Source organism: Saccostrea cucullata, unplaced genomic scaffold, assembly GCF_032062105.1.
Source record: "Saccostrea cucullata isolate Sc308-1 unplaced genomic scaffold, CSIRO_AGI_Scuc_v1 ctg1721, whole genome shotgun sequence".
NCBI classification, from domain to species: Eukaryota; Metazoa; Mollusca; class Bivalvia; order Ostreida; family Ostreidae; genus Saccostrea; species Saccostrea cuccullata.
In genome coordinates, this window is record NW_026920078.1 from 91,115 (window position 1) to 163,203 (window position 72,089).

The 72,089-nt window shown below is 33.5% G+C and overlaps 4 protein-coding genes across 4 annotated transcripts; 1 reads left to right on the forward strand and 3 right to left on the reverse strand.

Moving 5' to 3' along the window:
• Positions 1-532: 532 nt before the first annotated feature.
• Positions 533-16,109, reverse strand: LOC134242860 (uncharacterized). Its single transcript, XM_062725016.1, has 12 exons — positions 15,803-16,109; positions 15,103-15,626; positions 13,771-13,826; positions 13,556-13,637; positions 13,351-13,463; positions 10,164-10,242; positions 9,844-10,010; positions 9,217-9,520; positions 8,041-8,220; positions 7,392-7,642; positions 5,614-6,158; positions 533-1,009 (listed from the first exon to the last, which is right to left on the reverse strand). The coding sequence occupies exons 1-12, from the start codon at positions 16,107-16,109 to the stop codon at positions 798-800; spliced, it is 2,820 nt and encodes a 939-aa protein (XP_062581000.1). The 3' UTR covers positions 533-797.
• A 9,203-nt stretch (positions 16,110-25,312) lies between these two features.
• On the forward strand, positions 25,313-27,334 carry LOC134242865 (uncharacterized protein K02A2.6-like). Its single transcript, XM_062725030.1, has one exon. The coding sequence runs from the start codon at positions 25,313-25,315 to the stop codon at positions 27,332-27,334; it is 2,022 nt and encodes a 673-aa protein (XP_062581014.1).
• Positions 27,335-28,847: 1,513 nt separating this feature from the next.
• LOC134242869 (uncharacterized) lies at positions 28,848-32,160 on the reverse strand. The gene is made up of 2 exons (XM_062725045.1): positions 31,731-32,160; positions 28,848-29,609 (listed from the first exon to the last, which is right to left on the reverse strand). The coding sequence occupies exons 1-2, from the start codon at positions 32,158-32,160 to the stop codon at positions 29,404-29,406; spliced, it is 636 nt and encodes a 211-aa protein (XP_062581029.1). The 3' UTR covers positions 28,848-29,403.
• A 3,735-nt stretch (positions 32,161-35,895) lies between these two features.
• Positions 35,896-51,417, reverse strand: LOC134242871 (uncharacterized). The gene is made up of 10 exons (XM_062725061.1): positions 50,796-51,417; positions 50,046-50,551; positions 47,894-48,422; positions 47,690-47,756; positions 47,489-47,567; positions 47,244-47,344; positions 40,993-41,095; positions 37,764-37,924; positions 36,112-36,421; positions 35,896-36,018 (listed from the first exon to the last, which is right to left on the reverse strand). The coding sequence occupies exons 1-10, from the start codon at positions 51,415-51,417 to the stop codon at positions 35,896-35,898; spliced, it is 2,601 nt and encodes an 866-aa protein (XP_062581045.1).
• Between the last annotated feature and the right edge of the window lie 20,672 nt (positions 51,418-72,089).

Below are 72,089 nucleotides of genomic sequence, written 5' to 3' on the forward strand. Positions count from 1 at the left end.
CATATGGGAGGTGGGGGTATCATTTAGTTAGCTCATTGCTCACAGTTTCTCTAGTTTTTGAACACAGCTTTCAAATTTCAACCGTGGAGTTTGATCTACTTTATAAAACCTTCGCTTTAACTGTCGGAGCTAGGGCTTTTATATTTTTCTTGTGAAATAAGTAAAATAAGAGGTGCACAATGTCAATATGAATGAAAGCTGCCATATGGGGGCATCAGTGTTTCCTAAACACACCTTGTTTTTTTGTTTGTTTGTTTTTTATATCGATCACCGTTTCCTTACCTTCACCGTTTTTCAGCATTTAAATTGAAATTACTTTGCATTCAAAAATCTGTTTGTTTATATGTCTTTCAGAAAATACAAATGGTACAAGAGGAATTAATATTGCAAAACTTTTTGAAAAATACGTATATATGGGCCGTCCCAAGTTTCTTGGAGGGGGTAAAGCGGAGATTAATCTTCCCTCAACCAATATTTTACGGGTGCCATTTTTATGATTCAGTTCTTTCAAGTCTTTCCAGGTTCAGTAAAATTCAAAGAGACGAAAAATGATCTGATTAATACATGTTTAAGGGGATTGCTATCGCACACACATACACACACAAAATGAAAAATCTCAAAAGCCACTGTGCCAGAAAAAATGAATCTGACGTGAAATACATTATAAATTGATAATTTTATGTCCTCTTTCGATAAAAGCGGACACAATAGTAAATCAACGTATTACAGTGAAAATCTGACGAAGAACAGCAGAGCTACAGTGAATCAGTTGAGCGTTGAAGCCCAGTGGCTTCTTGTTAGTTCCTTTGTTGAAATTCCTTGTATTTTTTAATGGCTTCAATACACTTTATCCTTTGTCCAATGTTTAAATTTAATTCTTCTTTCATTTCCTTTTCACCCAAGGCCAAGAATACTTGTAAACAGTCGATGTCATTTTCTATGAGTACATCTGTTAATTCACTGAGTCCGCTCTTTTGAAGAAAATGCTTGAACTCATCAAACTTGGAACCTGAGTATGAAAAAAAATCATGTTTAAAATATTATACATTTGGATTCGTTTGTCCATTCTACATTAAGTCATTTGATTGTTTTTGTTCTGTCCATCCGTCTGTTTAACTGTCTGTCTGTCGCAAAGAATCAACATTGCCAAAACTTTTCATTGCTTAAAGTTATGGCGTTTATGTTTTACAAGTGTATGAAAAAATTCCTTGTAACAAGATTTGTCTTTGGATACCAAAATATTTGACCTCTTTATCTTCACTGATGCATAACCAAACTTAGTCTTAGCCATAACTTTTAACAGTTGATGCTAAGACTTGTATATTTCTTTGGACAAGACCTCTCTTTGAGAACCAACAATTTTTGCCTTTTAGCCTACTTTGAAATAAAATCCTTTAAACGGTTAATGCAATGGCTTTCATTTTTAGCTCTACTGGTCAGAGACCAGAAGAGCTTATGCGATAGTAATGCGTCCGGCGTCCGTCCGTCTGTCCGTCTGTCTGTCTGTCTGTAAACAATTTTTCAAAATGCTACTCCTCCTACAGTTTTGATCTGATTTCAATATAACTTGGCACACAAGTAGACTACACTAAGATACATAATTCTGTGTATTGGATTTTGATTTCGACGAACGGTGTTGGCGTTGTTACTAAAAATAGAAATTTCTATGAAATTCTTTCAAAATGCTACTCCTCCTACAGTTTTGATCTGATTTCAATATAACCTGGCACACAAGTAGACTGCACTAAGATACATAATTCTGTGTATCAGTTTTTGATTTTGACGAACGGTGTTGGCGTTGTTACTAAAAATAGAAATTTCTGTGAAATTCTTTCAAAATGCTACTCCTCCTACAGCTTTGGTATGATTTCGATATAACTTGGCACACAAGTAGACTACACTAAGATACATAATTCTGTGTATCAGTTTTTGATTTCGACGAACGGTGTTGGCGTTGTTACTAAAAATAGAAATTTCTGTGAAATTCTTTCAAAATGCTACTCCTCCTACAGTTTTGGTCTGATTTCAATATAACTTGGCACACAAGTAGACTACACTAAGATACATAAATCTCTGTATCGGTTTTTGATTTCGACGAACGGTGTTGGCATTGTTACTAAAAATAGAAATTTCTGTGAAATTCTTTCAAAATGCTACTCCTCCTACAGTTTTGGTCTGATTTCAATATAACTTGGCACACAAGTAGACTACACTAAGATACATAATTCTGTGTATTGGTTTTTGATTTCGACGAACGGTGTTGGCGTTGTTACTAAAAATAGAAATTTCTGTGAAATTCTTTCAAAATGCTACTCCTCCTACAGTTTTGGTCTGATTTCAATATAACTTGGCACACAAGTAGACTACACTAAGATACATAATTCTGTATATCGGTTTTTGATTTTGACGAACGGTGTTGGCGTTGTTACTAAAAATAGAAATTTCTGTGAAATTCTTTCAAAATGCTACTCCTCCTACAGTTTTGGTCTGATTTCAATATAACTTGGCACACAAGTAGACTATACTAAGATACATAATTCTGTATATCGGTTTTTGATTTCGACGAACGATGTTGGCGTTGTTACTAAAAATAGAAATTTCTGTAAAATTCTTTCAAAATGCTACTCCTCGTACAGTTTTGGTCTGATTTCAATATAACTTGGCACACAAGTAGACTAACTAAGATACATAATTCTATGTATCGTTTTTGATTTCGACGAACGATGTTGGCGTTGTTACTAAAAATAGACATTTCTGTAAAATTCTTTCAAAATGCTACTCCTCCTACAGTTTTGGTATGATTTCAATATAACTTGGCACACAGGTATACTACACTGAGATACATAATTCTGTGTATCGGTTTTTGATTTCGACGAACGGTGTTGGCGTTGTTACTAAAAATAGAAATTTCTATGAAATTCTTTCAAAATGCTACTCCTCCTACAGTTTTGATCTGATTTCAATGTAACCTGGCACACAAGTAGACTACACTAAGATACATAATTCTGTATATCGGTTTTTGATTTTGACGAACGGTGTTGGCGTTGTTACTAAAAATAGAAATTTCTGTGAAATTCTTTCAAAATGCTACTCCTCCTACAGTTTTGGTCTGATTTCAATATAACTTGGCACACAAGTAGACTACACTAAGATACATAATTCTGTGTATTGGTTTTTGATTTCGACGAACGGTGTTGGCGTTGTTACTAAAAATAGAAATTTCTGTGAAATTCTTTCAAAATGCTACTCCTCCTACAGTTTTGGTCTGATTTCAATATAACTTGGCACACAAGTAGACTACACTAAGATACATAATTCTGTATATCGGTTTTTGATTTTGACGAACGGTGTTGGCGTTGTTACTAAAAATAGAAATTTCTGTGAAATTCTTTCAAAATGCTACTACTCCTACAGTTTTGGTATGATTTCAATATAACTTGGCACACAAGTAGACTATACTAAGATACATAATTCTGTGTATCGATTTATGATTTCGACGAACGGTGTTGGCATTGTTACTAAAAATAGAAATTTCTGTAAAATTCTTTCAAAATGCTACTCCTCCTACAGTTTTGGTCTGATTTCAATATAACTTGGCACACAAGTAGACTACACTAATGTACATAATTCTTTATATCCGTTTTTGACTTCAATGAACATTATTACCTTGCTTAATAAAGATAGCAATATCTGTTACTCTCAAAATGCTACTTCAAATACAGTTTTAGTCTGATTATAATATAATGTGGCATGCAAGTAGACTACACTAAGAACATAAAGAGACTTATTCAAGGATCATTATTCTCTTTTTCGCTAGTGTAAAATTTCAATTCCCAACTGCTTAAGCACTTTCCTTTGTTATAAGTACAAACCAGCAGAGCTTCAGTCTCGACAGAGACTTCTGGTTCATATGTGTATTCCTTGTGATGTTCAAAATCTTGGGAGTGTGACCTTTTTTGAAAACCTTCATCACAGGCTGTAAATTATGAATTGTTCGTGCTAGGCTTTTATATTCAGAGGTACATTCCTTTGGCATTCATATTCCACATATATATATATATATATATATATATATATATATATATATATATATATATATATATATATATATATATATATATATATATATATATATATCACTTGAGACAAGTTCTTCCCCTGAGTACCAACAATTTTGACGACCCAGACCTTTAGTTTTGACCTACTTTTGAAAAAAAAACTTTAACCATGGTCATTTCTATTGGATGGTTAGTGGCATTGATGTTTATTCCTTGTGACCTTTCTTTGAATACAAATATGTTGATCTCTTAACATCGACCTTAAAGTTTGACCGATATTCAATTTACTTTAATCTTAGAAAGAAGCTGTTATGCAGAGGTAGCAGTCTTTCAAAAACACATCTTGTTTTGGACTTGTATAGTTACTGTGAGTAGATAAATCTTATTTACCTTTGGCTCCAGCGTATATAATTTTTCGAATATTATTTTTGTGTCATTGTGTATTTAATTTTCACAAAGGAAAGGACATTCAAAGTTTCAATAACTTGTGTCCGATTCTTCTTAACATCTGAACAGTAAAATACTTTACAAACCAAAGAAAGACCAAATGTTGACTATGTTGCCTTGGTTTAAATTCACTAAGTATACCAAAAAATTAAGGTATGAAAAAATACTCTAAAAATGAATGTAGCCATTATAGCAGTTTTATGCCTGTCGTACTTAAAAAAACTCTAATATACATTGAAAAATAAATCTTCTATCAAGGCCCATAGGAAGCATGTTAAAACAAACTTTTTTTTCTACCAGTGAATGAATTTTACCAAACAGGATAGATACAGGTCATGAAAAATCAGGTCTTAAACAAACATGTCAAATACGCTGCATTACATGTAGAGCCAAGACAGAACTTTTTTTATTCGAGAGATACGTATTTTATCCTGCCCAAATGACATTGTTACAAGATTATGATACACTAAAAGGTTTTGGTTCAATTGCGAAATTCCGATGTCTTCATCAAAAGATATGACTTAGTTAATTTCACACTTTTTTCCGAGTGTCAACTCCTTGAGCTTGCACATGCATATGCCATTCCCATGACCTCATCGTAAGAATGAAGCGTTTTAATATTTGCTTTAACATCGAAAAAAAAATTCTATATAGTTTGGAGGTGGTCAAATAACTCTAACGAAAAACTCTGATAATTTTTTCTTTAAAGCCATATATGGCGTAACTGATCAAAAAATATATTTTTGAAAAATACAAAATTAAGTAAAGAAATATAGTTAATACATTTAAATTAAAGCTTTTCATACAATTCTGAACACGGAGAACACCTCGTTTCATCTAAAAATACGATTTTATCTTCTCTGTAATGTGCTATTTAAATCTTTTGTATTTTCTTCCGAGTCGGAGAAAATTCCGAGAATCCAAATTAAATTGTGATATCTTTATAACGCAATTGACTTAGATTTTGTAATTTACGGAAAACTTCTATCTTTATATAAAGTAATGATACAAATAATAAATTATTATAATTTTACTCTAATAATTTTCATAGTACATACGCCATATATGGCTTTAATTTAGTGAAGATAATCAACACTAACGAAAATACCTTCTTTTGATTTCTGTCTTTGAAGAGGTCCTTTGGTTGTTAATTTTGCTGAAGCTATATCCACAGAAATTTTCCACAACAGTTTGTCGTTTCCGGCATCTCTGAGGTAAATTATATCAGAGAATGGTTTCCCAGCAGTTGTTCTCATGAGCCTTATAATTATATGATTGTCCGTACCTGTCCGGGAAACATTGAACCTTATTATATTGTGATTGGGATACCGGGTTAATTGTTTGTTGATGCTAAAATTCCCATCTATTTGCACACGTATGCGTTCATCATCTTTCAAGTAAAGATCGCACGACTCTGCCAACTTTATTTCCTCAAATGTTGGATGATTTTTCTTCATCATTTTCCTTCTTTCGTCAATTTTATCTGTTTGGACAATATCACACCAAAGATATGCAAAACTTTCCCTATCTTTCAGCAAAAAGGTTAACGTGTGGCACTTAAATAAAATACCTCTCTCTAGCTGATATTCGCCAGATGCGCTTAATGGCGTGAGAGTTTGCAGGCGATTTCTAGAAATGCCAATGATACCTGTCCTGAAAAATAAAAATAAAATAAATTTAGAAAAAAAAATTCTCTTAAGGTCATACGCAACGTAGTTTGATTTTTTTTGTCCTTTTCCATGGAGATGAAGAGTTCCAAATCTTGAAGGAGCTGTGTTATATTTTATATTCTATATATGGTGTTGTACACTTCTTAACAATTTTGGATAAAAGAAACATCTGGAATATATGTTTATTATTTTTTATATATTTTTCTTTGAATTATCCAAAATTTTTCAGCAATTAATATCTTTCAAAAACTCCCGGTAATGCATGCTGATTTTTCGTCTTTGAACACCTGATGACAATATAATCTTAAATTAAGAATATATTAAAAAATTATCAGTAGGTAAGGTACGTTGCGTTTGACCTTAATATACCTTGTAGTGTCTTTGCGTTGCTCTCATAATCGAAGATTCGGTAATATATAGTTTTTGTACCGCCCATCTGTTTGTCTATTTATTTGTCCGTTTGTCTACAAAAATATTAATCTTGTCCATAACTTTTGAGTGGGTGGGGCTGTGGCTTTCATACTTCACAGGTGTATTCCTCGTGACCTTTCTTTTGGTATCACCAAATTTGACTTCGTGACCTTGACAATGGGGTTGATCCATTAATTTTACCATTTTTTTCAAAATGTAATCATGACCATAACTTTTTATTAGTTGGTGCTAAGGCTTTCATACTTCACATGTGTACTTACTGTGACAATACCATCAATGGATTTAAAATTTTGACCTTTTGACCTTGACTTTCATTGGATTTGAAATATTTTACCTTGACCCACCCTACCCCGGGGGTCATAGTTTAAGAAAACTTGAATATACAATATATATGATCGTATATATATATATATGATGATGCTTCCAAATATATTTCATATTTTCTAGCACAGTGGTTCTTGAGAAGATTTTTAAAATATGCCATACATTTTTCACAGCTTCGCAATAACCTCCCAATGGAAAAAGGATGGTACTTAATTTGCAAAAAAAAAAAACAACACACAACTTGAATTCTCTTTACCTAAAGATACATTTTGGCAAGTTTGGTTGAAATTGGCCCAGTGGTTCTTGAGAAGAAGATGAAAATGTTAAAAGTTTTCAATGTTACAAACGACAATGACGACAACAGATAACGGATAAATTCCGATCAGAAAAACCCACATGAGCCTTCAACTCAGGTGAGCTAAAAGTTGTTTAATCCAAAATTTTTCTCAAATTTCATTACTCGCTAAAGGCCATGACTTCAGTAGAGAAACAGTTATGCTCGACATGAATGGTCCTCTTGCAGTCATAACGGAAAATTTCCGTTGCGTAATTGTAGTCGAAGTACGCTAGAACCATGTCAGAGAGCTCTGATGTGTTCGTAAGCAAGCAAGGATAAAAGACTTCTAGTGCCTTCAAAAAGCTCCCTTCGGCTTGAACAACCTTGGAAATGAGTTGGAACAAAGATGATGGAGAAACTTCAGGTTCCGTGACCTACAATAACAGTATTATAATTGATACCTTTTTAAGGCAATACTGATAACGAATTAAAGTAGTTAAAGCCATACGTGGCTTTTTTTTTGTTAAGTTCAGAAAATCAAAATTAAAAAGATCCTTATTAGGTGGCATATTTCTGCCCCTTACAAGCAAGATAAATTACTACAACATGGAAGAAAAATATGTCAACATGCCCGATTATTATGTGAACATACCAAAACAAATAAAGTTAGCATGCAAGTCACCAATTTTGTTACAGAATTTAGTTTAAATAAGGACGAATTTACATATTTACGGTAGAACCTGGCACCATGGATGCAAGATGCAACATAGTTATTCATACAAAATAATTATGTGAACATGCGACTTATATATGTATATGATATTATATATACCGAGACTTTCGATACTTGACGCTCAGTTACAGCACCCTCAGGTATTTTTATTTGAAGTCTGGGGTCTGACGCATGGGTGTAGACTCCTCCTTTTGGATCCATGGTAACAGGTACCTCTTTTGCTGATTCCAAGATGTAAAAGGACTCTACTTCTTCCGTAACAAAACAAATCGAGTTTTCCTATGAAGATAATATTGCAGGTAACCGATTCCTTGCATTCATAAATCTTAAAAAGAATAAGTTAACTTTTTTCTGTGTTAATATATTTTGCTTATCTAACAAAAAAAAATGGAAATATGGAGACTATTCCAAGAAAAATTCCATCCATTCCATCCAATATATTCGTGCTTGATCCCCCCTCTGTTGAAGAGTGGGATCCCCATCCCCTTCCCAGCTTTTCCCCAGGAAACTGTACTCTAGGGTAGGACTTGATTTCCTCTCGAATTGGAAATCTCACAACAGAGCTAAAATGCCCCCTCTTTCTTTCAACATCAAGACAAGAAGAAGCACATGGCTTCGACAAGCGATGTTTATATTTCTAAAGCACGTTATCCCACCTCCGATGTTTTAAGAGGTTCGTTTTTGCTCTGCTCCAAATTTGTATTGTTTTGATTGATTGACAGTATATTGTTAAACGTCCCTCTCGAGAATTTTTTGCTTATATGGAGACGCCACCACTTGCCGATGGAGAGCTGCAAATTTTGTCCTAAACTCGGCATTCAGGGCCATTGAGCAGGGAGGGATATTTTTCTTGCAAGCACCTACTGCGATACGGGGCCTCAGTATATACCGTCTCATCCGAAAGACCGATCTCCATGTCCCACAATGGGATTTGAATTCACGACGTAAGGATCAACTCCTTACTTCGCGACTGTAGAGCAGACGCTCTAACCACTGCGCCACGCGGGCGCTTTCGAGCTCGGTTATTGTTTGTTATCTTCATACCGGTATTTCTTATAGCGTAAAAAATAACACATTGAATATTTTCTTGAATATACTTTATGAAGACTATTTCCTTTAATCCATAAATGCTAATTCAGTTGGAACCAAAGCCGTGAGTTTGTGGCCTATTGGTCCATGGTTTAGTGTTGTGAATTGAAAAAAATATATATAACATCTTTAAATGTTTTACCAAAATATGCAAAATATACTCTAATTAAAAGAATATTGAAATACCTGAACAAGTGTTTGAACTTTAATCCAGTTTTTGTTGAAAAATACTTGAGATACCCACTCTTTATGATCTGACTTTTGTACATCTATCATTTCGAGGCGGACAAATACCATATTTTTGCTTCGCACGGCAATGGGTGTTTTATTCTTCTTGGTAAACTTATATACCCCAGTGATAAAGGTTTGAGACAAGGATTTGTCAAGAGCAGGAATAGTCTGTTTTTCAGGGTTCTCCCACATGGTTAGTGAGAGACCTTCGATTGGTGTCGATGTGATTGTGTTTCTGCTATCGATTATTATGGTGATTCTAAATAATAAAAAATAAAAATTCATATCAGCTTTAATAAAGATCTTTTGACTCTTGTAGAGAACACATAAACATATTGATGTCAAAGAACAAGAACAAGTACTTTCTTCGTTCATCTGAATATGAAGTACATATAAATAATATAATTTGATATTTTAACATTTACTGTTTTCTCTAAAATACATCTACAATAAATGAATTCAGCAAAAGTAAGCAAAAATCAAGGAAAAAAATCTACACACAACAAATTAAATATGGTGTGAACTTTTTCCCCCTTTGACAGATTATTTCCTGTTTTACCTATCAATATTAATCAAAGTTACCTTTGTTCCTCCTTGTCAGTTGATATACTCTCAATGAAAAGTTGCATTCTAGAGTGAACTGCTTTTAGTGATTCTTTTATGCTTTTCTGCTCAGATGGTAGCATGTCCATTATGGAGACTAATTCATGTAGCAACTCAATCACTTCCAAACGAAGTTCTTCAAAACCCTGAGAGTATCAAATATATTTTGCGTTATAATAATTGCTTTTATTATCAGTTCATAAAAATACGTTCGTCCAGATTTCTTATTCACCTGTTTTTTTTTAATTTGTATACATGTATATTCTTCCCAAGTCTTTTACTTAATTTAATTAACTCACCACTATTTTTTCTTTCGTATCTCCCTCAAGCAGTTTTTCTGTTTCTTCGATCCAAATGTTTTTAAAAAATAAATAATATCTTCAGCATAAGCATAAACTTTATTTCTCTTAATTAATCAGTTAATGACTATATACCGTGTATCACTTTTATGAAACGCATACATGTTTCGATAAATATTCGTGTAGATATTCTGAAACATGTTTTTAGGCAGTGTGCAGTAAATCTCTCTCTCTCTCTCTCTCTCTCTCTCTCTCTCTCTCTCTCGTATTATTATTTGTTTTTTTTTAATCGGCGAGCTTTGCATTGTATTTTCATGGTCTTGCCTTTAAAACATTTCAAAAAACTTCCATGCATTGTATTTTCATGGTCTTGCCTTTAAAACATTTCAAAAAAATTAATAAGATGCTTTTCTTTCGTTTTTAGTACGGGATTTAATATTGCAGCCGTTGCAAAAAAATCATTTTACATAACATGCGTAAGCGGGTTATGATTTTTTTCTGCAATAGCTGCGACGTTAAGTGTCTTGCTTAATGTCATTTATGCACTGATTAATGGCAATGGAAAAACCAGTGGATGTGAATTTACTACAAGTAATTGATTGATTGATTGATTGTATACTGTTTAACGTCCCTCTCCAGAATATTTCACTGATATGGAGACGTCACCATTGCCGGTGAAGGGCTGCAAATATAGGCCTATGCTCGGCACCTACGGCCTTTGAGCAGGGAGGGATCTTTATCGTGCCACACCTGCTGTGACACGGGGCCTCGGTTTATACGGTCTCATCCGAAGGACCGCCCCATTTCGTCGCCTTTTACGACAAGCAAGGGGGAACTGAGGACCTATTCTAACCCGGATCCCCACGGGTGACAAGTAATTGATATGTCAGACAAGTAGTTGATATGTCAGACGTAACATATCATAATTTTAACAACGGCAATTGAAAGAACAAATGCCTTCGAACATTAAGGAAATACGAGGGACGTTCAATTAATAATGTCATAAGCTCGATGATATACAACATAGAAATCATATGACATTAAGCTTGACTTTCTCTAATTAAATAATCTTTAATGAATTGATAAAAGTTTATGTGACCTCTTTTCTTCACATATTCCATTGTGGGAAGCTGGAAAACAAGAGCTATTCGAGACACTGCATTAAAAATGAATGGTCAAGAATAAGAAACCTAGAGTAAAATTAAACGCTTCATTAAAGCAAATGAAAACTTTTTAATAACCCAAAAATATATTAATTTAACTATGTGAAATTTACAGCAACCAATGTATGTTTTAAATACACATGAACAGGTGGATTTCAATGAACAAAAATTATATAATGGGGCATTAAAAATTGGTACTGTCCTTGGCAACAAGGACTTACAACAACCAATGTTTATATGGAAATTTCACAAATTATCACTGATTATGTTTTATTGACTTTAAGACAGATAGCAAGATTGATAGAAATCAATTTGGGGGTAGTTCACACTGATTTTAAGAAACATTTAATAGTGTAAAAGTTTAATACTCAAAGGTCACCCTATATTTTGCAAAAAAAACGAATGAAAAAGACAGCGTATAGATATATCTAAACAATTATTTTAAAAAATCAAAAATTGTTCTTATCCACGTTTGTTTGAAATTCAAACAGATGATGAAACTTGAATACATTTTGCTTTAAACCCTCAACACAAATTTAGAATAAGATGCACTTGGCAAAAATGCAAAGGACTAAGTAGAGCAAAGCATTGCAAGAGCATAAAAACAGTTTTACATGCTATTTTCTTAAAAATTAGCGGTCTTGTTGTTCAAATTCATATTCGGTTAGGAGGATGAATTTCTGGAGGAGTCTAGAAAACAATTTTTTGCCAAAAATTGAAAGATTTACGGAAGGATTGAGGAATTCACTACATTAAATTTCTTCATGACAGCGTTTTGGGGATAAACAAAAAGTTTATGTTTTGTCATACCAACAAAATTTGTCAGATCTTTCAACCTTTGACTTGTTTCATTTCCCAAACTTAGAAAAACACCTTTCAGAAAGCAAAAAACAAGTTCATTTACACCAAATCATAGGATCTGCCAAATTCCAGTATACTAAGGGTAATCTAAAAAATGAGTTCTAAAAACAATTGAAAATTGAATAAAAATGTTACGGATATGTGTTTTAATTAAAAGATAATATTTAAGTAAAATCATCACGAATAAATCATGGAAAGGCGTTTTTTGTTTCTTACCGAGCAGCGATGACATTATTTATTGAACGTCCCTCGTATATTCAATTTTGTATCGACTGCTTAAAGTTAAAAATATCCCAACAAAATAATTGTTCAGCAATTATGAATTTGAGGGCGCACATTTGGATGTTAAGTTATTGTGTAAAAACTACAATTTGATTTATTTTGTATGCTATGTGTTATCATAGGGTGTGATCACAACAGATGATCAAAGTTAATTATAGGAATAAACAGGAAAAATCTTTTAAATCTTCTCAAGAACAGCAAAGAAATTTTTGTAAAAGTATCTGCAGATGGTGCCAATTTATGTTTTTTTTTTCAAAAATCATCAAGCCTGGGGGATAGGATGGGGCCACAATGAACAATCAAAGTTAAACAGGAATATATAAGAACAATCTTCAAAACCCTGCTCAAGAAAAACAAAATCATGACTGGTCAAATTTATATGGAAACATCACAGGTGAAGTAGATTCAAGTCTGTTCAATTCATATCCCCCTTTAAGGGTAGTTTGGAACCACATATGCATTTAAGCTGTTCAGATGAGTTGTTTTTTTTACTTGCCATAGTGCTCAGATGAGCGACGTGACCCCTGGGCCTTTTGTTTTCTTTTAGATAATTTTTGTGACCTCTCCTATATAAAATTCTATATTTATCTTATCGTCAAAACACACAATAACAGTTTTAAACGACCTATCTATTGAAAATTGAATAACAAATCCTTTTGTTCACAATATCTATATTTCATTTCATTTTTATGCATTATTTCTCCTAACCTCGGAAATAATGTCAAAATTTATTGTTTTAACAATTGATGTGTTTCACTACACTGCACAAATTCTTACACACTGAAAATCCCAGTCAGTTATTTTAAATTCATATAAAAGACAATATTCTTAATTGATGTTTTACGGTTGATTCACAAAGAATTAAGTTTAACAATCAATACCTTTGTGCATGCTTTCGGATAAAACCAAAAACCTGTTTCATTGGCATTAAATACTTTTGTAGTAGACTGTCATTGCCTTTCTTGAATACTTTTTGGCAAAGGTCCCGAACAGTCTACAATCAGATGTACAGGTGTATTAATCTTTTAACTTTTTAATTATTTTCAATAGTTTATAAAATAAAGAAAGTTACTGAACCGTCTTTACCTCTTTAAATGACAACAGATCGTTGGTATCCTCCAGGTTTTGTTTTTCAAATAACAAACCATATTCTTCACAATCGTCAATACTGAATTCAAAAAAAAAATTATAATATAATAATTAAATTTGGATGAATATCATCTCCATTTCAAATTTCTAAATTGAAATTTGATTTAAAATAAATTTCATTGTGTTCTTTTAAAAGCAATAAATGCATGTACCCGTCATCAGTTTCTTTGACTGTGGATTCATCTGATGAGTTTTCAAACAGTTCTTCCTGTTAAAAAAAATTTGTTTAAAAGGTTTTATTTTCCTACCAACCATATAAACTAAATTTTATGGAAAACTGTGATTTATGACACTGTAAATAAAATAATCTGAGAAAAAAATGTAGCTGTCATGTATACATATATATAAATCCTTGTATGCTATGCAATATTAGTAATCCAATAGGCTAATTGTGATCAAGCTGTATACAAATAGATCTAGATAGTTTTTTTTCCTGTTGACTGTTTTTTTTTCCAGAGCAATGTTTTAAAAAAAGTTCCTTGTTATACTTCAAAATTACTTTTGAAATTTTAACTTCTTATAACATCTAATATGTACTCATTTTCTCTTTAATAAGAATACTATTTTCTCGTTTTATTATGTACCACACGTTAATAGCATGTACAAGTTCTTATATTATAATGATTTCAAAAAATCTGTCTTTTTTCACAAGGATTTTTTTTGTCTGAAGTTTTGGGGAAATTAACTTGGTAAGATATCTGCTTGCTTTTTCTACTGTTATGCTAAAATTGACAAAGAAAAAACAATTCCGATTACAGCATCTTAAAGTTTGTTAGCCAATGGTTTCTGATCCGCTTCTCTCCTCAGAAAACCCTGGCCTACAGTTCCTTCATAAGAAGGAATTTTTAGGCCCCCGTATCAAAGATTATGGGTATATAGTTTTTTGCCCTCTCCATTCCTTTGTCTATTTAGATAGCATCTGTTTGTACACCAAAAACGTTAACATATCCCATAACTTTTGATTGTTTGACGTTATGGCTCCCATATTTTCCAAGTGTATACCTTATGACAAGGCCTTTCTTTGGGTACCAACATATTTGATCACTTAACCTTGGAGTTTGGTCAATATTAAAAGAATTTATCCAACTTATCTCATTAAACATAACTTTTGAACATTTGGTGCTAGGACCTACATATTTCACAGGTGTACTCTATGTGACAAGACCTTCTTTTTGATACCTTTTATTCAGTCTTGGAATTTCACCTACTTTTGTTTGTTATTTAACACCATGAAACAAGAAATTTTATAGAACATATTTTAATATTTAAAAGTTAAAGTGTGAGTCAAAATAAATCAAGTAATTTATTCTAATTTTGTATTAAAATTATTGTTGTTGAGAAAATCATTGATTTGAAAAAAAAACGGTATAAAGTAAAAGAACTATAGGTTTTAAATCCTATGAATTTTTAAAACTTTATTGAAATATCAATTTTACAAAAATGAAAATCAAACATCTATTTTTATGTAGCTTTCTGAATCTTACCTCTGTATAAGACTTGCTGACATCCAAACTTATATCACTGTCTTGAAGTTTAAAAAAAGACAAGAGGGGTGGAAAAAGAAGCAGTTCTCTGACGTTTCTGTCAATCTCTCTTTCTTCCAGATCGTACAAAAATAGATCAAACTCAGCACAGGAAGGGAATTTAAAGTAAAAGATTATGGATCCAAATGAATGTTTTATTTTGCAATAATATTTTTTGCACCACTTAATGACAAAATTCACAAACTTCGAAAAAATCGGATACCCGTTCCTCTTCTCTTTTGCACAGTTAAATGTGCTATCTTTCAAATTATTTAAAATTCCAGATTCTCGCACCTCTGGAGTTTCCTCGGTGTCATCCAGATCTAAGTGTTCTAACTCCTGACGAAGTGCATGGAGTATATTCCCAATTTTTGATTCCTTGGATTTATTAGTTATTTCACTAGTTATCTTGTTAAGTGTTTTAACGGCATGTTCTTGCAACATGTTTAGGTTTGCGCTCTTTGTTTCATTCTGATTGGTTTCACCTGAATGTTACGGCATTGAAACAAACAATATTAACATACAGTGTGCAATTATCGACTATCATTTACATGCAGAAGACAAATCAAATGATATAAAATAGATAAATAGTTTAAAAACTAATGACTCATCATTTATTTCCCTCTCTGTTTAATAGAGGCCATAAAGACAAAAAACTAACCTGACTGCAATTTCAACTGAACTGTCACTGTTAAGGAGAATTTTCCTTTCTTCATTTCCCTTCGTACTTGTATTAATTTCTTCTCAGGTTCGGAAATGAATGTTTTCATCTGACATTTTCTGATGTCTTCTTCATAGCTGCAATTTAAGCGCTTTCCTATGCGTTCACCTATTCCAAAGGCAGTCTCCCAGTTTTCTGCGGCTGTTGTTTCTGACATTGACACGTGTTTGGCGTGTGCTATGTCGTTTCGAAAATATCGAATTCGTTCGATATCATCTCCAATCGTTTTGTCTTCTTTATCCGGCATATTCCCCCAACCTTTTGTCGGTTCTGTTATATTTTTACAAAGATTTCGTAGACACGTATATAAAACAGGTATGTCAAAATCTGTATATCCATTTGTAGCCGCATTTCTTATCTTATTTAAAGTCTGCTGAAAAGAATCTACAAGCAGACGTTTTTGATGGAACGGAGTACCATTTGAAACTACCAAGATATCTTTTGGTTTGATTTCTTTTTTTTTTTTTTTTTTTTTTATTGAAACTTGAAACTTTTACACATATTACAAACATTCAAACTTCTGTATGGAAATATGTACAATCAAAATCAAACAGGACTAATTATGGTTGGAACATACAAAATTAGTGTAAAAGTTTATGAAGAGAGAGAGAGAGAAAGAGAGAGAGAGGGGGGAGAGGCAGCTAAGCATTACATATTATGCCCTAAAACATAATCAGTTTTCTTTAAGCTTACCATATGAAATAAAAAAAAAAAAAAAAGAAAAAAAGAAGAGAGAAAAAGGAGGAAGCTAAAGAAAGACTAGTGCAGTGCAGTTTTGAGGGATTTTTCTAATAATTAATATTTAAAAAATTGAAAAAAGAACTGATGATAATAATTACAGAGAAGGTAAATTAATTAAAGTATAACAACCCATTTCTGCCAGAAAGTATTAAAATCTGTCAGTTTTTTATCCTCTATTATGGTGTGTTTTAAAGTTTTAAAATATGAATTAAATAAATTTAAAAGACCTTGGATAGATGGACAGGTATTCTGACAACGAACTTTATAAATATAATGCTTCATTAATATCAACATAGTGTTGAAGTATTCTGAATTTTCATTTTTGTCATTTTCACCAAAAATAAATGATTTTGCATTGAGATTCAATTCAATGTCTTTGGCTTGACATAAACGTATGAATTTTTTTAAGAATTGCTGAACAACATTACATTCCCAGATTAAATGATAAATTGTTTCCTCTTCATCTTCACAAAAAGTACAATACTTAGTATCAGATTTACCTATTTTATACATGAGACTATTTGTAGTTAGAATATGATGATTAAGTCTGTATTGAAACCATTGTAATTTACAATCCCGTGTTACGAGGAATGGAAGATTATAAATTGTTTTCCATTGTATATCAGTTATTTCAAAATATCTAGCCCACTTATTTTTACCAGAAGGTTTGATAACTGGCTTATTTAAAATATCATACATAGGTTTTGATCCTTTCCTGGTATTGATAAATATTTTGATATTAAAAGGAATCATTGGTCTTTGCATTAATCCATTTCTATAAAAATTGTATTTCTTTAAGTCTGCTAGTATTGTCTGTCTAATACCATTATATGTCACATAATTTATTTTAATTTTAAATTTATTTTGTAGATCCTCTAATGATAGAAAATTGTTATGTTCATCTAGGAGATCTAACACATGAGTAATACCATTTTCATACCACAATTTATAAAAGACAGATTGTTTTCCAATTTTGAAATTTTTATTCAACCATAAAGGTTGGTTAACATATTCATTCCAGTCTGTAATTTCAGAATTATCTTGGATTTCCCGAAAAGCATTGAATGTATCCTTCCAAAACTGATTGTGTAAACACTTATTAAAGTTTGATAGACATACTGATCCTGTATTTATTAGTTTGTTAGTATCAATTATATTTTCAAGCAAAATTTTCCATTTGGAGTTTTTGTCATTAATAATTCTCCTTATCCATGTTGATTTCAAAGCTTTTATATAAGAGCCAATATCAATCATTTTTAAACCACCATGTTTATATTGCTGTGTAACAACATTTCTTTTAATTTTATCAACATTTGATTTCCATAGAAAATTGAAAAGTATATTGCTCAAGTTTTTCAGAAAATTAATTTGTGGGGTTGGTAAGGATATAAATAAATGGTTAAGTTTAGATACAAGAAGTGATTTGATTAGAGTTATCCTCCCAATCGGTGTTAAGTTTCTTTTATTCCACTGATCTATAATTGATTTGATTTTAACAAGTTTTTTGTCATAATTTAATCTAGTAATCTTTGCAAGATCTACATCATAATAAATTCCAAGAAGTTTGAAATTGGTTGTCCAGATAAATTCCATCTCTGGACAAACTCTGTCATTAGAATATTTCTTACTACCTATCCATACCACTTGGGTTTTTGACCGATTTATCCTTAGTCCTGACATATTATAAAATTCTATTATTTCCTTTATTAAAGCCTGAAGTGATTTTTCTGACCCATCTAAAATTATCATTGTGTCATCAGCATACTGTGACATTAAAAATTCAGTATTTCCTATTTCAATTCCCTTAATATCTTTATTGTTTTTAATCTTTATTGATAATATCTCTGCACAAAGGAGAAATATATATGGTGAAATTGGGTCCCCTTGTCGACAGCCACGTCCTAATTTGAAAAAATTGGATAAAAAACCAGCCTGGGTCACACATGAATTTGAATTACATTGAAAAGTTTTTATCCATTTACAAAAAGATTGTCCAAAATTGAAAAAATTTAGGGTTTTTTCTATAAATTTCCATGACACTGTGTCAAAAGCTTTTTCAAAGTCTATCATAACTAACATTCCAGGGATTTGCTTTAATTCAGTATAATCCATCAGATCGTATATAAGCCGCGTATTTTCTCCAATATATCTCCCAGGTATGAATCCTGTCTGATCTGAACTTATTATTTTAGGTAAAACTTGTTTTATTCTTTGTGCTATACAACCTGATCCAATTTTATAAATCACATTCAACAATGATATTGGTCTCCAGTTACTAAGCTGAAATTTACTTTTGCCCTCTTTGGGTATACATGTAATTATTCCCTGTTTTTGTGTGGAGGAGAGTTCCCCATTTTCATAACCAAAGTTTAATGATCGAACAATAAAATGACCCAGATTTTTCCAAAATACTTTAAAAAATTCTGCAGTAAATCCATCACTACCCGGGCTTTTATTATTAGACATTTGTTTTAACACATTTGATGCCTCTCTATAAGAAATCTTTCCTTCTAATAGAAAACTTTCATGTTCATTTAACTTTGGGACATTATACTCTTCTAAAGACTCTCTAAGATTTAAATTATGATCCTCTTCTTGAGGCATGTATAATCTTTTATAAAAATTTTCCACTTCTAAGAGAATTTTACATTGTTCTGTTATCTCCACTTGTTCATTATTTTCTGTTTTAATAAGTTTAGGAATTACTTTGTTTGTAAAATTTCTATTCTCAAGATTTAGAAAATAATTTGTTGGTTTTTCACCATCACTGATCCATCTGGCTCTAGACCTTATCACATTTCCCATTAATTTATGTTGTCTTATTTGTTCTAATTCTCTTTTTTTCTCAGTTAATTTTTCTGTAGAAGACGCATATTCCTCTTCTAGTTTCGATATATCCTGGATTAAAACTTTCTCTCTCTGTACATTCTTTTTTTTAACATAACTTCCATAAGATATTGTTTTAGCTCTTAATTCCATTAATAGCGTCTCAAGAAATAATTGATCGTTAATAATTAAATGAATTTCAGATTTTGGTTTGATTTCTTCGTGTAAAACACCTCGGAGCATATGTGTCATAACGTCTACTACCACGCACATCCATCCAAAAAATCGAGCTCTGTTCTGAGAATCAATTTCTGTTTCCATCAGAATGGTGGAGCTTGATAGAACAAACGAACTGCGATATTATTTACTGTATATACTCCCTATTCAAACAAAATAATAAGCTTTGAAATTTAATAGGAAATTCAGATAAATTTGAAGATTCATTTATATTTGTTTTCAAATATTATTTGTAATAGTATTTAAAGTTTCTAAACTGCATATCAACTTAATGATCCTAAATATGATAAAAATCTTCTGTAACAAAAACAGTAGCGAGCTGCCCTTAAAATAGCTACATGTTCAATACAATGTACTGCAGTGTATGAAGTCTTCATGTAGGGGGGGGGTTTATACTTTATAATTATGGTGTACTGTAATGATTGGAAAGATTTAACAATGCCTTGAATAAGTATATTAAAACATATTAAACTGGTTTTTCATAAGTCGATACAAAATATACTATATAAACGCGACGCCAACGGGCCTTAGGTCACCTGAGCATCATGTAACAACTTTCCAACAATTGAATTCGGTTTGTGTTTTAAACCAATAAGCAGTAGAGCCCCTACCCCAATAGAAAAAAAACCCTGATCCTGGGGCCACACATATCACAATTTAGGAAAAACACTTGTTCATCATCATCATTGATTAATACAAAGTAGCAGATTTCAAAGCATAAATTCATTTCAGTATAAATCCATTTCAGCCCTCCCCCGGTCTATAGTACACCTGACTAAGGAGCTTTGAAAATCACAATTCTGGAAGAAGGATCCTTGCTTATCAATATTATATAGGAAGTTTCTAGTATTTGCTCAATTTCCTGTAGCAGAGAAAATTTTCAAAGAATTAATGCATTTTTACTATACAATCAATAGAGCTAAGCCTAAAACCTGAATACCTGACCCTGGGGCCAGGAATTGTTCAATTTTGGAAGATTGATTGATTGATTGTATACTGTTTTACGTCCCTCTTCAGAATATTTCACTGATATGGAGACGTCACCATTGCCGGTGAAGGGCTGCAAATTTAGGCCTATGCTCGGCACTTACGGCCTTTGAGCAGGGAGGGATTTTTATCGTGCCACACCTGCTGTGACACGGGGCCTCGGTTTATACGGTCTCATCCAAAGGACCGCCCCATTTAGTTGCCTTTTACGACAAGCAAGGGGGTACTGAGGACCTATTCTAACCCGGATCCCCACGGGTCAATTTTGGAAGAGGAAGCCTTGCTCATCATAACTAGGTAGGTAGGTAGTTTGTTTAATACATAAGAGCAGAGAAGAAGATTTTCAAAGAAATCATGCAATTCACTATACAATCTATATACCCCCACCCTAGCACTAGAAACCCTCCCCTTGGAACCATGACTTTTTGCAACTTAGTAGAGGACTCAATGTTTATTACAATCATGCTTACGGTTTCACTGCTTGATGTCCAGGAGAAAAGAAGATACTGTGTATACAGATTCTACTAATTTTGATGGTTTGGTCCAACCCCCAGGCCCCAGCGACCATGAATTTTTTTTGTTCCTCTTCACTCATAGATATTCTACACCCAGATTGGTTGAAATTGGACCAGCAGTTGCAGAGATGAAAATAATCAAATATTAAAGCACAACAACAGATAGCTATAGGTTATCTGAATTTACCCAGGTGACCTAAAAATGCAGTTACTAAATTCCCTAACTCACTCTTTCAAATACAAAGGAAACAAAACTGCATTAAACAGCTTAATTGTTTTCCTATCTCTAGTTTGTTATAAATGAGGTAATTATGGCTAATGGCTTGTTCCCAATATTTTTTTTATTTTGTTCTGTCAATCTCTGTAAAAAATAATATACCAAATATAGACCTTTAATCCTGTCAACCCATAGATAAATCGACTTTTTAAAAGCATATCATATCAAGTTGAAAGCATAATTGCTTACCCAAATTGCATTCACCGAGAAGCAAAAACAATCTGACAACGGACGTTATGTATATACGTTATGTATATGCAACATACCTTCAATTTGTTATGTGAAAATATGTTATGCGCATGTTTGTAACAGAATATGAGATAAGAATTGAAAGATCTTTTGAATGTACATTGGGCTTGTCATTAGATATGTATAACACCAAATATCTTGGTCAATATTCATAGTGTGGTATACCTTTCAATCTTATAAAATCGATACAACGTGTCTGTCATGTACACGTGTACCTAAAAATTATCTGTATATCTGTTTTTATTTTTAGTATTAATGATTTTGGGAATATCTCTTTCCATTCTACTGATTACATAAGTTGGTTTAAAAGGCAGACGAACGAGCGTACCTGGTATAGGCTTTTCTAAAAAGCTGACGAGTGACATACCTTAATGGCTTTGTCACCATGAAACATGCTTAAAAAGATTAACAAGACAACGACGACGACAGACAACGGACAGATTTTGATCAGGAAAGCTCACTTTAGCCTTCAGCTCAGGCGAGCTAAAAAAAAGCTATTGTTGTTTTGTAAAGAAAATGCGATACAACAAAGGAAGTACTCTCCTTTATTCCATCCTACTGTGCTGCCACTAGAGGCCATCAAAAAAAGACTGCATATTCCTTTTGCCAGAACAGACACTAACAAAGGTATCTTCTTTCCATCTGGGGGTTCGTCTGTGGAACGCTTTACATCTATTGTCACAGAAGCCCAATCCCTTGACCTATTCAATGGGAATGGGCAACGTAGGTGAAAATTAGGTAACAGTAGTTTTTTTCTATCAAAATTTTAAATTGTAAATAGAGAACCTGCGAAGAAGAAGAAAGACGGTCTCCACTTCATTCAGTGAACTCGCAACTGCGGCGTTTTAAAGGATTCCAGATCCTTACACCGCAACTCTAGATCAGACGCTCTAACCACTGCGCTACATGGCTGACATCAGTGAATGTAACGGAATAACATTACAAAAGAATAAGAAAACATATTTTACATTACTATTCTTTTAATGGTTAGTGGTTTTTATCCAAACCTTTGGATTTTTTGGCTTTCACACTTCACATATTTAATCCATAAGACAAGAACTTTCATTAGATACCAAGAACCTTGACCCTTTGACTTTGGAGTTTGACCTACTTTTAAAAAACTTAATCCTTGGTCATAACTTTTGAACAGTAATGGATAGGGCTTTCATGCTTCATATGTGTAATCCTTGTGACAAGATTTTCATTGGATAAATACATATACCAGCAACTTTATCCTTTGACTTTGGAGTTTGACCTACCTTTCAAAAACGTTAACCTTGGTCATTTCGTTTGAACATGTGATGCTAGTTCTTTCATATTTCTAATTTTTTTTGTGATAAGACCTTACTTTGGGCACCAACATTTTTAATTTCCATTTTAAAAAAGTGTAATCTTCGCTATGATTCCATATGGGAGAATCATAGTTTCACAAACACATCTTGTTTGTCTGTAAGATGTACATGTATGTTGTTTAACATCCCTCTCGAGATTTTTTCACTCATATGGAGACGCCATCACTTGCCGGTGGAATGCTACAAATTTTGTCTTATGCTCGGCACTCAAGGCCTTTGAGCAGTGAGAGATCCTTTTCGTGTCAGTACCTACTGCGACACGGGGCCTCGGTTTATACGGTCTCATCCGAAGGACCGGTCTCAACGTCCCACAGTGGGATTCGAACCCGCGACGTAAGGTGTTGATGTAATATGATTGGGCTCGGGATGCTTGTAATTTGTAGTTATGTTTAGACGCCATGCTTGAATAAACGTTGTGTTCATGTAAGAAATGTTTCATCTATGATTAGCCCTGATAGGCATATCAGCACGGTGGCAGCGGTGCAGACTTGTTGTTAGTGTTACCGGTCGTCTCCGAAAGTGATGCTCCGCGAACTATTGTAAGTTTATAGTGAGAAACTTTGAATTTATTTTTCAACACGTGCTCTGTGTACAACCGCCATATTGGATCCAGACTCCATTCTCAGTAGCCTGAAATTTTTATTTGGAATGGGTGAGCAAGAACAAGCTGCAGGACCTGTACAGGTGTACAATTATTCGTTCAGATTACCTCCTCAACTTGATTTATCCTCTGGAAATGTATCCGAGAACTACAAAAAGTGGAAAAGACAAGTTGAAGTTTACATGTCTGCGTCAGGAGGAATCGACAAAAGTAAAGAGGTACAAGTAGCAATTATTTTGAGTTGTGGTGGACCTCACGTAGTCGAGATATATGACCAGTTTCAGTGGGAAGACGAATCTCAAAAGAATGACCCTGCTAAGTTATATGAGAAGCTACAGGCCTATTGTAATCCTCGTTCCAACGAAGTGTTAGAGTCTCACAGATTCTGGAAGTTACCTTATCAGGAACCCTTTGATAAATTTCTTACAGAATTAAAAACACGTGCAGCGTCATGTAATTTCCTTGAACAGGAGAGGATGATGCGTGACAAGATTGTATTTACAGCTACTGGTAAGCTACAAGAACTACTGTTACGAGAAGACAAATTGACTTTGAACAGAGCAATTCAGATATGTAGGGCTTTTGAACAGTCAATCATACATGTGAAAGAGCTGCGAGAAAACATCACTTCATCTAACAAAGTGAATAAACTATCTACAAACAAACGACAGAAAAACTTCACAAAGCAGAAAGTGACACACAAACAGAAAAGTGATTCACAGCCTTCGAGCAAGGAGAAGAAAGAGTGTGATTTCTGTGGTTATAAACATGAACATGGCAAATCAAATTGTCCGGCATTGGGCAAAAGATGTGACAAGTGCAACAGGAGAAATCAATTTAAGTCCAAATGTAAGAAAATACATGCAGTGGGTGAAGATAGTGAAGACAGTCCAGAGTTAGAAGACAGTTGGCTTCTCGCGTTGAAAAGCAAAGACAAACAGAGCAAAGACATCACTGCGATAATGAACGTAAATGATTGTGACGTACGTTTTCAGTTGGACAGTGCAGCTGACGTAAATACCATTTGTCAGAAATATGTGAAGAAGGAACAGTGTCGTCCGTCAAACATTCGTCTTAGCATGTGGAACAACACTCATATGAAACCCCTCGGTGAAGCTGATCTTGATGTAATCAATATGCGTTCCATTGTCGTCCAGAAACTTAGATTTGTAGTAGTGCAAAACAATCTTACCTGTCTACTTGGCAAGATGCATTTCAAGACATGGGACTTGTGACTGTGAACAGTGAAAAGTTCATATCTAAAGTTGGATTAGAACAGCCTTTTGGTGACTTGGGAATAGCAACTCTGAAAGTTGACCCCAGTATTCAACCCAAAGTACTTCCGTGCAGGAAAATACCGATTGCTATCCAGGACTCAGTTAAGCAAGAAATTGACAGACTTGTTGATCGAGGTGTTTTGATACCAATGACAGAACCAACATTGTGGGTTAGTCAGGTGGCCGTGGCTCACAAGTCAGACGGAAAGTTGCGAGTTTGTAAGATCCACAACCTCTGAACACAGCTCTGATACGAGAGTACTACAGATTACCTGTATTAGATGACGTACTTCCAAAACTAACGAATGCTAAGGTATTTAGCAAACTTGACGTTAAAGAAGCGTTTTGGCACGTTCGCCTTGATGAGAAATCGAGCAAACTTACTACTATGATAACGCCATTCGGGGGATACAGGTGGGCTCGTTTACCTTTTGGATTGAAAGTATCCAGTGAAATCTTCCAGCGACGGCTAGACGAAGCATTATCAGGACTGGAAGGTGTGTTTAGCATTGTTGATGACATTATTATTGCTGGATGTTGTGACAGTAAAGAAGCAGCAAAGGATGTCACATTGCAAGTCGACAGTAGCAAAGAAGGAATTGGTGCCGCACTACTCAAAGATGGAAAGCCGGTCGAGTACGCATCAAGAGCTCTTACACAAGCAGAGAGAAAATGGGCTCAGATAGAAAAGGAAACTTTATCCGTTCTCTATGGACTTGAACGCTTTTATCAGTACACTTATGGAAGGAAAGTCTTCATCCATAATGATCACAAACCATTATCTGCTATATTGCGCAAACCATTAGGACTAGCACCTAAAAGACTGCAAGACATTATGATGCGTTACTTCAGATATGATGTAGAATTTGTATTTGAGAAAGGAGTAAACCTTGTGATAGCAGATACGTTAAGCCGAGCTTTTCTCATGACAACGGAAGGAAGTGTAGATGAGCGTCATAGGATTCTATCTGTCCCGAGGCTACGAGAAAATGATGTACCAGATATCAGAATTCAAGAAATTAAGGACATGACTGCTAAAGATTCAGAGATGCAAATATTGGCCGACACCATAGCCAATGGATGGCCTGACAGTAAACAAGATCTTCCAACGAGTGTGCGTCATTACTTTGATTTTCGTGACACACTAAGCTTTGAAGATGGACTCATCTTGAAAGGTGAAGCAATCGTGATTCCAAAGGCACTCAGATCAGAAATGAAGATGCGATTACACAAAGTACATCTAGGATATAACAGTATGATTAGGAGAGCTCGTGGTGTGATTTTTTGGCCTGGGATGAAATCCGACATTAAACAGATTGCAGATTATTGTGGAATTTGTCAGGAAAGAAAACCGAGAAACTGTAAGGAACCTTTAATTCAGCATTCAACATGTGAATTTCCTTGGCAGAAAATTGGACTAGATTTATTCGAGATACAAGGAAAACACTACATGGTCTCGGTAGACTACTTTTCCAGTTTTATTGAGGTAGATTACCTACCAACAACGACAAGCACAAGAGTGATTTCATTGCTTAAGAAACAGTTCTCTAGATTTGGCATACCAAACGTTATAATACCGGATGGTGGACCACAATTTCGATGTCAAGAATTTCAGGATTTTGTGAAGACCTGGAAGATCGATCACAAATTCTCATCTCTGATGCATCAGCAAGCAAACGGAAAGGCTGAATCTGCGGTGAAGATCATCAAAACACTGATGATAAAAGCACAGGAGGATGGAACAGACCCGTATGAAGCGTTACTTAAACAACATCGTACTCCAAGGCAGGATACCGGTCTAAGTCCAGCACAGATGATGTTCAACAGAGAGATACGTGCTACACTCCCTATGAGATCTGGAGTGAGCAATGATTTTGGAATAGTGAAGTCCAAACACAGATCCAGACAGATTGCCGTGAAGAAATCTTACGACAAAAAAGCACGTAACTTACCTGAAGTCGATATTGGACAGTCCGTTTATTTCCAACAACGGGAAGGACAAAATTGGAAGCTTGGGAAAGTGATTCAAATACTTGGACAGAGAACATACGTTATTGCGGACCAACAAGGAGTCGAATATCGAAGGAACCGAATTCATATTAGACCAACTAAAATACAGACCCATATTCATGATCAATCTCCAGTTCGTGATGAACCAATCAGCAAACGTGAACTCTGTGAATTTCCAAAACCGTTTAGTGGACCAAACGAGTGTATGTCTAGCAAACAGATACCGGTGATTACAGACTCGAACGAACAACATTGCGTACCAAACTCGATTTCAGAAACTGCCGTCAGCAAGCCTCAGAAGGATATTACACCAGATACTCGTGCAATGCCAATATCGCGTGAACCGTCATCAAGGATCCGTAGGAAACCAGCATGCTTGAAAGACTATGTCCAAAATTGATTGAGATACTGTTTGATTCTATTTGATTATTTTGTTAGAAAGTTAATTAACAGTTAATGATCATTTATTTGGGAAATGTTCAGTTTAATTGTTTATACAATGTACATCTTTCGTAGAAGGGGGATGTTGATGTATTATGATTGGGCTCGGGATGCTTGTAATTTGTTGTTATGTTTAGACGCCATGCTTGAATAAACGTTGTGTTCATGTAAGAAATGTTTCATCTATGATTAGCCCTGATAGGCATATCAACAGAAGGACTGACTCCTTACTTCGCGACTCTATAGCAAACGCTCTAACCACTGCGCCACGCGGGTCTGTTAGATTGATTGATTGTATATTGTTTAAGGTCCCTCTCGAGAATTTTTCACTCATATGGAGACGCCACCACTTGCCGGTGGAGAGCTGCAGATTTAGTCCTATACTCGGCACTTAGGGCCATTGAGCATGGAGGGATCTTTTTCGTGCCAGCACCTACTGCGACACGGGACCTCGGTTTATACGGTCTCATCCGAAGGACCGGTCTCAACGTCCCACAGTGGGATTAGAACCCGCGACGTAAGGATGTTAGATTGATTGATTGATTGTATATTGTTTAACGTCCCTCTCGAGATTTTTTCACTCATATGGAGACGCAAGGATGTTAGAAGGCATGCCGCTAATTTTGTTTAGTTGACTTGTAGAAGAAAAACCTTCAAGAATCAATAACTGAAACAAATTCTGATCCAAGTGTTTTACAAAATTTATACAAAATACAACGATTTGCCGACGGTTTCATCCATGAAATCAGTATAATATATATACCCTGTATATGAAAATTCATGTTAACTTTGAGATGGTTCTTTTAAACAATAGAGTAAATCCATATAATTGCTTTCTCACAGTTCTTTTTTTGAGATACTAGTAGTTAATAAAAAAGACTATTTTCAAATCAAAAATTCAAAGAGGACAGATGTGATTAAAAATCGGTCTATGAAAGAAATCTCTTTGCTTTGTTCTACATGAAGAATTTAATATTCAAGTGTTTCACAATTTTTTTTTTTACAAAATACAACAATCTACCTACGGGTTTATACATGAAATCAGTATAATATATTTGTGTAAATACTGTACATTCAAGAACTCTTTTTCATAAACTTGAGGATTTTTTAAAAAGTCAATAAACAAGAGACGTATTCTTTCGAATGGTAAATGGTATAGGCAGAAAATATATCCAAAACTACAACAAAGACAAATCTAAAACACAAAAATTCACAATTTTTCTATTTACTGGGTCTTTAAATCTATCATTGATATCTTCTGTAGCAGATTACAATATATTGAAGCACTTACCTGATAATTTGATAAAAAAAGTTTTTGCCGGTATGATTTATTTAGCCATTTTTTAAATATACAGTACACTACTTAAAGAACATAATATTTTCAGAACTTCTACATATATATTCTTATACATAGATATATGGCACATGGTTGGACTAACTTATGCTCTGACGCCTTTTTAGGGACAGGCGATAAAATCCTTTATCTAAAAAAATGAATCACACAGAAGACAGCTAGTAGGACAGAAAGACAGATGTACGGAAAGATGTAAAGGAAACCTATAGCCCTCTCGGTTTCATCGGTGTTATAAAACAGTAAAAGAACACTTCATGTTATTAATGATACTCACTCCCAACCCTACACTTTGTTAAACTCTCGACCTACGTAAACAGTCTAGCAGAGCAGGAACAGTGCGCTAAGCTGCATTTTTATCTGTACAATAATTGAATAGCAAAGAACCGAGAATTTTGAACGTCAAAAAATTACAATCCCTAAAATATCGAATAGATATGATCCTTAGAAATAATATAACTCACAACCTTTTTAAATGATGGTTCAAGCAGATGATATAGAAAGAAAATGAAAAACAAAACATGCCACAAAGATCAGTTAATGTATTTGAGCATCTGACGAAATAGCTTCTTGGATCCAGTTTGCCTGGTATAATTAGTCTTACAGAAAAAAATATTCTTATCATTCATGTGCAACATAATGCTTAAAATCCCTTCCTTTATTCATTTTTAAAAAAATTATTTTCCATGTCTTTCTCTATAATCTTTAATGGCGGCCAAACACGATCTGCGATGTCCCAAAGATAGAGATAGCTCTTTTAGATCTTCTTCGCTTAATCCTAGAAACACTTTCAAGCCGGTGATATCATTTTTTATAAACGTCTCAATTAAGTTTCCGAGCTCATAGTGATGAAGAAAACTCTTGAATTCCTCTAGGGCAAAACCTGGAAAAAAATGTATCTCATAGTTTAAAAAAACAAATTATAAATGCTTTCTACTGTAGACGACATAACAACTTCATAAACTGTAATGAAAAAATTAATAGATAAAATGCTACCATTTTCTGTTTCACAATACACGAGTGTTGTTAAAAAAGTTTTCGGACAAGCTCTATTGTGAGCGCGTTATTTCCATGAAACCGGTTAAGCTCTCTATATAAAATTATTACCTATTTTCCAACAAATATACAAAAATTTGGTGTTTTCCGGTGATCCTTAAAAATATACAGCTATGTTATCTTGATAAAACATGCTTAACGTGTATGCTACTTTATCGCACGTTTACATTACATAGACTTCCTAATGAAATTAAATTACATTTAATGAGATTAAATGTAATTTAATGAAAAGAAATTACATTTAATGAAATTAAATTACATTTAATGAAATTAAATTACGTTTAATGAAATTAAATTACGTTTAATGAAATTATATTACATTTAATGAAATTATATTACATTTAATAAAATTAAATTACATTTAATGAAATTATATTACATTTAATGAAATTAAATTACATTTGATCTAAATTTGATTTATATATAATCATATTGTATTATAGACGTATACTGTATGTCATTTTATGCACATGCAACTGATGAAACTATGGTGATATCACCTATTCGAAATGGTGATATCACCTATTCAAATTGAAAAGGTGATATCACCTATTCGAATAGCTAATATCACTTATTCGAATAGGTGATATCACCTATTCATCACGAATAGGTGATATCACTTATTAGAATAGGTGATATCGCCTATTCATTTCTAATATGTGATATCACCTATTCGAATAGGTGATATCACCTATTTGAATAACTGATATCACCTTTTGAAAATGAATAGGTGATATCACCTATTCGAATAAGTGATATCACCTATTGAAACAGGTGATATCACTTTTTGCAAGTAAATACCAAAACGGCACATCATATGAAACAGTCATTGTTTGTTTAATGCCGTTTATGTAAGGGATAAATAACGAGATGGTGTTGAATGGTTTAGAAAAAGCACTCTCTCCGAGGGTCGAAGGCCCGAGGAAGGGAAGGGATATTTTCTCTAAACTATTCAACACTATCGAGTTACTTATCTTACTTTAAAAAATTCCTACATTTGGCTCCACAAAAACATTCACACATTCAAATATCAAACTTGACTGTAATACAATAGTGATGTAGCACATTCAAATATCCAACCGTGACAGAAAACAATAGCCTAATCGAACACTCCGTTTATTCGTGGATTAGTGAGCATGAAACTACAGGGAGCTGATTTCATTTCAACCCTTTTCATTGTACTGAACAGACATGAAATCAGACGAGGAATATTTTAAAATCCAAAGTAAATTAGAGTGGTTTACAAACGGTGTCGAAAAATAGATTGACCGTCAATTAATTAAGTAATTTGGGGAAGTACGCCGGAAAAGTATGAAACAGAGATGAATCTCGGATAATCTGAAGCATGTGAAGGGATTTACTGATAACGGGCCCTGAAATAATATTCAGCAGTAAGTGATGTAGTTTAAGATTCAAGGTTAAAATGTATTTAAGTGTCAAAAAGTGATGTGAGGTCGAAAACATTTCTAAAAGGGAGTAAAATTTGGAGGAATTTTTTCTGTGAGCAGTGGAAGTGCATTTGAAACATGATTAATGCGACGTAATTACGATAAATCCGTGTGCACTGGAAATTAATTCTAATAGTGTGGCAAATTTGGAGTAATAATTATTTTTCATATGCATTGGAAATACATTTTAAAATTGATTTATCTCTTTTGTTCATTGTTTTTTTTTTGTTTGCTTTATGCACCTCAGTTGGATATTTAAATATCCAAACAAAAGGCAGTTGGATATTTTAAATATTCAACTGATGGCCATTTGGATCTTTTAAATATCCAACTAGTGCTGATTGAATTGGTAATATATACGCAGACTTATAACAATGATGTCATAGAGTTTTTTAAGGACAGATAAAAGGCAATGTTTTTTAAAGAGATAAATGAAAATAATATTCATTTAATGAAAATATATTTATGTATTGAACAAAATATTAAATTTATACATGTACCTTCCCTTGTGCGTTGTCTTTGAAGAGATTTCACGGCTGCTGTTTTTATTATCTCGATATTTACGGACATCTGCCACAAGTATTTATCTTTTCCAATGCATTTTTCATACGAAATTTTGGAGTTTATCTCCCTGCCCGTTTTTTCCAAGGGTAAAATGATATGATTGTCTGTTGAAACATTGAATCTAATGATATTATACAGTTTTTGTTTACTATTGTTAAATAATCCAGTAACGTTAACACGTATACGGTCGTCCTCTTTCAGAAAAAAGTCATTGGACTCTTTCAATTCCATGAACTCTGAATTTTTTATTTTCATCATCGTTCTTCTTTCATCTATGTTATCTACTAAAACAACTTCACACCATAATTGGGCAAAGTCTTCTCTTTCTTTGGAAACATATGTCAGTGATTTGCATTTGAATTCCATTTTTCTGTTCTGCTTATATTCATGAGATGGAAGGATAAAACTTCCACTTTGCTGGGAATAGCTTTTAGGAACAGCAACGATGCCAGTCCTGAAAGAACAACAGAGCAGCTTGTATCTTTATCATTGCATTCATTTAAAGGTTTTTCGTACAGAATATCAAAGGAAAGATCATCATAGAATAATTATTTATCATCATTGAATGAAAATATCATTTTTCAAAAATTCGATTTCATTACTCGCTAAATTCCGAGACAAGGGCAATGAAACATCCCCCTTCTTGTTTGATGGTGTGAGTGAAATCAATCGTCAACTTCTCATGGATAATGTCGAAGTGGAAAGAGGCTAAATTACTATCAGTGGATTGAATTGTTTCAGGAAAGTGGACGGTAACTGGTTTCAAAAAGTGTGCAGAGGTTCGAACTATCTTTGAAATCATTGTAAATCCCAAGAAAGACGGTGTTTCCATCAAGACAACCTGTAACAACATGTACACATTTTACAAAATTTATCATTTGTGTAATTAGAAACTAATTTTTTTTTAAAAATACATAGACATAAAAAAAATAGGAATTTCGTTGAACTCCCAAAAAGAACTACCAGTATTTTGGATTTGTCACAGGTGATGACTGTCTCTACCCTTTTAATTACTCATTGGTTGTAAAAAGAACCCAAACAGAGGACTGTCGTAGGGTAAATTAAAATTATTTTATTTATATTTTTTAATCTTATTATATCATCCATTTAAAAAGAGGTGTGATTGGGGGTTTCTGTTGTCCTTTCCTGCGTCTGTACGTCCGTCCGTTAAGCTTTGGGGTCCCATCATTTATCTATAGTTCCTCTTAAACCACTGAATAAAATTTAATGAGGCTTACAATGAATCTTTGTTGCAAATTGCCATTGTGCACCTTTTTACTACATTTACCATTATACTATTTGATTGGATATACTGGGTATATTTCGGGTTCTCCAAAACAAAAAATAGACACTTCTAATCTTTCCATATGATTGGGGGTACCCATCTCTTATTCGCAGTTCCTCTGTTAAACCGAATTTTTTATGAAACTTTCAAGGAGTCATTATAAAATCATTTTGTAAGCTTCATATTGTGTATAAAATCTGATGATCCTTTGGCCAAACATTGTAGAAATGGTAACTCAGAAATTAAAGGGAGATATTTCACATCCACCAACGGAGCAAGGGTCTAGTTAGCGTAACCAGCTTGGATGTAAGTCAACCACCTCCAACTAACAATGCTGTAGCAACAGTCTATCAAGAAGAGCCTAGTCAACAGAGTACAAGCAGTGCAGCAACTTTGGTAATGTTATAAATGCAACCATTCCATTATCTTCAGGTCGTCCCTTAGGATTGTGCACAAGAAATTGAAGGCAAAAATTTGGGCAGAAGAATATATCCAACTTGGTGCTCTGCTGTTCAAAAATCCATACTCAAAATTGCAGGAAGGGCAAGGTCCAAACAATGAAATAACTCTTCAGCACAAGAGCATAGAATCTTTCAATCAACTGATAAACACATTTCTGTGTCAATGTATTGAGAGAATTTTCGAATCATGATTAAGTACATGGCAATTGTACAGAAATTTAATGCAAATGGTAGAGAAAAGGCAGCTTCTTTGCATGATGACAAAATTTTGTCTGTGCAAAGCTGATAACACAAGCCATATACCCTGGCAGCAGATCAACCAGGAACTCCATTCTGAGGCACTGCAACTTGGCCTAAAAACAATTTCAGCCTCGGAGAAATTTTTAAACGCTAACAGCTCCTATACTCAACAGATAGGTGACACACATCTGCATTCCGAAAGGGTCGTCAATCAATAATGGAATTGATAGAGAACATTCAGCAGTATCTTTTTGCAGCCCGGGAAACCCGGCTTCTCTATACATATAAGTTTAAGTGTTGGTGTATGGGGATTGGGGTGGGAGTAGTTATTTAGAATTAAAGGTTTTTTAAACATTGAAAAAATTGTAAAGCAGAATGTTCTTTTCGTTTATAAATTACGAGATACATAATACATTTACTTCCATAAAGTGAATCTGTAAAAATATATATGTTTTTCATATTTAATATATCAAGTTGCTTTCATATACATGTACTATCAAAAAATGACAGGTTCCTTTTTTTTTCTTTAGAACATCGACTTTTACTTCTCGCATAAAACGTACTCTGCACAGTTCGTATTTTATATTCTAAAATTGAAAATTGATACATTTTTGAATATAGGTCAGGGACGTAGCAACAGGGGGGGGGGCTGCCCCCCCCCGTTTTTTGTCCAACAATAATTTTACTTTAGGAAATATGGAGGGAAAGGATGGTTGGCCCCCCCACTTTCTACTATAGTATAGTGATATCAAGGAATTGTACGAAAAAATTGGAAGTGAAAGTTACTTGGCCTTAAAAAAAACTTGGCCACTAACCCCCCCCCCCCCCCCCCCCCGACGAAATAGGATTTTCGAGTTTCGGCAAATGATATTTTGCGGTTTTTTTTTTGCTTGTCAACTTTTTCAGGTAAGTAAACAAAAAAAAATTTTTCTCTGGTGGATGGCACCCCCACTTTCAAAAACGATGCTACGTGCCTGTAGGTGATGCATGTGTCTAACTTCAATTTATATTTTATGAAGCCAACATTTACTTGAGGAATTGATCTAGTTTAAAATAGTATAGTTTTTGTTTGATTTTTATCCGACATATAAGTTTTCAAAATATTCGCGACACTATCGTCACCATCAATAACACACATATCGAAGCAGTATCAAACTAGATCAAGACTCATTTTCATTGTTTACTTTATAAATTTCCCGGGCGTCAATTGATGGTTATATCAATGTTTTCTTGTCAGAATATTGATGATTATAAATAAAATAATTCGCCTGCGTGGCGCAGTGGTTAGAGCGTCTGCTCTAGAGTCACGAAGTAAGGAGTCGATCCTTACGTCGCGGGTTCGAATCCCACGTGAGACCGGTCCTTCGGATGAGACTGTATAAACCGAGGTCCCGTATCGCAAAAGGTGCTTGCTCGAAAAAGAAGAACCCTTACAGCTCAATGGTCGCTTGTGCCGAGTAAAGGTCAAATTAGTTATTTGTTAGAAAAATTAGTAAATTTCTTCGAACGATTTAGATATTTGTTCAAACGAATTAGAAATTCCTTCGGACGAACTAGATCTCTTGTCTAGAGAGATTTACAATTTTTTTTTATTCAGGAGGATTCACCCTTTGATATAGGCCTTTTAATATAAACTAATTTAATTTTAGTTGTTATATGTAATTTTATTAGGTAAAAGATTTTATCCATTTTGTATAAAATAATTTGCGTACGTCACAGCGAGTTACGTCAAAAACATATTACTCAGCTTCGCGGTTTCTAAAGCGTAAACTGCACCAAATTATGTTATATGGTATAACAAAAGTTGAAATAAGCTTCATTCCTAAAATATATATATATATATATATATATATATATATATATATATATATATATATATATATATATATATATATATATCAGAAGTCCATGAATTCACAGTGGTCGGTATAGTAGTATAGTAAAAAATAATTAAAAAGAAAACACGAAGACAACAAAGTAAAGCATTAGCGCTTTCATTTAAAAATCTTCAGATGCTTTACAATCAAGTATATATATATATATATACAAAAACACACCGAAACGTTTGCTATTTGACGTTCAACTGTCGCATCCTTCGGTATCTCAATCTGAAGTTTAGGGGTCTGAAACATGCATATACACTCCTCCTTTAGGGTCAATCGTCATTGGCATTTCTTCAGCAGATTCTATGATAAAGAATGATTCCAAGGCCTCTATCCCAAAAAATATCCAATCATCCTGCAAAATTAAAATTCTTTCACTCGAATATATTGTGAGGTAAAATGTCAAATTAGAATTTCTCAAATGTAAATTACAGAAAAAATGTCAAACCTGGGTCTGTGTTTCAATGGTGGTCCAGATGTCTCTATGACATACTTTAGAAAGCCACTGTCTACCATTTGGTTTCTTTAAGTTTATCATCTGAATGCGAACCAATATGACATCCTCATTTTTGCTATGAACTGTGTAAGGTTTCCCTTGCAATGTAAATCTAAAGACTTCAGTGACACTGGTTTGAAAAAGAGACCTGTCTAGATTAGGCATGTGTTCATTTCTATCATTGTTGTCCCACATTTGCAAAGACAGCCCTTGGATCGGTGATGATAAAATTGTTCCTCTAGAATCAATATCTATGGTGATTCTGTAAATATGAAAATATAATTGATTGAACCTAACTCTCCAGAGTGGTTGTCATATTACCAATCTTGAACTTAAAATTGTGCATCAAGGTTTTAAGCTCAAAGCATCACGCTAGCTGAGTTTTTATGTGACTCGTTCTTCGGTATATCTCTGTATATTTTCATTCTAAAATAAACAAGATGTGTTTGTGAAGTATGACAAGACTTCTCACAAGGATTACACCTGTGAAATATAAATGCATTAGTAGACACTGTTCAAAAGCTATGGTCTCGTTTTTTTTTAAAGTGGGATAATCTCCAAGGTCAAGGTCTAAAGCCAAATTATTAGTATACAAAGGAAGGTCTTGCCACAAGACATACGCCTTTGAAATTTATAGCCCTAGTACTTATGGTTCAAAAGTTATGGCCAAAGGTTATAGTTTTTTTGAAAAGTGGGTCAAACTCCAAGGTCAATGTAACGAGGTCAAATATTTTCATACCCAGTAAAGGATCTTGTCAAAAGGATCCAGGGCTCTCCTATTCCACGCGTGTTTTCTTGTGATAAGACCTTTATTAGGTATACCATTCCGACAACTTTACCCTTTGACGTTGACCTTCAAATTTGACCTACTTTTGCAAAATTTGACCTTGGTCATTATACCTTTCATAAGTGTTTTTATGCACCCGTAATAGAAGAATCGGGGTATATATATTTTCGTAGTCCATCCGTCAGCCTAGCTGTCTGTGTGTCCACAAAAACTATAACATTGTCTATAACATTTGATAGGTTAGAGCTATGGTTTTCAAATTTTTTGAAATCCCTCGGGACAAGGCCTTTCTTTAGGTCCAAAATATGTTACCTCTTGACCTCGGTGTTTGACATACCTTTTCGAGAAATTATCAAACTTTACCTTGGTCATCACTTTTGAACAGTTGTTCCCAGGGCTTTCATACTTTAAAAGTTCATGAACTATGACGTTCCCATTGATACCAATATTTTTACTTTTTGACCTTGACCTGTGGGTTTACCTCTTTAAAAAAAACAAAAACTTGAGTTTAATCATAAATTTTGAACAGTTAATACGAAAGCTTTCATAGTTCATTGTGACAAAGATGCTTGTGAGAGAGTTAGATACAGCAACCCTGATGAACACATCGAGAACAGCTATTAAATTAATTAAATGTTATGTTTTTGAATTGATTTTGGAAAAAAGATTTTAAATCTAAGAAAATATATTAATTTAATCCAAAGATAATACAAACAGCATAAATAAATAGTTGTGGGGGATAAAAAAAACAAACATGATTATGTTGACACATATTTTCATTGATGCATACATGTATATTTAACAGTTTATGTCTTACCTTTCCTCTTTGTTTGATATGCACTCATTGAATAACTTTACTTTAGAGTACACGGCCCGGAGTTTCTTCTTTATGCTTTCCATTTCTGATGGCACTTGGTCCATAACAGAGGAAACATAACGTAGCAGCCCATCCATTTCAGACCGAAGTGCATCAAATCCCTGAAAAAGTTATCATTTCGAAGTTTCATTTTTATCCCCGGCTGAAGAGGATATAAAGACCTTTTCCAAAATTGTGAAATGTGTCGATCCAGGGTCAGGTGTTCATGTGGAGTGGGGGCTCAACTGATTATTGTCAAATATTACTAATTAATTGAAATGCATGTTCTTATCTTAAAGTATATATAAACCAAACAAAGTATTTACGAGGGTCGTTCAAAAATTACGCGGACTCTGCCCTGATTTACTCTTACAGACGTCATATAGTTATGAAAATTCACAGAAATATGTATCTCAAAGATTCCAATACAATTTGAGCATAATTTTTGTATTTTAAAAAAATTCTCCTAAAATTATCTCTGCGTTGATATCGCTGATGGAGAGGTACGGCGCACGACAAAACATTTGAAACAAAAACTTGCGGAATCCAAAATTTAACTCATTAATTTTCCATAATTCGCAATATTTTTCGACAATTTTCTCAATTGTATCTTTATATTGTTTTATTATTATGTATTTAAATTTCTGACATGATATTTGAGGTATTTACAGAAATAAAGTGATTTTTCTCCGATGCAATTCCTGTGAAAATGACTGTGAAAATGACGTCTCCTGAATTTATGGAGCACCACCTTTCTGATCAATTATGTGTTATGCTCAAGGTGTCGTCAACATAAATCCAAAACATGCATAATAAAACATGTAGTAAACTAGGGTATTCGTGTCATTTGCCTACAAATAGCAAATTTGAATTTTAGACCGTTAAACCTCTGTAAAAGGGCTATTCGGGAGGATGGGATGAAGATTATCGACGGAAACTTTATCCGGACTGTAAACAAGAGGCCCATGGGCCACATCGCTCACCTGAGCACTGTGGCTAGGAAAAAGTAGAAATTGGTTTATTATTAAAAAGTTTAAATCTTATAGTAGTCCCATGACCAATCATGGCTTTGCTATTCTTGAGAAGAAGATTATTAAAGAATTTTCTTATATATTTCTATGTAAAACTTTGGTCGGCCACTTTGGCCTCGCCCTACCCCCGAGGGTCATGATTTGAAGAAACTTGAATCTACACTACCTGGGAATGCTTCCATATAAATATGATCAATCATAACTTTGCTATTCTTGAGATGAAGATTTTTAAAGAATTTTCCTATATATTTCTATGTAAAACTTTGGTTGGCCATTTTGCCCCCCACCCCACCCCGGGGCATGATTTCAACAAACTTCAATCTACATTATCTGAGGATGCTTCCATATAAATATGATCAATTATCGCTTTTCTATTTTGGAGGAGAAGATTTTTTTGAAGAATTTTCCTATATATTTCTATGTAAAACTTTAGTCGTCCACTGTGGCCCCGCCCTACCCCCGGGGGTCATGATTTGAGCAAACATAAATCTACACAACCTGAGGATGCTTCCATATAAATATGATCAATTTTGGCTTGGCTATTCTTGAGAAGAAGATTTTTAAAGAATTTTCCTTTATTTCTATGTAAAACTTTGATTGGCCATTGTGGACCCGCCCTACCCCGAGGGGTCATGCTTTGAACAAACTTGAATGTACACTACCTGAGGATGTTTCCATATAGGTTTCATCTTTCCTGGCACAGTGGTTCTTGAGAAAAAGATTTTTAAAGAATTTTCCTATATATTTCTATGTAAAACTTTGGTCGGCCATTGTGGCCCCGCCCTACCCCCGGGGGTCATGATTTGAACAAACTTGAATGTACACTACCTGAGGATGCTTCCATATAAGTTTCATCTTTCCTGGCACAGTGATTCTTGAGAAGATTTTTAAAGAATTTTCCTATATATTCATTTGTAAAACTTTGGTCATCTGACGTGGCCCCACCTTACCCCCGGGGGTCATGATTTGAACAAACTTGAATCTACACTACCTGAGGATGCTTCCATATAACTTTCATCTTTCCTGGCACAGTGGTTCTTGAGATGAAGATTTTTAAAGAATTTTCATATATATTTCTATGTAAAACTTTGGTCGGCCATTGTGGCCCCGCCCTACCCCGGGGGTCATAATTTGAACAAATTTGAATGTACACTACCTGAGGATGCTTCCACATGAGTTTCATCTTTCCTGGCCCAGTGGTTCTTGAGAAGATGATTTTTAAAACATGCCACCAAATTTTTATTAATTCCTAATTATCTCCCCATTGAGTGAAGGCGTGGCCCTTCATTTGAACAATCTTGAATCCCCTTTACCCAAGAATGCTTTGTAGCAAGTTTGGTTGAAATTGGCCCAGCGGTTCTTGAGAAGAAGTTGAAAATGTGAAAAGTTTACAGACAGACAGAAGGACGCCGGACAAAATGTGATCAGAAAAGCTCACTTGAGCCTTCGGCCCAGGTGAGCTAAAAAAGTGATTGAGAGTGACCAATGTCACACTATATCTCATATATACCTGCGATTTTCGGCTTTAAAACAGAAAAGAATATGTTTTACTTGTTTTATAGATTATAAGCTTGACAAGAAATGGTGTATGGATGTTGAATAGATAAGGTAACTCAAACTGTACTGGAACTCTTGGAAAATGTTGATAAAATGAAAGCTCAGATTTGTTTTATAATGCCCGTGACGTCGAAGATTTTGCTGCTCCGTGACTTACTGATATGTCCAGATAAATCACCCAAAACTGATACCAATTTACAACATTTTGATATGAAATTTTGAAGACCATATAAGTAAAGATTCTTTTATATTATGTGTGACATTTGTCAAATATTTTTCCTGTGCAACAAGTCCGCGTAATTTTTTAACAGCCCTCGTTTAAACCAAACTAAGCATGCTAAATGTATAGTTATGATGTGCAATAGTACTTCTTTCAAAATAGTGAATGCCATGGCCTCTGGTTTAAAACATAGACCAAATTCAATGGTTAAAAAGATGACCTATAAAGCCCATGGACCTCTTGTTAAATATGCTTTTCAAATTTCCCAAAGTATTATAAGAATTGTATCTGAATCTGAGCAATTAACGTACCGGGTATTACTAAAATTGTGGGTCTTTTTTTCAACTTTATCTTTATCGTTGAAGACAAATTTCCAGTTTACCTTCAGTTTTTCTATAGCTTCTACTTCAAGCAGTTTTTCTGTTTCCTGGATCCAAATCAGAGCTCTTTCTGCACTTCCATATAATTTAATCTCCAAATCTTGCCTTCGATACAGAAATTAATATGACCTATATTATTTAATACATTTAAACATCAATGAAAAACTTAATTATAATGTGGTACATGTATCTTCATCTTCATGTTTTTTTTATTTATTTAATTCTTCATTTGAATCTATTGTTCTAGTTGCAAAAAGAGTTCTCTATTTCATATGGATCAATTTCATTGAAAACAGTAAAATTGAAATTAAAATTTAGAGGGGAAGGAATACAATATCGATGATGTCAAGAGATGGAAATAAAAACAAATATTTGTTTTTCAATTAATATTTTACATTCCTTGGTAAATAAATTAAGAATCAAATTTATATTTTATTTAAAAAAACACCATTCAATAAGCCAGTAGCAACGATTTTAAAGAATGATGGTGGCAACCTTAAAAAAAAAGGTTGACAAAAGAAAGAAAACCTAAACTGTGCAAACTCGAAAATCCTATGTCGTCGGGGGGGGGGGGGGGGGGGTGAGTGTGCCTTTATAACCATTATGTACTTATTTTGATAAAGCAAGAATGTGCCAATATTAATGAAATAACTTCTATTCTGGAATTAAAGAATTTAATGAAACATGGAATTTGTTAAAAGAGGTGTAAAAAGTTTATTTGGTACCCATGCCTCCTATAGATGAAAAATAAAAATTCAGAAACGTTACTGCACATCTACAGAAAACTTTTAGTTCCAAAGTGATTGGACTACTACGGAAGATGTAATTAAGAGGGAATTCCTTAAAAAATAATGGTTTTTGATTTTTAGCTGGGCGTATTGCTCAAAGAGCAATTGCCGGTGTAAAGACGAATAATAACCCCCATCGAATAATGACCGGGGGTCATTTTTGGACAGCGAAAAATGACCCCCGGTCATTATTCGACGTAGAAAAATGACCCTTCTGCCCGTAGAAAAAGTGTCACTTCCCTAAAAATTTGCAGAACCCACGTGAAGAAAAATGACCCCGGTAGAAAAATGACCCCCTGTAGATTAAAGCTAAAATTTTTAGGGGGCAAAAAAAAAAAAATTGGATAAAGAAGCATATTGGCCAAAATGCTCACATGAGCTTATTGGGAATAAACTGATGATATGTTGATCTCATAACATTATACAATTATAGCTATATTTTAAGGTAAATGCAATGATTCAGAATCAAAAGGAGTAAAAGATTTATCAAGCCTTAAGGGTTAGGTAAACATTGTTTTTGATGGTGGAATTCATCGAACTGACAGAAAAAATCAGCAGTATTATATATTATTATATCCTCCGCTTGAAAAGCGAGAGGGTACTGCAGTATATAGTAATTGGGATGTCCGTCCGTCCGTCTGTTACGCTTTGAGGTATCCATCTCTTATCCGCAAATCCTCATATATAAAAAGATGTGTTTGTGAAACAGCTATGCCCCTGTATGGCAACATAGCGAAGATTAAACTTTTCTTAAATGCAATTTAAATATATTGTTACCCAAAGTAGGGTCTTCTCACAAGAAATACAACTGCAAAATAGGAAAGCCCTAGCACCACTTGTTCAAAAGTAATGGCTAAGGATAAGTTTTTGAAAGGTATGTCAAACTCAAAGGTCAAAGTTGACGATTTCTTAAGAAAATGTTTAATGTAACAAGGATTACATATGTGAAGTATGAATACCCTAGCCCTTACCGTTCAAAAGTTATGGCCAAGGTAAAAAAAAATTCATAACTACGGAAAACTCCATGGTCAAAAGGTCAAGGTTTTTAGTATCCAATGAAAGGTAATGCCAAAAAACTACATATTTGAAGTATGAGAGTACTAGTATCTACCGTTTAAAAGTTATGGCCAAAGTAAAAATTTGGCATTTTTGTGTAAAATGGGACAAACTCCAAGGTAATGGTCAAAAGGTCAAATTTGGTGGTACCCAAAGTAAGGTCTTGTCACAAGGAATATACATATTAAATATGAAAGTCATAGCTCCAATAAATGAAAAGTTATGGTGAAGGTTAAGGTTTTTGCGGACAAACAAACCGCCAGATAGACAGACGGACATACAGACGAACACGATAAAACTATATACCCCCGAATCTTCGATTACGGGGACATAAAGAAATGGTCTTCAATTAACTTTTCATATTAATATACATTATAAAGAAGACGTTACAACTGTTACAATGAACATGTTTGTTCTGATTTTCATATTAAATTCTCTGAAAAATATACTCAGAACTGAGTAAAAGGGTGGAGTATAACAAGAATTAAGGTAGAACCTATGTCGGAAAAGTCTTTGTCTCAAGATTTTCAAACTTTTCAAGATGAGAAATTAGTACTTGCTCATCAATCAGTTAAGATATCATGATATGTTTTCTTGTTTTTTAATCTAGAACAGGCTGTGAAACTTGGTATGGTATTTACATACTGCGACGTCACATTTTCAAATATTTTTAGGGGTACTTGTCATAAAGGGAATATGAAAAATCACAAAAATACTTCTTCAAACATCGTCATTTATAAACTTTTTTAACTGAATAATATTAAACAATATTTTATCAAGAATAATTTCTTTTTTATTCAATTAATATAAAAGATAAGTCCACCATTAAAAAAAATAGTCAAATGAACTCTATTATTTTTAGTCAATTATTCACCCTATATTTGTAAATATTTTTTAGACGTCTTTGTCACAATGTTTTCAATCTTCAATATGATGAAGAACATAGCCAAATGATTACAAAAAATGATTAAAATATATACCTTTCCCCTCTAACTAATGAAAGATAGGCTATTTACCGATACTCATATTCTTGACCTTTTTGCATTTACACGGGATTTAATAATTAAATGACTGTTTGGGGTTACTTTCAGATTAAATATTTATCAGAAATTGTACTTTTTCTTTAAAAAGATCATATTTGATAGAAAAATTGTAATCAAACACCAAGAATATGAATAGGTAACAAATAATTGTTAAAAGGAATGCACATCATTTCATTATAGATATCACAAAAATGTACACACGATCAAACGATCTACAACACGTACATCTTTGACTTAGACACATTTCATCAAGATATTACACTATATAGCTGGCAACTAAAGATTTCTTACGATTTATGTATTCCTTCAAAATGGTTACATACCATTCAAATTATTACGAAAGTTGTATGTACATTGTAATTTCATTACACTAGATAGTCTTGGGTTTGTCAACTTCAGGTCTAGATCTAGTAAATAAAAGGTGCCTACATGTTTTCTCTTATTCCAGAAATATATTGCCATTAAGCATTATAAACCAAAAAATATATGAATTGAATCAAGATTATGTTGGCATGATTGAATTCTGTGAATTTCAAAATGCAGTATTTTCTACCATTTTTATTGAAGCTGTCAAGTACGGGAAAAAGTGGCATTGAATTAATTATGACGTCTTAATGGGTTAGCACAGGTTTAACACATTTACAAGTTATGATGTCATACGAAGTAGGTTCTACGTTAAAAGAAATGTAATGAATACTGTGTGCTAAATCAAAAGTTTATGTCTACATGTATAGTTTTTGCATTAGAATGACTGTGTATTTTACACTAGCCCATAGCTTTACAGAGCATATTTTTAGGTCTTATACTTACCCCACCCCCTTTCTTATTTAGGAGGAAGTCGATATTGAAGAAAAGCAAAAAAAAAAAAACCACCCTATCTTTATTTTCTATAAGAAGGAATTAAAAAAAAGCTAAAAATAATCTTCTATTCTACTAATTTTTAACTGTTACTTTGGCAAAATACTTTCAAGTATACCTCCACCAACATTTAAAGTATGCTTTAATCATGGCGAAGTAAATTATGATATGATAGTACTTGTGTGAAGGCTTAACTTCATTTCAATATTTTATCTAGAGCCTCTTTCAGAATTATTGAAAGGTATAGAGTTTTATTTATATTTTTGCTTTTCATTTATTATTATTTTCTTGTTTTGATTTAACGTTATGTTCTTTTTTGGGGGGGGGGATAAAAATTTCTTCCTCTTTCAATGTCAAATAGGATTTGCCAAACTTAAACAAACTAAAAGTTGAAATGACGGAAAATTTAATTTTTCCTATTAAAGAGTATTTAAACCTGATTTTTGCATGGTTTGATTTCAAAAACAAGTGGAATATCATTCTTTAAGCAAACATTATAAGGAGGAATATTAAAAAGAAATTTTATTTACTTGACAATTAAAGAATCTCTTTTCAAACACAATTTTAGCATTGAAAGACTACGTGAATCTCTTAATTATTTCATACGACTTTTTGTATTTTTCTGGTTACAGAAAATGTAAAAATTAGTTTCGCTGTAAAAAAGATATCAAAGAGTGTATATTTTGTATCACTTTGAAGGGGGTAATTTTTCAATGGGGTCATTATTTTATAGGACTAACATATAAAATAATGACCCCCTAGGACCCTTTTTCTACAAAAAATGATTTTTTTTTACGGGTGGGGGTCATTTTTTGTTGAAAAATGACCCCTTGGTCATTATTCGATGGGGGTCATTATTCGTCTTTACACCGGCTTATGTGATCCTGTTCAAGGCAGGATGTTAACCCCATAGTCGCCATTTCAAAGTTACGTGCAAAAACAGTTCTTACTCTCAACCGCTTTTGAGATAATACAAACGCTTAATAAAGCAACAAAAATAAAACGAAGTTTTATCTATATAAAATAAACATTAGTAGTATTGACTTTGAAAACTTCATAAGTCGAAGAACATAGTTCATTAGCGTAAGGATTTTTGATAATCAGTGTTACCGTAGTTCTCTACACATACGAGTTAAAGCAGGAGAGGGAACCAGACTGGCCTGTTTGTTTACATTCAGCTGCGGTACCAGATTAATTCTGATTCTGACAAAATCGGACCGTGGTATTAGGATTGAAAAACTTACTGTCAGTGCTTGTCATTTATATTGATAGTTTTAAAATAATTTTTTCATCAGAATATAAACGTAATTCATGTAAGAAATCAATTCTACTCTGTAAATGAGCCCGGCTCTCTGTACTTCTGAGTACTTTGATTTTTAAGGTTTCGTCCATAGTAATATAATTTCCAGGATGAAAATTTCAATCAAAACATTGCTGCACATCCATGGGGCACAAGTAATCAATTCAAAAAGATGATTTGGCTACTCTGTGAAATGAAAGAAGAGATTTCGGAAGATGGTTTTATTAGAAAAAAACGTTCTTCAGCGGCTTATCTTGATGACACTAAATTCAGAACACAAATCGTCTCGTTCAAAATTATGATTTGATTAATGTATGAAATGTAAAATGTCTATTACTTGTCTAGTACTTGCTGAATTAATTTTAAATCAATTGTCCATTTACTTTGAACATCTAAAATGCTCCTGAAAGCAAGACCCAAGTGTTGGGCGTGCCATAAAGTAACTCAGATTTCAGATACAATAATAAATATGAACTTCGGTATCTCGAACTCCGATATCCCAAATACCATGGATATGTCGAAGACGAAGTGATTGGGAAGTCCCAACTCCTTATTCTTTAAGTATTTTACCTTCGATATCTCGAATTCTCGGCTTATCTTGATGACACTAAATTCAGAACACAAATCGTCTCGTTCAAAATTATGATTTGATTAATGTATGAAATGTAAAATGTCTATTACGTGTCTAGTACTTGCTGAATTAATTTTAAATCAATTGTCCATTTACTTTGAACATCTAAAATGCTCCCGAAAGCAAGACCCAAGTGTTGGGCGTGCCATAAAGTAACTCAGATTTCAGATACAATAATAAATATGAACTTCAGTATCTCGAACTCCGATATCCCAAATACCATGGATATGTCGAAGACGAAGTGATTGGGAAGTCCCAACTCCTTATTCTTTAAGTATTTTACCTTCGATATCTCGAATTCTCGGATATCTCGAGGTTTTTCCTCAGTCCCATCAGGTTTGAGATAAGGAAGTTTGGCTTCTATATGATATTTGAAAGAAATTCAAAAAGTATCACACGACTAAATCAGTAAGATGGTAGAAAACCCTAAGTTACGTCCGAGGTTATATGCAATGTACTAGCCATCCAAGGAACTCCGAGTAATCAATTATCGATACAACATACGTTAAGAAATTTTACAGGCCATGGGCCTATCTATGCACGCGCGCGTTAAACTGCCTAAAGTAGCTAAATTTACCGTTTCACGTGCTCAAGAGCTTGTTTCATAGGCATCATATAGTTTTGAAGAAGTTCTGCATTGCATGCTCGAAACGTTTTGTGGCGAAGGTCTTGAAGAGTCTGCAAAAAAAAAAATGATGCAAGAAGAAAATAATACACAACTCTCTTCTCGCTATCATCACTTATCACTTGATAGACTATTTAAGAAACTGAACAGAGAAATTTCTTTGACAATGAAAGAAAACGCACGCCAACATACTGTACCTCTTTGAAAGAAATTAGATCGTTAGTATCTTCTAGGTCCTGATTCTCGAAAAACTCTTTGTATTTCCTCATATCTTCTCTGAAAAGATAAGGGAAAATAAATCAGAATTTTATACTGTTAATAAAAATACATAAATCCAAACTTGTAATAGGTTTATTTTTAAACGTAGGAAATGTCATTTAAGAGTGCCATAATATTACTTTTCACCGAAGTCCTTTACGCTGGTTTCGTCAGTTTTCTTCAATTCTTCAGAGATGGAGGCGTCGTCTTCAAATTTCAACAAACAAATTTTTGAATTTAATTGATTTTACTAAGTTTTCTCTAGAGATATAGAAGAAGTCCACATTTAAAACATTACATTCTAGACGCCAATATTCCTAAAACACTGAGGAGGCGAAGTTTACCTGTAAGAGCAGCCACTTTATTTTGGAGATCAACACCCAAATCTCCATAAATTCTTGCCATTCTTTCAGCTATTTCTTGTAGTACAAAGACAACATCTGCCATCTTTGCTTTTGATATTTTCATGTCCTTCTTAGAACGTACTTCTTCCCAGTAAAAGAACAGCCGTAAAATATCGTCTGCTACGTTCGTTTGATTACCGCGGGGGAATTCTCTAGACTCCCATCCGAGTTTTGGTTCTGATATAAAATCTTTGTAGACTCCGCTTCGAAATATGCTAAAACATTCCTCTAACGCCAAATTTTCAACCTCCTTTTTTTCTCTTGCTGTATCTTTGCGTGATTTTGTTCTTTGTGATTCCTTTGAGGTCGCAATTCCTAGATCCTCTTCCTGGATGTGTTTCAACAATGCTCGAAGAAATGCTTTGCAATCAATGTGTAAAAATTTATCCAAAGAATTCCAGTTCTTATTTTCCTGGAAATTCCTTCTTTCATTGAATAAATTTTCCTCCGACTTTTCATCTTGATCCTCCTGAAATTAAATTAAAATTTATTCAAAAGACTTCAGTATTTTCTTGAATGAAACAGTATTTCTTGAGGTTTTTGTTTTATAAAAAAAATATGAAGATAACGAACACTGATCAAGCTCAAAAATACACATATTGGGAACACAACAATCAGGGTCCTCTAAAAACATCAAAGGTAGGAACAAGTGCAACGGAGGAGCAAACATAACCTGTCAACATTCGGCTTAATTTTTTTAATTGAAACTTTCACACATATTACAAGCATGTGTACAAACTTCTGCATGAATGTATGAACAAAATAAATCAGAATAAACTAATTATATATAGTTGAAACATATTCAAAATCAGTGTAAAAGTTTATTATGAAAGAGAGAGAGGGAAAGAGTAAGCTCTATATTTACATATTGTGTCCTAAAACATATTCAGTGTTGTTTAAGCTCGCCATAAGACAGAAAGAAGGGAGAGGAAGAAAGAATATAGAACAGTGCAGTTTTTAGGGATTTACTAATAACACTTTAAAGTGATTGCCAAAAAAATTTTTATGAAAATAATAATAATGAAGTAAAATAATTAAAATATAACAACCCATTTCTGTCAGAAAGTACTAAAATCTGTCAGTTTTTTAAATTATCTTTTACAGTATATTTCAAAGCTTTAGAATAGGAATTAAATAAATTCAAAAACCTTGGATATATGAACAGATATTCTTACAACGAACTTTATAAATATAATGCTTTATTAATATCAGCATAGTGTTGAAATATTCTGAAATTTCATTTTCGTCTTTTTCACCAAAAATAAATGATTTTGCATTCAAATTCAATTCAAACATAATGATAAATTGTATTTGCAGAAAAGGAAATTTTATCGACCAAAGAATTTGCGAAATGTTAACATAAATAAGATGTTGATATCCTTGTTTCAGCAACTTATTTGTCAATAGATTGTCTCGTTTTAGAAATTGATCTTAGGTAGAGCATACTGAAAAACACTTTTTATTCGCGAGAACTTTATTTGCATAATTACGCGAGACTGTCCGTTTGTAAAATATTTATTCTCGCGTTTATTTATATTGTTAAAGATTATATACCATAGAAACCACATCGAAAAAATAGAAAATTTAGTCTCGCTTATAAATACTGAATATCTATCTCGCGAAAATATGGTGTCGCGACAATATAGTGATCTACAGTATAGAAAGTCTTAAGTTCGTCAGTAATTTTTTTCTTAACTGAAAACAGAAAGCAAGGCTAACAGGTCTGCCATAGGATTTCACTTTTCATGTAATTACATTTTTCGATGAAAATCGAAGTGTGTGCTATATTTTCAAAGGGAGAAAGAATTTCGTCAGACATGAAGAATTTCATATCAGCATCCTTGTGAGACATTTGTGAATTATTCAACAAACTTAATTACTGGTTTTGGTGCAGTGTCATTTCAGGATAAGCGTTCTTTTCGGCTTAATGTTTTCATCATTAAAACCAATATTTTTAAAGAATCTCAAAATATCAATTGTGTAATTTAAAAGTTAAAATTTACATTGTCTTATTCTTGAAAAATTATTGCTATATACAATTTTTATACATAATTAACTTTTCATGAATAAAGTTTCTGGTGATATTTCCTACCTCTAGAATTGTAATGCGGAAGTCCAAATCTCCTTCCTGGAGATCAAATAAGGACAATAACGGTGGATAAAGAAGTACTTCTTGGAGATCTAATGAAATATTTCCATTCTCAAAATCCGACAAAAATAAATCCATTTCCGCGATTGAAAGGAAATTCACAGCAAGTGAGATGCATCCGGGGCTACAAATAATTGAACAGGAATATTTTCGTTCCCATTCACAGAGAAACTTCAAATAAATTGCAAAAATCTTATGTTCGTTTTTCTTTTCCTTCGCACACATCAATATTTTTCCAGTCAGGTTATTGAGAATATCTTGAAATTCGGGTGTCTCTGTCAATTGATTCAAAACGTCGTCGTGCTTTTTAAATCTACGAAGAACTTTCTTTATCTTTGATTTTTTCGATTTCTCTCTGATAGAATTCGATGTCTCATTTAAAATTAGAACAATATGATGTTGTAGTATGCTAAGATTTTGTCTTTTCCTTTCGGCCTGACTTGATGCTTCTTAATAAAAAGATAAACAAATGAATAAATTATAGTTAATGAATCAATTAATAGCAACTTGACCATTATTAAATTTACAATGAATTAAGTCTTCTTCACGTGTGAATGCTCGTGTAATGGTCCATTGAACATGGATTCCAGAAATCTAATCTATCGATTAACAAATATATGGCATATAATTAAAATTTTTACATCAATATTTAGAAAACAAAACTGTCTATCAAGAGGTGAAATTACAACTTACCTGATCGTAATTTCCAACTTTCTGTCACTTTAAGTTTCAAAAGGCATACTTCATTTTCCAGTCTTTCTAGTTTTTCTGTGACCTCTGTTTTCATTGCAGGAGTAATTGAATTATTTTGGCATCGTTTGATTTCCTCCTCATAGTTAACGTTCCTACCTACATATTCTCCTAAACGTCTGCCAATATCGACAGCAGTTGCCCAGTTTTCTTCCGACTCCATTGCTGACATAAATACTTTTGAAGCATGCACCAAATCATTTCTAAAATGTCGAATTCGTTCGACGTCGTCTCCTATGGTTGTATCACTGTCTTTTGGTTTTTGTTCCCAACCCTTTTTTGGTTTGATTTTGGGACATGTGTTTCTTAGGCAAACGTACAGCAAAGAAATGTCAAAGTCTTCATAAGGCTTTTGTGAATCTTTAGCTTTTATTATCTTATCCAAAGCATTCAATTTCTTAAAACGTTTCTTTAAAGGCTTAGAATTCATCACAGCATCAGCTAATCTGTCTGGACGGATTTCTTTCCATAAAACATCTTGGAGCATACATGTCATAACCTCAAATACTACCCAAAACCATTTTAATTGGCGATTTGTCCCGTCCGCATCATTCCCTGTGTCCATCTTAAACTTGTGATTTGAAATATAAACAATACGTGCGATTCATTATTTCTTTAATTGCCCTATATTGCAATTTTACAATTCCTGAAGAAAAGAGAGAACCTGCTGCTTAGAAACACAAAAGTTATTTAATTAAAAAAATCAAATTGTTTGTTTGTTTGTATCTATGTTATTACGTCCCTCTCGTGAATTTTTCACTCATATGGAGACGCCACTACTTGTTAACAGTGAGCTTTCAGCTCAGGTGAGCTAACAATTATTAATTAAAGGGTGTTTCTTTTCGGAAGGTAAATTACACGAACACGTGTGATAGTGACATTTAATAATCAATATTTACATTTCCAATGTCTTTGTCCGAGATAAAATTACAAATTGTAAATGTAATTAATTTCCTCATGAATATTTTGGCGCGGTTCCAAAAAAACCACGTGCAGGGCGGGACAACACCTAGAGAGAAGCAGGCTTGGAGCCCGTGGATTGGCGGAATCAAAGCATGTAAATATAAGGAATAACTGTCTTATTTTTCGAATTCATGAAGATGATCAATGGATTGGCTTGTGTGATAATTTTATGCATAAACGCCTTCGGCGTTTATGCAAATTATCACACAAGCCAATCCATTGATCACTTCATGAATTCGAAAAATAAGACAGTTATTCCTTAAATCATGACTGACCTTTGCTCTTAAATATACCCTTCTTATCAATTAATTTTAACTTTACACGTAGGTGAGGCCATAAAAATATTCTATGGTTTACATTCTAGTAAATAACACTGTACATCTAAATATATGATACAAATAAGCAAATATACCTTGAAAATTTCATCTAGTCAGAAACCGAACTAGAATCCCTTAGCTTACACGAAGAATAATAAAAGAATCACATTTGCATTAAGGCAGACAGTTAAAAAATCTATATATGAGCAATGAATCATTGTTTTTAAATACAAATTTTCATACCACGCTAACGCGTATTGGACATACGCAATTCATATAATTGCAAATGACGAATGATAAATATACATAGGTATACCCCTCTTTACTATAAAATCAACCTTGTATATAGGGATATTTTTATATATAATAGTACTTGTCATTCGTCATTTACAGAATTACATGGGAAGCGCCTACGGTTATAAGAAAATAACTTTATTAAAAAAATATTCATTGCTATATATATATTTTTGCTTTTTGTAGTGCGCGTTTTGCGTTCATTCGCAAAAGAAACGCGTTATGATGTGAATTTCTTTTAACCCTACAAAAACGAGCTCAATGGGTTTTTAACTTTATAACAATTGAAAGCAGTAATAAATGAATCTAATGAACATATACACATGTATACTTACCGAAAATACTCTTACCAAAATACAAAGTGAATGTAATCTGAAAGCGTATATATTTTTAAGAAGAGGTTGACTGTATAATTTATGAATATGCAGTAAGTAACTGGAAATCCTAATATTAAATTGGAGGAAAAATCGCGTGCAAAGGTTTTAGTTTATGTATGTTAAAACAAAAAGATACCATCACTAAAATTGATTGGTCAGAAACGAACAAACCATTAACAATTGCATTGGACTCGTTTTAAGAAATCTGATATACTCAACATCAGATATGATATTGAGCATAATATGGTTTAGTTTATCGATACTAGATCGGAAAACTATTACGTTTTGTTCAATGTTATCAAAATAAATGTTCCCGTCATAGATCAAGTTGCATGGTGATTGATATGCATTGGTTTACATTGATTTATGATAATGAAAAAATATATAGTGCACTTAAGAGAGGTAAAACAAAAACCTCGAATTAATTTTACAGTTCTTCACTTCCTTCTCCCCTAAAAATTATGGAATTTTAATTAGATGGAAATTAGAGAAAAGAGAAAGATAAAAAAAAGCTATATTGATGTTTTCAAGTAGGATTTCCCCAAAATCCCCTTTCGGAACCTGTGCCCTACATAAGAATAATATTACCCCTAGGGGAAATCTCACATCAGAGAATACTGTGAAATCACAAATTTTCGTTGGGTTTAATTTTCGTTTTTTTTTTTTTTACGTATGAAGAAACCCAACATGAAATGGAAAATGTTTCACACACAACTACTCAAAAATTTTTCATCCGCGAATTCAAATCCCCACGAACCAAGAGTTGTGTGATTTTACAGTATTGCTCAGTCTTTTTATTTTTCAGAGTAGAATTCCTTACTTTTATCAATGCTTAAAACATGTGGGCAATATTTGGCTTAAAGCTTATATGAAAATCAAATCATTTCTCAAATGAAAAATGTAAGTTTTTTTAACTCCAAAATGGTCTAATTTTTAATAATATGAGTTTTAATCCTACGAAAGCCTATTAGGATCAATCTAGAGAGAAAAAAAAATTTAAAAGGCGTTATAACTCCTTTCGAAAAGGCGTAATAACGCGAAAAAAGGCATTATAACGCCTTTTGAAAAGGCGTTATTACGCCTTTCCATTCCAAAAGGCGTTATTACGCCTTTTCAAAAGGCGTTATAACGCCTTTCTAAAAGGCGTTATTACGCCTTTCCATTCTAGAAGGCGTTATTACGCCTTTCTAAAAGGCGTTACTATACCGTTCTAAAAGCGTTATTACGCCTTTCCAAAAGGTGTTATTACGCCTTTCTAAAAGGCGTTATTATGCCTTTCCAAAAGGCGTTACTACGCCATTCTAAAAGGGTTATTACGCCTTTCCAAAAGGTGTTATTACGCCTTTCTAAAAGGCGTTATTACGCCTTTTACTTTCAATACATAACTAAACATATTTAGGCCAACTGAAGGGGGGGGGGGGGAGAGTGTGCAGAAATCGTACCTTTGGGACATGAATTTCACAATTAGATATAGGGCTAATTTCTCAAAAAATAATTTAAACAGATAGCAATTAAATTTCCATGAAAAAAGATTTTTAAATGCGTCATATATTTTCAATGTTGAACCAACTAAGTCCTTCTTTCATATCAGACACACCTCTGCCAAGGGTCATTGATTTCAATTGCTCATTATACCCATGCAAATAGTTGCCTGCTTTTTTTTCCAAGAAGAGAGAAAAATATCTTCAAATGACATAAATTTTAATACACTGTACATGGCAAACAAAGCTCCAAGATATGTCTGCCTATATTCTAGATCTTCACGAGTAGAGTGTTGCCTTCTCTTAATACGAATGCAAACAGGTGTCAGTGAGATGTGCAGGAATATAGAGAATTGCATAAATAAAGATGGTTTTAATTAAATCTTTCTATATTTATTAACATAAGATAACGCATTTTCCTTTTCATGTAGGCCAGTAATACGAGTGCGAATGGGGTAAACCCCCTCCAAACATACACACTTTTGAGGAAAAGTCTTGCTACAGTTTAAATATTATAATTAACTATTGGTTTCTTGGTTCTTGAACATTTTGTTGCAGTATGTAAAGCTGTGACAAATTATTGCATTTTAAAAAAATTTTACCGAGTATTTCCCCCACGAATTTGGCCAGTGGAGTGTGTGTGTGGGCGGGGGGGGGGGGGGCTATAAAAAGCACGGGCCGGTTAAATGCAAAATATTGGTTATTCAAAATAGCATATCTTTTTTGGAAAGGCATAATAACGCCATTTAGAAAGGCGTAATAACGCTTTTTAGAAAGGCGTAATAACACCTTTTAGAAAGGCGTAATAACGCCTTTTAGGAAGGCGTAATAACGCCTTTTAGAAAGGCGTAATAACGCCGTTTGGAAAGGCGTAATAACGCCTTTTGGAAAGGCGTAATAACGCCTTCTAGAATAGAAAGGCGTAATAACGCCTTCTAGAATAGAAAGGCGTAATAACGCCTTTTGGAAAGGCGTAATAACGCCTTCTAGAATGGAAAGGCGTAATAACGCCTTTTAGAAAGGCGTAATAACGCCTTTTGGAAAGGCGTAATAACGCCTTCTAGAATGGAAAGGCGTAATAACGCCTTTCTAAAAGACACTATACCTTAAAAATATAATTTTATGACATAACTTTCGTATCTTTTCAAGAAATACTTGAAGTCCCTTAAGTCAATGGTCATATCACAAATATGATTTAAATGCCACACTTGACCAGGACTTTTGTAGCGTAGTGTTTAGCGTGCTAGTCTCAATAGAGAATGCAATTCAGGATTTTTATTGCCAGGGTTCGAACCCAATGGATACCACATTATTTTTTATAAAAGAATAAATTTTAATTAAAAAAATTTCATGATTTCATAAAAAACAATGATAAGAACTTTACTCTAAATATTAAATTCACAATTTGAATATGATTTTTATATATCTGAAGCTTGTGGGTTTTCTGCACGCTAAGTTCACCCATCTCCTTTATTTTAAAGCTACTCCAACAGTTGTAGTATTATTGCAATCTTGCCATTTATTGTTGTTGTAAAGTTTCAAGTCCCAACTGCTACTTTTCTATTGCTCTGTGTACAAGTCAGTAGAGCTACAGTCTCGACAGAGACTTTTGATTTGTTTTTTCAAGGAATGAAAAGTAGCTATAGAGGAAATCGAAGTAGAGTTAAATCCCTCCATGGAAAACTGAATAGGTTATGTAAGATTTCAAATCTTACATTAACGTATTCAGTTTTCCGTTTTTCTGTAGGGGAAATCCTACTCAAGAGTCATTTTCCGTAGGGAAAATCCCATTTTAAAGCCAATTTCCAAGGGAGAAGATTTTAGAGAGGAAAGCCTACTCTATAAGACTGGTAGCATAGATCGATTGATTAAATATTGGCAATATTTCAGCTACATTTTGGCGTTTGCATAGACTATTAATGATAAATAAACTAACATTCATAATGTAACAAAAATATTCTTTGAGATTTAATGACAACACTAATCATGTATGTTGTAACTTTAAAAAAATTCTGGTTGCTTATATCTGACTGATATCTTGACCTTGTACAATTCAATGACAATATCAAATGTTTCCAGACGACAGACATGCAAATGATCGCAGAATGATATGATTCTGTTAATATATGCTGTTTCTGGACAAGGGCCATATTAGGGTTTCAAAATTCACCAATCATTGCAAAGAGATAAGCATGTTTCAAACTTCCCTGTTACATGACCCATTGCATGTGTTCCGAGGCTAAATCTATCAAATTTAAATTAAAAAGAACTTAATTTAAAAAAAATACATAACCACACTACATCTATTTCACGATCTTTACTCTTTGTTGAGCTTTAAAAATAGGTTAACCAGAATGTTTTAAAAATTATATCTATGATTGAAGCAAAGAGTCTTTGTATGGATCTTTACTGTGTTTCCTCATTATATTATATTTACCTTCATTATGTTTATCCTAACATGGATTAATCATACCCTTTATAAGAAGACAACAAACATATATATATAGATGGGAAACCGTTAGAATGTCTATCAATAAACTATATAAGCGCAAAACATGATCTTATGACGTGTTATACGACTACTAGTATACACTTATCCACTGGTTGTGAGTGGGATAGCTCTTTTATCAAACCCGCAACAGGAACTATTCCCCGAGGGCTTGCCCGAGGGGAATACATGTAGTTCCTGTCAAGGGTTTGATGAAAGAGCTATCCCAATTATAACCAGTGGATAAGCGTTTTATTATACTGATGTACATTATAATTTCTGAGTCTATTGATTTATCGCTGGAAATCAAAATTGGCGTCAAAAATTGCATGAAAATCTCAGGGGGTGGATAGCAAAAACTATACCCAGGGGTATAGCTTTCTATGCGTGGACATTTTCAGACTATGAAAAATAGTCATTTTACCTTCTTAACTTTATATAGGAAACATTTTAACAGAAGTATAATAATCTCAATTATTGATTTCCACTCCTGACCATTCGATTCTATGTTCTGATTGTGGAAAAGGGACACTGGTATATTCTCCTATTGCACTGAGTTGGAAGGGATATACTTACACAGTTGTTTGCGTTTGTGGGTTTGTTATCTCCTGTGTGAAACGAAACTGATGTACTTTGCATCGGGAAGAAAGCTCACGCTGCCTTGATTTATAGATATTCTCTTTCCGGAGGATGCTCCGCAATGCCCTTGTTTATATGGCCATAAAAAATTGCCATACTGTCAATGCAGCAGAAAAACAAGGGCCCAAGGACCTTGAATCTTATGTATTGTACTATCTTTCTGAAGCCTCTTAGTATCCTGAATATTTGAATAAGTAGTTAATCGTGACTTTTTTTTTGATAAAAACACACTGCGAGCCTATGATCATCAATTGACAAAGTGTGATGATTCTAATCCCCTTATTATTTTAAATAATAAGATATAGCCATGAGACTTCAAATGTAGGTCACAGAGACATACGTTTTGGTATACATACTAGTACTCTGAGACCCCAAGATGCCTCAAACGACAAAGTCTGATTATTTGAAGACACTTATTATTTAAATATTTAATTAAATTAAATGCCTCGAAATTCCAAAAGTAGGTCACCATGACCTACTTTTTATTTATCTCAATCTGAGGACCCAAGATGCATCAACTGACAGACTTTTGTGATTCTTAGCTTATAAGTACCCGAAATATTTTAGTTCCAGACAAAAATCAAAAGTAGGTCACTGTGACATTGTCCGAGGACCCAAGATGCATCAACTGACAAAGTTTAATGATTCTAAGCCAATAACTACCTGAGATATCTAATATAGCTATAGAATTTCAAAAGAAGGTCACCATGACCTACTTTATGGTTGACGTTCTCATAAGATCCGTGATGCATCAACTGACAAGTTTTGATGATTTTAAGCCAAAAATTACCTCAGATATTTAAATATAGCCATAAACTTCAAAAGTAGGTCACTATAACCTACTTTTTAATTAGTTGACATTGTCTGATGACACAAGATGTATCAAATGACAAAGTTTGATGATCATAGGTCTGAAAGTGTCCATGATTTGCCCTTTAATCAAATTGAGAACAAATGCCTACAAAATTTTAAAAGTAGGTCATTGTGACCTACTTTTCAATAAATATGTTTTAAGGTCCCAAGATCAATTAACTTATAAGGTTTGATGATTATAAACATCTAAGTATCTGAAATTATGGCCTTAAATGTTTTAGAAAAAATAAGACATAAAATTCAAGAAGTGGGTCAAGATGACCTACATTTAAGTTGACATTGTTCAAGGATTAAGGTGCATCAGCTGACAAAGTGTGATGATCATAGGCCTTAAAGTGTCAAAAATATGCCTCCTAATCAATTTGAAAATAAATACCCGCAAAATTCTAACAGTAGGTCACAGTGACCTACTTTTAATTAAACATGATGTGAAGTCCTAAGATGCATCAACTTACAAGAATTGATGGTCCTAGTCAGTAAACAAAATATCTTTTTTATGAAGTGTAATTTTTAGTGAACTTTGAAGTGACTTTGAGACGACAACCTTTGCTCTGGGGTAATGCTTTGAACAATTTTTAATCCTCAACATATCCTCATCCTGGTACATTATCTGCCCAGGGGTTCTAGAGAAGAAGATTTTTAAGGAACCAGTACTTTTGGCTTTATTTACCTTATTATCTCCTCTTGAATAAGGGTCTCAACCCTAGTTTGAGTATAAATGGTAGCAACTTGGCCAAAGATACCCTGTGACAAATTTGACAATGATTGGCCAAGGGATTCTTGAGTTATGGCCCATATTCTAAAATGTTTACGCACATTGCACAAATGGCCATATCAAAAAGAGTTCATCCATTTCATAGACTTTTCTTAGATACATTTATTTAAATGAGACACAACAATATTCATCATCTCATAATTTATTACAACAACAGTCTAACAGAAGCAGGATTAAGTACATGTACAACTATAAAACAGCCGGGGTCATTTGGCAGGAATAGTTCCCTTCAGCATCCAGTCATGTAAAGTATATGTACAGGTGAGGATCCAAAGGGGCGTATAACTATATCACTAAATACCCAAGTTAGTAAAGAATGAAAAGAATAAAGCTTTCCGTGTCACACTGTCACGATTTATGCTACGATTACCCACGAATTAATAAAAGTTGAAAATCGCCAAATCGCCGTTCATCGCTAGGTTTGTCTTGCGATTTTTCTACAGCGTGTGGAATATTTTGCTGATAGAATGGTGTGTCTGCGATGTCTGTGCAACAAAGTACGAGGTTTGTACGATTTAAGTACGAAATGAGGCGACAGCGTTACGAACTGGTTACGACATTTCTACGATTATGAAGGATTAAACGCGGTTACATACCATACTCGTACGAAGGACTTCAATATGCCACGTTACATACACGATATTTCCACGACTAATGGCGATTTATTACGAATATACATGTAATGGAATGCATATATAGAGTAAAGGGAGATTTGTCTGAAATCATTAAACATCATATTTATGTTATTTGATCATGGTAAAAACTACAGTGTGGAACTTTTGATTATGTTCCATTTCTTCAAGTGTTTATTATGCATGGTGTTTATAGTTTCTGTTACACATGTATTTTCAGTTTATTTCACTTTTCTAGGCTTCTTTCTTTTTATTTTAGGGTGTATTTTGATTTCGACAGTGTAAACATCAGACACCGTACAAGTCTGCCTACATCGTATTACCTCGTAGTTCAATCGCACATTTTTCGTACAGCACTTGCCATCAATCGTCCTTATTCGTCTCATATTCGCGGGAAAGTCGTAGTATGTTCTTATCAATTCAAAGAACACTCACAGTATCTCGTTCGTAGGACACTCGCAGTAACTCGAGAGACACTCGCACAAACTCGAAGGACACTCGAAGTAACTCGTAGGACTCTCGTAGTGTCGCGAGTACTATGAAGTTCCGCGAATGTCGCACAAACTTGGAAGATTTGCTACGAATATGAGTACGAGTGCAGTGCGGATGCTGTGCGATTGTCTAGAATAATTACAAATCGTGCTGTGTCCACGATTGTTTGGAACATGCTCAAAACAATCGCCAAGTTTAGCGATTTGCTGCCATCCAACACGATTAAGGGAAATATCCTACGAGTACGTCTGCGATAAATCCCGATTTGCTGCGATTTTTGAATTCGTAATGAATCGTAGCTATAAATCGTGACAGTGTGACACGGGCTAACAGAAAACTTATCATTTATAACATATTTAGTGCCATAATTATGGTTTTTTAAAACATATTCTTGAATGATTCAAAAGGATCAGAAACAAGTTCTTACAACTTACTGGACCATCACCTTACGTATCACAATATTTCATGCAAAAGATACACAAAGATATCTTTTATTTCAAGTGATTTAAGTGAATAACACGTTAACTTATAATCTACTACATATGTTTCAATGGTAAAGAAGATGGGGGGATAAGGCGTGCAGAATGCCTTTAGCGCGACAGATAAGAAGTGAAAAATTTAATCTCAATTATATCCAAATTTTATGTCAAGTTTCATCTAATATCAAAGTATACTTAATGTAAAATATCTATAATTTACAAAAATCTCACAAAGACTGAAAATATTTGCCTATGAAAAAGCAAACACAGACTTAAAAGAACAAAGACGATCATTTTTTCATACTTTAACAAACTTTTTCAATATGAGTGGGTCTTCGCTCCATTTTTTTTTTTTTGAAAGATAATTCTAAAAGTTTGCGATAAAATAATATTTTTTGGTAATCAAAAAAATGGACCGAAGACCCACTTTACTTAAAGGTATTTGGACACATATTTGAAGTTAATATTTTCTTTATAATATCACGAAGTATACATTTTAATAGCATTTCACACAAAAATTAATTAAAAATCTTATTTCATTTAAAAGTTTTTAAAAATTTTAAAAATCTTTTGGCGGGTCTGATTGACACATCCTTGCACATTCACAAATTTTAACTTTATTCTTAATCTTGAAAGTAAAAAGAAAATGTAAAAAAAAATGTAAGTAAAATCGGACAGAAATATTTAATTTAGCAGTAAGTTACGAATTACTGTATTAGATATAATCGTTTGAGGTACATGTAGTCAGGTCTTATTGTATGTTTTACATTTTCTATTTTCTTGGTAGCTAAATCCGGTGTTGATCTTTTTGGTTGATTTCAATATTTACATTTACTTTGTTTGACCATAATAAAAAGCATTATAAAATTACAAGTGATAAATACACATAACACACAAGACTTAATCACCAACGTCTGTCTGGCGTATGAATACAGGGACTACGTCATTACTGTTTAAACAAAGTGAAAAAAAAATATGTCTGTTATACGATTTATTTGTATTTCTGTTAAAAAAATATAATTTATCATTTTAGATTGAAAAAATAAATCAAACTTCTCTTATTGCTAACTCTTATCATTGTGCACTATTTTTGTTTACGGACTAAGCTGTTCCAAAGGCTGTTCTTTCAATTACAACTTACATAAAGAGGCAGGAATTTTAAATAGAAAAATCAAAATTGCAGGAAAATAAAGGGATAAAAAATGTAGATATAAGCATTGAATTATCATTTTTGTAAACAACAAATTTTCATAACGCGCTAACGCGCGTTACTCAATTTGTTTGCACACACCATTGCAGTTATGTACGAAAGCCTATTAGGATCAATCTAGAGAGAAAAAAAATTTAAAAGGCGTTATAACGCCTTTCGAAAAGGCGTAATAACGCGAAAAAAGCATTATAACGCCTTTTGAAAAGGCGTTATTACGCCTTTCCATTCCAAAAGGCGTTATTACGCCTTTTTAAAAGGCGTTATTACGCCTTTTTAAAAGGCGTTATTACGCCTTTTTAAAAGGCGTTATAACGCCTTTCTAAAAGGCGTTATTACGCCTTTCCAAAAGGAGTTACTATGCCGTTCCAAAAGGCGTTATTATGCCTTTCCAAAAGGCATTATTACGCCTTTCTAAAAGGCGTTATTACGCCTTTCCGAAAGGCATTATTACGCCTTTCCAAAAGGCGTTATAACGCCTTTTACTTTCAATACATAACTAAACATATTTAGCCCGACCGAGGGGGGGGGGGGGGGGGGGGGGGGAGGGGTGTGCAAAAAACGTACCTTTGGGACATGAATTTCACAATTAGATATAGGACTAATTTCTCAAAAAATAATTTAAACAGATAGCAATTAGATTTCCAGGAAAAAAGATTTTTAAATGCGTCATATATTTTCAATGTTGAACCAGCTAAGTCCTTCTTTCATACCAGGCACACCTCTACCAAGGGTCATTAATTTCAATTGTTCATTATACCCATGCAAATAGTTGCCTGCTTTTTTTCAAGAAGAGAGAAAAATATCTTCAAATGACATAAATTTTAATACACTGTACATGGCAAGCAAAGCTCCAAGATAAATCTGCCTATATTCTAGATCTTCACAAGTAGAGTGTTGCCTTCTCTTAATACGAATGCAAACAGGTGTCAGTGAGATGTGCAGGAATATAGAGAATTGCATAAATAAAGATGGTTTTAATTAAATCTTTCTATATTTATTAACATAAGATAACGCCTTTTCTTTTTCCTTTTCACGTAGGCCAGTAATACGAGTGCGAATGGGGTAAACCCCACTCCAAACATACACACTTTTGAGGAAAAGTCTTGCAACAGTTTAAATATTATAATTAACTATTGGTTTCTTGGTTCCTGAACATGTTGTTGCAGTATGTAAAACTGTGACAAATTATTGCATTTCAGTAAAGTTTTACCGAGTATTTCCACCACGAATTTGGCCAGTGGAGTGTGTGTGTGTGTGGTGGTGGTGGGGGGGGGGGGGGGGGGCTATTAAAAGCACGGGCCTGTTAAATGCAAAATAATGGTTATTCAAAAAGCATAATAACTTTTTTGGAAAGGCATAATAACGCCTTTTAGAAAGGCGTAATAACGCCTTTTAGGAAGGCGTAATAACGCCTTTTAGAAAGGCGTAATAACGCCTTTTAGAAAGGCGTAATAACGCTTTTTAGAAAGGCGTAATAACGCTTTTTAGAAAGGCGTAATAACGCCTTTTAGAATGGTAATAACGCCTTTCAGAAAGGCGTTATAACGCCTTTTAAAAAGGCATTATAACGTTTTTTGGAATGGAAAGGTGTAATAACGCCTTTTTTCGCGTTATTACGCCTTTTCAAAAGGCGTTATAAGGCCTTTTTAATTTTTTTTTTCTCTCTAGATTGATCCTAATAGGCTTTCGTAGTTATGAGACTGCATCTTTCAAATCTTTCAAAAAATGATGATTCAGTGCTTAGATATTAACCTCAAAAGTCTGTGATAATACCTGTACATCGTTTTAAGTTATGTGATATGTTCATTGCTCCTAAATAACTACATGTATTTAAAAGCAAATAATTTATATTTACATTTGCAAATGTTTTAATTTACAAAGTCACAAATGTAAATATAAGTAATAAGGTATCATTTTAATTCATCTATCGGGCGATATATACTGGTTGGTACGAGATTAAATTCATCATTTATGGAATTCAATCTAGTGACTAACCCGTATTTATATCCCGATAGATGTTTAAAAATGATACCTTATTTCTTAAATAAATGTCATTGACTTAATGTATAAAGTTACAACAGATAAAATTATAATAATAATCATTTATGTGTTCCCGTATGGTTGATGATATGCTTCCGGTGATGAACTATCTTGAGTAAAACGTTGGAGTTGCATGTAAATTGAGTTTATTTTTAAGGTTGCCTTTACATGACTGTGACATGAACATCCGGTTTGTACTCACTGTACATGTTCTCACTTTTTTTATGGCTAAATTTATATAAAAAGTGCTATTTATTTACCTTTCGAAATGCTTATTTAAGATTAGATATTCACATATTGTATTTATTTATTTTTTGAACAGGTACTGTTTGATTTTCATGTGATGCGGCATATTTTTTTTAAATATTCAATTGAAAATTGGGAATCTGTTTATCCTCTGTTTACTCTTAATGAGATTAGATTTTTTAAAAAATGAATAAAGATTCAAAAATGAATAAAACGTATTTTAAAAAATGAATAAAGATTTTAAAATGAATAAAACATGTAAAATACGATAAAGTTTCATGTAAATTTGGTGCTGATTGTAAACAAATATACTACTTTTTGAAGCTTTTACATTACAATCTTTATAATAAAAAAATGAAACAAAACATAATAATGCAAAATTATACAATACAGATAACAAAATACAAGTTATCAACGCAACATTATCATAGGTAGTTTTTAGACTTTTTAATAAAAAAAAACATATTTTACAACGAAATTTGGAGTAATAACTAATAAACATCAAATACATCCTCAAAGACATATGTTGAATTTCTTTAAGATGTCCACGATTCCTTGCCTGATTTTCTGGTTGACCACACTGTATACAATGGGATTTGTTGCGTGTCCAAGAAAAAAGAAGTATCGAAACACCAAACTGTCATATATATTAAAAATTGCAAAGAAAAAAGGAATCCAGCAAATAAGATAAATAAATGTACACACGAACATCATGGTCCAGGTTTTGGTTTGAACATAAGATGTACTTTTAGAGAAATGAAGTACATGTATTTTCTTTCGCTTTTGAACTTTATTTTTCCTTGTTTGTCTGACTTGTAGGCCGTCCTCTTGAGATGACGTCACTCCTTCAACAGGTGATTCTGTCCTCGAGTGTGCAGTCGACCCCTCCGTGTTTGGTTGTAGATAGGTTCCTGGTTTTGATGAATAAGTTTCAATACTGTCGCCATTAGTTTTTATGTACAATATCTCCTGTCTTTCCTCGGGTTTTTGTGAATTTTCTGATGGCTGTCCAGAAGAATCCGAAGCTGAACGCCGAAAACGTTCCTCGTTGAGTGTGTAAAGAATTACGTAGACTATGACGTAAATTATTATCAGGAGCAGAAGTTCAGCTGATATCATGGTGGACAGGAAGTCCCTGTATATCTTACTACCATTATCGCCTTAAGTAGTCGTAGTATACCCACAAAACAGTTCCAATGTATCGGTGCTAAGATTGTTGAAGACCTTTGGTTGGTTTGTCTCATTTTTGGCTGCTTTGTTACTATAAGGTGTCACTTCCATAATAAGTGCTGCAGGAACAGAACAAATTACCGATATCATCAGCACATCCAGAATAAAGAAAGTTTCATTTTTGTGGAAACATAATTTTTTGTTGGCTTCCAGACGCGTAATAAACGTTCAACGGCGATCAAAATCAAAATTAGGTTTGAGAATGCGACTGAACTATGTCGCACAACCTCCATTCCATGGCACATGACGTCATTGGTCACCATATTGAATTCAAAAAAGACGGTATAGGGGACAATAATGACATTGATAACCAAGTCTGCTACCGACAGAGTTAGTATATACTTCCGTACAGGAAAGGAAAGTTTCTTGATAAAGTGTACACTGATAATAAGAATATTCCCTATGATTCCGCAGGTAGCAAAAATTGACATCAACAATATAAACAAAATCTGATCGAAATCCATTACCTTTCTTTGTTTTCACAGGGGATTGTAATCGCAAGATTGAAAATATTTTTTTTCTCTGGTTTATATATTAAGAAATCTGTTAGACCTTTTGATTTGCTGAGATTTTTCTTATAAAAAATTCTTATGATGCTGACAATGTGTCGGTCAGCTAAGTCTTACGGGGTGGTAAGTCAGCGTCATATATAACTCGTAGGTGATCTTTTCATCACTGACAGGGGTTTAAATTGATCAAATCCTGTCTTAAAATAGATACTAAAGTAGCATATTACGTTTATCGCGTAAACAGTCATAAAGTAACAAAACAATGCGTTCATTTATACAACAACTTAATGTGTAATTTGATACATACTAAATATATGATTAAGTTAAATATTTCGTAAAAACTATTTTTTTTTGTTTTATTACGTTTTTATTTGATTCTGAAGTAGAACAGTTGACTATATCATTATCTGTTAAACTGATCTGACCTCTCGAGTTATGAATGAGATACTAGACATATATAACGAGCAGTTTATGCACATTCAAAAGAAACTCTATGTTGCTTGAGTAAATAAAGTATATATAAATTATACTGACAATATACGAACGAATAGTATTCAAATGAATTTTTTTATTCTCAGGAGAATAAGATGGAGCATCAATGGACGATCAAAGTTTTACAATGGAATACAATGGGTGAAATCTGTTAAAGAAATATAGAATAGAAGGACCATAAGTGACTCGGGTGAGCGATATGGTCCATAAGACTTTTGTTTGAATTGTGTACTTATTTTTCATATTCATTTTAATTACGATGTAATAAATATAAATTGATGAGGATAATTATTTAGATACACATATAAGAAAAGCCTATATATGACGTTTCCTGTAAGTGTGTCAGCGAGGTGGTTTTCCTCAATCATTATACTATGGGTATAAATGGGATTTATAAATAAATTTTAATTTAAAACATACTTGATGAACACCCCCGCAAGCGAGGGAAATTGAATTTATATATATAATATAGTTACCATTAACAAGAGAAAATATATTGTGCTTGCATGCAATTTGTACTTTTTACTGACTTATAGAAGGAAGAAATACTTCATTCAAAATCCTGCATGAAGTAGATGTACGTCACCAACACACCCACTTTTTGTTAAAAATGAAAAATAAATATTTCTTTAATTGGTGCTTATTGAGGTTTATGTGAAACCTCATACGATGTTTTGGATATTGTACTTCAGATCTTTTTATTTCATTTTCATGAAGGATAAAAGCAGCGAATATACACAATTTACAAATAAATTTATTTGGGGGGGGGGGGGGGGCGGTGGTAAAAATTCACAGGTACTTGGGTCTTGGTTTATAATTAGATATGTACCTTATCGATGTGTAAAAATGTTTTTTTTACCATATCAATAAGGTACATATTGTGTACACATTTATAAACCAAAACCCAAGTACACTTTGTACCATCGTCTCAGGCCACGGTCCGGAGTCCGCAAATAGCTCTCTCCCAAAATGGGAGAGGATCGTACATTTTGGACGTGGTTTGCGACGATGATTTTTTACCTGTGTAAAAATTAGCTTTATTATTTATTTATTAGAACCCGAGCGATCTACTTGGGCTCGTACTTGGTTAATGCCCAAGTCTTATGTGGACAATTATGAATGCAAAATATACAGATCAAAAGCAAAATATTATACAAATGCTTAGTGTAAAGGTTAAGCAATATATCATGTAAATAGTTCATAAAGAAATTCCTGCCACTTGGCTATATGTACATCAATATTTTTAGCACACCTGAACCAAAAGCTGAAGTGAGCTTTTCCGATCACATTATGTCCGTCTTCCGTCTATTTGTCCGTCTGTAAACTTGTCACATTTTCGACTTCTTCTCAAGAACCACTGGACCAATTTTAACCAAACTTGGTACAGAGCATCCTTGGGTAAAGAAGAGTTTAATTTGTTAAAGTGAAAGGTCAAGTCCCTTCACAAGGGGGGATAATCAAGAAAACACAAAAGTAGGTGGGGTCATAAAAAATCTTCTCAAGAACCACTGGGCCAGAAAAGCTGAAACAACCTGGTGTTGTGTAGATTCTAAATTGTTCAAATCATGACACCAGGGTTTGGGCGGGGCCATAATAGGAATCTAAGTTTTACATACTTAGTAAAAATATATAGGAAAAATTTTTAAAAATCTATTCAAGAACCTGGGGTAGTGTAGATTCTAAATTGTTCAAATCGTGACCCCCAGGGGTAGTGCATGCCACAATTTGGAACCCAAAGGGAAAAATCTGTAAAAATCTTCTTCTTAAGAACCACTTGGTCAGAAAAGCTGAAATTATGTGAAAGCATCCTGGAGTAGTGTACATTCTTAATTGTTCAAATCATGACCCCCGGGTTTGGAAGGGGCCACGATAGGGAATCTAAGTTTTACATTGAAATATATAGGATTTTTAAAAAAAATTTCTCAAAAACTACTGGGCCAGAAAAGCTGAAAATGATTTAAATACATCCTTGGGTAGTTTAGATATTAAATTGCTCAAATCATGACCCCCAGGGGTAGGACAGCTAAGGGCACAATTTGGAATCCAAGTTTTACATCGAATTTCAAAGGAAAACAAGAAGCCCATGGGCCTTATAGGTAACCTGAGTATCATGTAACAACTTTCCAACAATTGAATGATTCGTGTTTTAAACCAGAGGCCATGAAATTCACAATTTTGAAAGAGGCACCATTACTTATCATAACTTTACACTTAGCATGCTTACTTCGGTTACTTAAGACCCAGAGGTAGATCAGAGTAACAACGAGAAAATGCATTTCCACTTTTTCAGTTGTGCACCCTATCTCACAGGAACCACTGACCCTGGGGCCACATCTTCAAAATTTTGGAAATTTTATAAAATTTGTTTCATCATGTTGTTGATTAATACCAAAGTGCAGATTTCAATTTGGAAGGAGTAGCTTTTTTCGTCATAAATATGTAATAAGATCATTGGCATAATACCCAGGAGCAAAGGAAATATATAAACATTAGAGCCCCGCCCTAACACAAGAAGCCCTGACTCAGGTGCCCTGAAATTCACAAATCTCAAGAGGCATCCTTCCTCCTCATAACTATGTACATAGTTCATTGGTTTAACACCCAGGTGCATTTTCAAAAAAAAAATTTTTAAAGAATTTATGCATTTTCACAATACAATCAATAGAGCCCCACTCTAACACCAGAACCCCCAAACCAGGGACAATGAAATTCACAATTTTGTAAGAGGCAGCCTTATTCAACATAAAGTTCTATGTACTTGGTTGGTTTATTTAATACTCAGGAGAAGAAAAGAATATTTTCAAAGAAATCATTCATTTTCACTATATAATCTATATAGCCCCGCCCTAGCACTAGAACCCCTGATCCTGGGGCCATGAAATTCACGGTTTTATAATAGACAGCCTTATTCAACATAACTATTTACTTGGTTAGTTATAATTTAATGCCCCTGAATAGAGAAAAAGACTTTCAAAGAATGTATTCATTTTCACTAAATAATCTAAATAGCCCCGCCCTGCCACTAGAACCCCTGACCCTTGGATTCACAATTTTGGAAGAGGCAGTCTTTTTCAACACAACTATGCACTTGGTTAGTTTATTTAATGTCCCGCCTTAGTTCTAGAACCCCTGACTCTGGGTCCATGAATTTCAAAATTTTGATAAAGGACTCAGTGCTGATTACAATCATACCAACAGTTTGACTGTTTGATGTCCAAGAGTAAAGAAGAAGATTTTTAAAGATTACACTAATTTTAGTGGTTTTGGACCCACCCCCACCCCCAGGGGGGCAGGGACCATGAAATTTACAATTTTGTTCCCCTTCACCCATAGATGCTTTATGCCAAATTGGTTGAAATTGGTTTAGTGGTTCAGAGAAGAAGCTGAAAATGTTCAAATGTTAACTTACGACGAACGATGCAGGACGAACGACAGACAAGGATGGACGAAAACGGATAGTAATAGGTCACCTGAGTAAATCACCTGAGTTTACTCAGGTGACCTAATAACGAAAATTGTAGTTCTTTAAAATGTAAAGCATTTACCAAGACTGGTAACAACAGGGAAGTATAACACCATTTTTGAAAGGGGAAAACCAGAGAAAAAAATTCAAAAATTGAAAATAAATTGAATACTCTACAGGAAGGTATCGTATAATTTTCACCACAAAAGCTCAAAGATTTCTCGATATATTGTTAGAATGAAAGTCCTTAAACAAAAAGATTCAATGACCTTGATGTTTGAACTTTTCACCTCAAAATCGATAGCTCTTCCTTGGGACATGGGGAGTTGCTGTGTAAAAAATTCATTGCAAAAGCCTTTAGAGATATCACATGGAAACAAAAGTGAAATGAAGCTAAATGGACAGACAGACCGAAATTAATACAATGTACTTTATGAAAGCGGCAGACAATTAACATTGCAGGTTTGGTTCCTTTTGACTGTGTATAAATGTCCATTAAGACTAAGATCTGATAATGACAAAAGGTGTTTCACATTTTATTTTTTAATCAGTAATCGATAACTTATTCACTCTATAACAGTTAAATCTACTTTTGATTGACTATTTTATTAATAACATATTATCAAACGTTTAAATGATTTGTCTGTTGCAAGTTTCATTAAAATTTGTCACTAATCTAGATCAGCTAACAGGAACTACCCCCTATACCCCCCTCTTTTCTTTTTTTGGTCCCCCGCTGAAAGAGAGATATATTAATTGAAGTTTGTCCATCCATCCGGCTAGCTGTCCATCTGTCTATAGTTCTGCTTATCCGATATCTCGAGAAGCCTTTGAATTGCAATGAAATTTTACACAATAACTCCATATGGCCGAAGTAGGATTTATATTGATTTTGAGGTCAAAAGGTAAAAAAAGTTCAAGGTCATAAATTCAGACAATTGTGTTTTAACAACTTCGTTTCTGCACAATGTTTCAAGAAGTCTTTGAGGTTTTGCATTGATATTTTATATAACAACTTCCTTTGGATTAAAGAAGACCCCTATTTATTATGAAGTCAAAAGGTCAAGGTAGTAAATTCATACATTGAGTGTGTGTGTGTATAACTTTCATTTTGGGTGATATTTCAATTTGACATTCTATACCACAACTTCTTATGACCTAAAAAAGACTCCATATGACCCCTACTGACCTTCTTAAACTGACTCCAAGGTCAGCACATTCTTTTTTCTTTAGCGGGGGATACATATTCTCTGAATAAGCTTTTTTTATTTTGCTTCAACTTTTATCATATTTCATCGAATTTGAAAAAAAGGACTTTTCACAAGGATATACACATGTAACTACTCTTAGTATACAAAGTGTTTGTTTTGTATCAATGATTTTTTTTTTCAGAAATAAAGCTGCTACTGTAGTAATTATTTGTAGATATCTGAATTATAAATAAAATATTTGATTTCTTGCATTGAACATACCAAATTAATTAAGATCTTCTGGTGATAAAAAAGCTCATGATCAGTTGTGTCTACATTAATTTGGCAGTGTACACATTCAGTAATGTCATATACATGTAATACCAAAACTTCTCCTCTGCTTTTAAGGGCTTGGAACCTTCTCTTTGCAGGGGCGTAGTATCCGGGGGGGCCAGGGGGGACCTGGCCCCCCCACTTTTTTTCCCAACCTTACTTACACTATAGGAAATGTTAATTGAGAGCCTGGTTGGCCCCTCCACTTTTAGAAATGTATCGAAAATGTAGTATAAGAATTGGTACTAAAAGTATAAAAGTAGTTGACAGTGAGATAAAGTTTACCTACTTACTTTTTTGCTTGTCAACTTTTTTCAGGTAAGTAAAAAATTTTTTTCTCTGCCTGGCCCCCCCACTTTCAAAAACGATGCTACGCCACTGCTTTGAAAAAAACATGCAAACATGTTAATTCAAGCAGGCAGCTTTAAAAGTTGTGTTTTATTTTTGTTATTTTTGTTTTGTTTTTGCTTCTTTGTATGTGTTCTTTATTTTTTGTTTTTACTTGTCTTGTCTTTTTCTTTTTGCTTTTTTTAAAGGATTTCCATCCCAAATGGGACCAAATTCCCTACCCTTAAATATCCGTCAAGTAAATAATACTCTGATATTATATTAAAGCATTTTAAAGTAGAAAAGGATTGACCACGAGAAAGTTTAAAAAATATCATTAATTAAGCAGTAGTTAATTAACAAAGATTGCATTGAAATCTATGTGGA

Coding starts and splice junctions, on each gene's coding strand:
- LOC134242871 (XM_062725061.1), bottom strand. CDS start 51,417: ATGGACACAGGGAATGATGCGGACGGGACAAATCGCCAATTAAAATGG. Junction 41,096..47,243: donor GCTCTTGAGCACGTGAAACG/GTAAATTTAGCT, acceptor TCTGTATCGAAG/GCAAGATTTGGAGATTAAAT. Junction 36,019..36,111: donor CCATTGAAACACAGACCCAG/GTTTGACATTTT, acceptor TTAATTTTGCAG/GATGATTGGATATTTTTTGG.
- LOC134242865 (XM_062725030.1), top strand. CDS start 25,313: ATGATAACGCCATTCGGGGGATACAGGTGGGCTCGTTTACCTTTTGGA.
- LOC134242860 (XM_062725016.1), bottom strand. CDS start 16,109: ATGCCGGATAAAGAAGACAAAACGATTGGAGATGATATCGAACGAATT. Junction 10,011..10,163: donor ATACGAAAGAAAAAATAGTG/GTGAGTTAATTA, acceptor TGATACTCTCAG/GGTTTTGAAGAACTTCGTTT. Junction 9,521..9,843: donor ACTGACAAGGAGGAACAAAG/GTAACTTTGATT, acceptor TTTATTATTTAG/AATCACCATAATAATCGATA.
- LOC134242869 (XM_062725045.1), bottom strand. CDS start 32,160: ATGGAATTCAAATGCAAATCACTGACATATGTTTCCAAAGAAAGAGAA. Junction 29,610..31,730: donor AAGACAACGCACAAGGGAAG/GTACATGTATAA, acceptor ATTTTTTTCCAG/GTTTTGCCCTAGAGGAATTC.